This window comes from Malania oleifera, chromosome 3 (assembly GCF_029873635.1).
Source record: "Malania oleifera isolate guangnan ecotype guangnan chromosome 3, ASM2987363v1, whole genome shotgun sequence".
Taxonomy (NCBI): Eukaryota; Viridiplantae; Streptophyta; class Magnoliopsida; order Santalales; family Ximeniaceae; genus Malania; species Malania oleifera.
The window spans coordinates 118,460,348-118,532,436 of NC_080419.1; the positions used below are offsets into that span (position 1 = coordinate 118,460,348).

The 72,089-nt window shown below is 36.5% G+C and overlaps 2 protein-coding genes across 4 annotated transcripts; one reads left to right on the forward strand and one right to left on the reverse strand.

Annotated features, from left to right (window-relative positions):
- The first annotated feature begins 3,474 nt into the window (after positions 1–3,474).
- Positions 3,475–34,327, forward strand: LOC131150840 (probable magnesium transporter NIPA9). Of its 2 annotated transcripts, XM_058101843.1 has the most exons (9): positions 3,475–3,770; positions 4,531–4,629; positions 7,454–7,583; positions 16,136–16,224; positions 31,650–31,706; positions 31,833–31,891; positions 33,091–33,211; positions 33,396–33,544; positions 33,784–34,327. In XM_058101843.1, exons 1-9 carry the CDS (start codon positions 3,660–3,662, stop codon positions 34,001–34,003), a joined length of 1,035 nt encoding a protein of 344 aa, XP_057957826.1. In that variant the 5' UTR covers positions 3,475–3,659; the 3' UTR covers positions 34,004–34,327. The 2 variants fall into 2 exon arrangements, with proteins under 2 accessions (XP_057957826.1, XP_057957827.1); XM_058101844.1 differs by lacking the exon at positions 16,136–16,224 and having other exon boundaries at positions 3,493–3,770; positions 7,454–7,588.
- A 4,223-nt stretch (positions 34,328–38,550) lies between these two features.
- LOC131150841 (cytokinin riboside 5'-monophosphate phosphoribohydrolase LOG8) lies at positions 38,551–42,422 on the reverse strand. 2 transcript variants are annotated; one of them, XM_058101847.1, is made up of 8 exons: positions 41,935–42,401; positions 41,337–41,434; positions 41,170–41,200; positions 40,282–40,381; positions 40,085–40,155; positions 39,866–40,009; positions 39,090–39,196; positions 38,551–38,797 (listed from the first exon to the last, which is right to left on the reverse strand). In XM_058101847.1, exons 1-7 carry the CDS (start codon positions 42,043–42,045, stop codon positions 39,107–39,109), a joined length of 645 nt encoding a protein of 214 aa, XP_057957830.1. In that variant the 5' UTR covers positions 42,046–42,401; the 3' UTR covers positions 38,551–38,797; positions 39,090–39,106. The 2 variants fall into 2 exon arrangements, with proteins under 2 accessions (XP_057957830.1, XP_057957829.1); XM_058101846.1 differs by lacking the exon at positions 38,551–38,797 and having other exon boundaries at positions 38,915–39,196; positions 41,935–42,422.
- Positions 42,423–72,089: the final 29,667 nt, after the last annotated feature.

Below are 72,089 nucleotides of genomic sequence, written 5' to 3' on the forward strand. Positions count from 1 at the left end.
TTCTATGGTAAAATATTATTTTCATTAATAAAATTAATAAATAAGGTATTTAATTAAGTTGGATTTGGTTTTAAAAAAAAATTATAATTGTATTATATTTCTAACAATTAATTTTAAATGATTTCGGTTAAAATCGGTTAATCGAATTACCCGAATGGGCAATTCGGTCAGGGTCGGTTCGGTGTCTTTCGTTAATTCAGTCGGTTCGGTTAATGGTTTATATTAACCGAATTTTTCGGTTAATTCGGTTAATTACCTGAATTTAACCGAACCGACCGTTTGCTCACCCCTAGGGATGACTAAGAGTCCGCTGGGGGGACTGGCTATTACATCTGTTTAACTGAACTAGTCAAGCCTAACAGACAACCCTTGAGCAATCTTGAGAATATTGAATAAACAAACAGTTTTTTCTGATGCACCAGATCAAACAATGTTACAAGTGCAGAGCATACTTAAAAATGATTGAACAAAGTTCTTTAATAAAACAAACTTTTTATTATTAAAAGAAGGACTTACAGAAGTTGAGAGGGATGGGAGAAGAGAATAGTTGAGTGGAGCTCGAAAACTCAGACTTTCTCTATGAGAAATTAAACCCTCAACTTGGTGCATCTAACAAATGAAGTTAAGCTTCTTATTTATAGGCAGACTTGGCTCGGACTTGAAATAATTTGTAGTCCCGGGAAATAAGTGCGGGTGCTCAATGGGCCCCATCGACCATTTAAAAACACGGAAACCTTACAGGACAAACGAGCCGACGCAACAAAACAAAATACTTTAAATAAAGGTGACAGCACATGGACGGCTGCATTTGTGTGGGAACCCACTACTTTTAAATAAAATATTTGACTCTGAATGAAAATAAATACAACCTTGACCCCAAATGGTGGACAGGTGTAAAACCACTCAATCCTCACTCATAATTTACAATATAAAATTGACAGGATGGCCTGTCGCAGATGCCAAAGAGGTCTTTGTCTTGATAAATAATCGAAAATTGACAGGATGGCCTAAAGAGGTCTTTGTCTTGATAAATAGTTTACTTCGAGGAAGTTTCCTCAGGGTCATTCATGAATTTGTACTAGGATTCAATATCAGATCCTAGTAAATTGAAGTTTGGAGTGGGCGGCGAGTCGGGTTCGGATCCGAACTCATCAGAAGCAAGTTGAGCAATCATCTTGAGTAATTTTGACTTTGTAGAAGATTTTGACTTTCTTGAGGAAAGGGAAACTATAGACATGGCATCGTCTTCTTCTTCGATTATAATCTTCTTTTTCTGCATAAAAGGTTCTGGACAAGAGGATTTTGAAAGCCATGCACAAACTTTTACTTCTGGCATAATAAATTTATCCCACCAACTAATTTTGAAGATTCTTCGTAAAGTTTTTGAGTGACCAAAAGAACTATCTTCTGGAGCAACCAGAACATAATCCTAGCAGAAAATCCAGGTGATCATAAAAAATGAACAAAAGAAGAGGAGGTATGCAGTCTCTTCAAGACGACCTTTTGAATAATCCAGAGGGAGCTAAAATTTTTTTCTGAATAATTCAAAATCATTTTAGATTTCTTTTGGAAAAATACCCGCTTCGGTTCCAAAGAAAGAGAACTAGGTGAGAAACCATTTTGGGAAGGTTTTCACAATCTTTTGGTCAAAATGAACGAACCAGGAGTGAGTAAAATTTCTTAAGTTAAAAAACATAATACCAGGCTTTCTGGTAATCTTGATAATCATAAGTTTGAGGAATATAAACTCCTTTAAATTCTTTTGAAGTTCAAGGATGTTGTCCCCAAACACCAGGAGAAATAACTTTGATAATTTTTATTTTTGAAAAGTTAATCTTTTGTGGTTCTTGAAGATCATAAGTATGATCAATAATAACAGAATTTGTTTCAATAAAAATTAATTCATAAAACCTTCTGTCTTTGATAATATCAGGAGTGTCAAAGTGACATCCTCTAAAAAAGTATTTTTTGATAACCTCAAATGGTTGAGAGGCTTCCCATTCGAGCTCAACTGGAAATAAATCTTCATAAGTATTTTTAGTAAAATATCCCTTCGAGGGACCTTTGGATGGAGAAGGTCTGGGAGAAACAGCCTTTCCTTCCATAATGTCTTTGAAGTTAGGGGTTTGAGGTTTTGATGATCTCTCAAGTGGGGAGAATCTGTTTGACAAAGCAATTTATAGGGATTTTGAAGAAGAAGCTTTGGAATAAAAGTCATTGGCGACTTGCCTTCTTGCTATAATTTCCCTGTAGAAATTCTCTTGTTAAAAAATCTGGTATTGAATTTGAGGTTCCTTTAATAAATTCAATTTTAAAGTCAAAAACCGAAAGAATTGTTTGCCATCTTGTAAAAATTTGTTTTGAAACAAGATTTTTAACATCTTTTTCAATAATATTTTTTACACTAGCACAATCGATTCGAAGTAGAAATTCTTTATTGATTAAATCATCTTGAAATTTTTGAATGCATAAAACGATTGAAAGCATTTCCTTTTTAATGGTGGAGCAATTGACCTGAGGTCCTGACCAGGCACCTGAATGGAATCTTACTAAAGCTTCTTTTGATTCAACCTTTTGTTTTAAAATACCTCCGAATCCATCATTAGAGGCATCAGTCTCAACAATCATAAAAGCTTCAGGATCAGGTAAGCTAAGGCATGGTAAAGTTTTGACCAGGGCTTTAACTTTAATAATAATTTGGGTACATTCTTCATTCCAGATTGGAGGATTTTTCTTAAGTCTTTTGAATAGTGGTTTGATTAATATTCTAAGATTTGGAATAAAGTCTGCAACGTAATTAAGGCATCCTAAGAATTCTATTTGATTAATGAAAAAATTTAAAAAATTCAAGAAGGAAAGATTTTCTTTTATACATAAAGAGTTGATTTTGATATATTTGCTTTCTTTTTTTCTTCTTCTTTATTTTAATAAGATTATAATCTTGTAATTTAGAAAACTTGTACTTTTTGACTTTATGTAGTTGTTCCTTTTATATTACGGTAATTTGCTATGAAAATTATTTTTCTTATTTTCATTATTTTAAAATCATAAAATCATACCTATTTTAATTATTTTTTAAAAAATTTAAAAATTACAAAATTATAGGAAGGTTATTTAATATTTCTAGATTATTTTTTTTCAAGGGTTTTAGAGTTTTTAGGGCCATCTATTCTTAAATTAGGGTTTTTAATCTTAACAAAAATCACACAAAAAAGGATAATTTAAAAAAAAAAAAAATCAATTTCCTTGTACATAAAATTTGTCTTTTGTTTTTTCCTAGTTTAGAAAGTTAAATAGAATCCGGGAAAGTTGAAATTTAAAGTTTCTTATTTTATTTTGGAGGTATATACTGTAATATTTGATTTACATTGTAAACCATTGTTGTCTTAAAATTCATTTTACATATAAAATTATATTAAATTTTATATAAATTTACTTAAATTTAAATTTAAAAGTTCTGTAGCCGCAGCCTGTAGGCTTTAGGACATCATTCATTAAGGCTTAAGCGGCCTTTAATGTTGTCGCACCGTGGGTGGGGAATGGTAAGCGAGTCCTGCATCTGTTCATCGCCCCAAAGATCATGATATATAGCTAGACGTGAGAACAATTCAAACCCACCATTAATTTTCTGGAGATCGAGAGAGAGGAAAAAAGAGATCATGTGGGAATCGGTCTGCCTGACGTTGGCAGCCACCGCCGGCAATAACATCGGCAAAGTTCTTCAGAAGAAAGGCACCGTCATTCTCCCTCCACTCTCTTTCAAGTTAAAGGCACGACCCCATCCTTTTCCTTCGCTCACACACGCACACGTACACGCATTCATCTCTGTGTTTATGTGATATATACGGATATGGGAAGGTTCTGATTGAATCATGTATTTATATTGTTTATTTTATTGATCTGGATTATGATTGTTCTCTGTGTTTGGAAGAATCAAGAATATTTCTTGAGCTGTGATACCCTTGTTAAGGTTGACGAGGCGATTCATTCATATGATTTTCGAGAGCGTTTGATAAGCAGCATTTCCCATCTGAGTGATGGTTGCCCTCAAAATTTTCAACACCGAACTAAATGTGTGGTTCTTTGCGGAGATGTGGAGTTTGTAATCATTTTTTTTTTTTTTCAAAATTTAATTTTGGGATGAGCTGATTGGCTATATTCTGGTTCCGGTTTCTTAAACTATCAGCACATTTATGTCTCGTACAATATAATTTGGGAAAGCTGATTTTTAAATTTTCTTTACATATTATAATATTGTTTTGTTGGGTTTGAAGCAGCCAAAAATGTAAGAATTCGATAATCTTTTTTTTGTTTCTTGTCCTCGGTTTTCTTGGCAGTCAAATTAGTGGGTTAATGAGATACTAATTGACCTTGAGGCCTGAAGTCTCCAATCCATGGTGCAGGAGTGGGTCAACAATTTTTGTAATGGTGTAATCTTGGAGGAACCATGTCATTGGGTTCCTTTCAAAAGTAAAATTTTGATTAGCCTCCTCTGTGATCCCTAAAATGTGTGTTGATCTGTCTTTGCAGGTAATACGAGCCTATGCTTTCAATAAAGCTTGGATAATAGGTTTTTTAATGGATATATTTGGTGCCTTGTTGATGTTGAGGGCATTATCACAAGCTCCTGTAAGTGCATCAATATAGTTTCTTTATTTTTGTAATTTATTTTGATTATCAAATGACTCATCTTTCAAAACTCAGAAGTCAATAAATCTTTCTATGAGTTTTCCATGTTTGTTGACTCATCTTTCATAACTCAGAAGTCACTAAATCATTCTATGAATTTTTCCATGTTTGTTGAAAAAGTGTACGAGTATTGTACAGGTAATATTGAGCTTTCACCGTCACAAGTTTGTCATTTTATTTGTAATTGTTTTCAAGGTTGCTGATATTCTTAGTTTCTTTTTTGTTTTTTGTTTTCAAAAATGAGAATGGTTTGGATAAATTTTTGTCCTAGCATTCTCTTGAGTGAAGAAAGGTAGTTCTTAAACTCACAGTAGGCCTTGTCTAAATAAAGAATATAAAAAAATAAGGATCAAAACAATGATCTTGAGGATGATAAGAAGAAATCTAGTCCTTTGGTTTCATTACCAGTATGTTTTCATTTGATTTCATTGGTTTGGGTCAAATTGAGATTGTTATTGCTGCGCAAATTTTCAAGGACAAATGAGTCCAATCGTGTGTCATCTATCCAAAAGAGAGTGGAAATCCTCTTCAAGTACCTTGCTTGATGGCATAGAAGATTGTAATACAAGATTGAAACTCAAGGGACTAGTTCTCTCCCAACATTTCGAGAATGATGTAATATGGAAGTTTAGACTATCTTTTATATTTTTTAAATTTTTTAAAGTTATATTAATGCAATTTTTGTTATGGAAAAATCTTCCATAAATATTTAATGATTTTTTAGAAGTTATTATTGGCAATTTGAGCTAATTTTGCTCCTAGCTATCTGTTGAACCCCATTTCAAAGGCTTGTTTTCTTTTCTTTTACTCGGGTTCCTCAGCTTCCTTTGTCTCTTGTGTTTCTCTATCCCTTTTCCCTATATTATAGATATCTAGATATATATATTTAATAATTGTTACCCAAAAATATTTTTTGATAAAAGAAGAAATATTAAGGAAAACGGGGAAGAGGACAAGTCATCCTTGTAGAAAATAAGAGAGGAAAAGAAAAAAAAAAAAAAGTGGAAAAAAAAGCTTAAACTCAACAAAAAACATGGTCATGGCATTTGGCAAAGCTTTCTATTAATGAGGCAAGCCTTCCTTCGAAGCTCAACATGTATAAACCCACAAGTAAGCAAGAAAACAATTGTCCCAATGCAAATGCAAAGGCAAGCTTTGACCCTTAAAAATCTAGGCAGTCTTCTCCAACCTAATGCTCAAAAGTACAACAAAGTGGTAACTCCACAGCCTCACGGCATGCTTTACTGGTCCCTAGGCCACAAGGCTCCCCACTTTGCGAGGGTAGGAGGAGGGTTGTCATAATATTTTATTTTTATTTTTTTAATAAAAAAGAGGGCAGCACCTCCATTTATTTATTAAAAGAGGGTTGTCACAGTCAAGGTCTTAAATTTCGATTTCGACTCAAATTTCGAAGCTCCAAAAGTACAGAAATTTCGATTTCAATGTCGATTTGAAAAAATAACGAAAATTAGTAGTAAAGCATGGAATTCTTTGTGAAACTTTAGAAATGGTTAACAAACATAAAAATATATAAGACTAATATATTACAAATTAAATACATCTATGTTTTGTATGAGGTGAAAAAGTTGTAAAATAGTATGTGTATCAAACATGTTTGTAAGATAATGTACATCAAACATATTCAGTTAATGCAAATGAAATTCATAAATCATTTAAATATTGATAATTTAGACATGAATGGTTAAATAAAATATTACTATAAGTTTATTTTTTCATATAATTTCAAAAGCACTTGTGATAACCTTTTGTTTCAATAAAATAAATTAAAAGAGAAATTTCACTTCACTCTCAAGGTTTCGATAAATTTCGACAAATTTCGCTAAAATTTCGAGGTTTTGATAAATTTCGGATGATTCGTTGAGATTTCGACGGAAATTATGCAAGACAGAAATTGACTACCATTTCGATTTCGAAGGTGACGGAAATCGGAAATTTCGACAGTTTTGTGGAAATTTAAGACCATGGTCACAGTATATGCAGCTTTACCCTGCTTTTATATAGAGAGGCTGTTTCCTTGGACTCGAACCTATGACTAGCAAGTCGCAAAGGAGCAACCTACCATTGATCCAAGGCCCGTCCTTAGCATGGTTCATTGGTAAGTAAATAGAAAATTTGTCCACATAAAGCAAGCAACAGAGCAATGGAAAAGAAAAAGATGAGAATGAGATCAACACTACTATATAAGCATACCATGCAAACATCCAGATATTAGGTCATTAATTTTGTGATCCAGTCCATTGGTTTTGATTGCTAACATAGGCATTAGGAATTCATTTGAAAAACTTGACAGCAAACTTTTTCATTTCCATGTATGATTGGGACCAACTGTTACATTGGGCACAAGACATAGATGCTGAGTTTGAGGATTGCAGATATAGATGTTGCTCTTTGTTTATTTACGGTGCCAAGCGTGTATATTTATCTGCTTTTGTGTATGCACGCTGTCCGTTCTTTATGTTTGATGAAGCGTGGATGGTTAAACCATGATGAAGATGATGATGGTTCCTTAATTCAATGGTATTATTAGCCTTATAAGTAAGCATATTTATAAGTAAACAAAGGCAGACATTCTTTTTATTGTCCAACAAATGTCAAACACAGGCTTTCATGCATTGTGTTATATGTGTGTTTACATGGCAACTGTCTCTAAGAGAAGTGTCCCGCGTGCCATAGGATTGTACAGTGTTTACCTTTGTTGGTTTTGTGTTAGTATTTTTACCTTTTTAATTTTGACATCTTTCAGGTATCTATCATCCAGCCAGTTTCTGGCTGTGGACTTGCTATTTTGTCTATCTTCTCCCATTTTTATCTAAAGGAAACCATGAATGTCATTGACTGGATAGGGATTGCTATGGCGGGTATTGGCACCATAGGTAATGTAAGTTCTTAATGATTTTATTTTATTTTTTGATGACTATAACTTGGAACTGTCTTGTATGAGAAAGGTTCAAATCACATGATATAGAATTGGCTAGTTTTACTCCACCTCCTTGAACATTCATTCCTAACAAATTTTTTCTACATAACTTAACTACTCCTTGCACATGCTAATCTTCAACCCAAAAATATTTTCAAAGATTTTTTTTATAGATTAATAATCTTTATGAATTTTTGAATATTATCTTCCAGAGGGAAAATTGTGTCATCAGAAAGCTGAAGATAGGACATTTCTGCCTCATCCCTAACTATCCTAAGCCCTTAAATCATGAGTCACATCTATCCCTTGAACAAGTGAAATCATTCTGCTCGACACACTAATCACCAGTGTAAAGGAAAAAAAGTGAGTCCTCCTGCCTCAGCCACAAGAAGCACTAAACCAATCATTAGATTGCCTGTTAACAGTTGCAAACATATTTGTAGAGGCAATGTTTTAAAATGAACAACCAAGGCTTGTCTTAGGACGAGGCATGCCTAAAACACCCCGTGGTGTGGCCACATAGTCTAAAAAAGGCAAACACATAATTATCAGTAAGGCTTGTGCATTTGTGCAGAGGGACTTTTGTGCTTTTTTGAGTAACACACATGCATTTTGAGTTTGTAACATTAAGTTGGATTTAATTAATAAACTAGGACTAGCCAAATTAACCTTGATACATATGCATACATACATATGTATGCACATACATGCATAGGCATGTGCTGTACACACATACATACATGCATACGTGTGTATATATATGTGTGTGTGTGTGTGTGTGTGTGTGTGTATGAGAGAATTAAGGAGTGCTCTAATTTGAGTGAATCTCTAAGTTATGAAAGCAGTCGATAGTTCTATCTTGGGTCGTGAACACAGTTTGGACTTATATAATGTAATGATTATCACTTAGAATGACTACCAAGTAACTGGTTTCTTATTTCTTCAATATATGTGTAATTCATTTATATATGACTATATAAAAAAATTTAAATTTTGAAAGGTCTATGGCTTTATGCCTTAATGCCTTGAGGCTTATGCAAGCCTTATTATGGTTAAAACGCATTGTACGACACCTCTGCCTTTTAAACCATCACATAGAAGATAGGCACTTTTTTACCCATTTCCTCTAGACCAACCCAAAACCCTTCTTCTCCAAGACCTACCCAAAAAGGCTAAGTGTCACGGACCCCCAAAATGGGACTCAAGTAAGGGCCGTGTGGCCCTCGTTGAGAGCTCTCCCTCGACAAGTCAGTCAAGTCTCACACGTTCAAGCCTACAATCACGAGCACCTGGTGAGTCTCAATACTCAAGAAAACCACGGAACAATAGGATATCATACGAGCAATATATTCTTATACACCGAATAAGACGATAACAATCAGAGACATCACAATCTAAGGCAACAAAACACCACAATCAAAGGGACTACTTATATTATTCAACAACAAGAGAATAATCATACAAACGATCACATAGATAATTATATATTCATTCCAAATCCCTGGAGAATACAATTATAGTTGCATCTCTCTCCCCTTTTCCCCCATTACATTGTCACTCCCTAACATCCTCCCCCACTTATTTTATCGATGTCCTCGTCGATGTGTTGTAGAAGGCCATCTCACTCTTTTGATGTTGAAGTTGATGTCATTGTCTTCAAATTTCTGAAATCTTCAATCTTCTGTATGGCATGCTGAAGGTTTGCTGCAGGTTCCCAACTATTCTCTTCTTCCCCCAGCCCCAGCCACTGAACTAGAAATTGCTGTTGTTGATGACCTTCTGCATTGACGACTCTGTCTGCAATGATCTCCTGGACTTCTTTGTTGACAGGCTGCCTTCGGGAAATGGTTGATCTCCTTAGCTTTTGTCTGTGCGGATTTGCTTCATCTGTGTGGAATGGCTTTAAATTGCTTACATGAAACACAGGATGAACTAGACGTCTGTGGCTTTTCATCCACTCGGGCTGCTCAAGCCGATAAGATGCATGTCCCACCTTCTCGATCACTCTAATTGGACCCTCGTAACGGCGTAACAGCCTTTTATCCTTGCTGCGAAGAAAGCGAAATGTCTCTGGCGGCATTTTTACAAGAACCAGATCTCCAGCTTCAAATTGTTGCGGTCGTCTCCCTTTGTCAGCCCATTTCTTCATGCGCTTCGATGCTTTTTCTAATTGAGCTCGAGTGACTTCGATGTTTTGCAACCAATGTTTCGTGAATTGGTATGCTTTTGGGCAATTCCCTTTGTATGGACCATCCAGGGTGTGCGGGAGAGTCGGTTGCTGACCTGTTACGATCTCAAAAGGGCTTTTATTAGTCGCAGAAGATTTCATGGAGTTAAAACAGAATTGTGCCGTGTCCAGTAAAGTAACCCAATTCTTTTGATTGGAGTTGATGAAATGTCGCAAATATTCTTCCAGCATCCCATTAAAACGTTCGGTCTGACCATCTGTCTGTGGGTGATAGCTGGTGGACAGATTAAGGTTTGAACCCATCAAGTGAAAGAGTTCACCCCAAAATCCCCCCGTGAATCTAACATCCCTATCACTGATTAGGCTTTCTGGAACACCTCAATATTTCACTACATGCTTGAAGAATAGCTGAGCTGTCTTCTCTGCTGGACATGGCTTCGAGACTGGTACGAAAGTTGCATACTTTGAGAACCGGTCAATCACCACCAAAATTGTGTCATACTCCTCTACTTTTGGCAACGAGGAAATAAAGTCCAAAGAGACACTCTCCCATGGCCTGGCAGGAACAAGCAATGGCTCCAATAAGCCTGAGGTCTTCTTTCGTTCAACCTTGTCTTGTTGACAGATCAAGCAAGTTTTGGTATAACTCATCACATCATCTTGCATATTCGGCCAATAATACCCCTGTGTAATCAATGCGTGAGTTCTTCGCCATCCTGGATGACCAGCCCACAATGAATCATGGCACTCTTTTAGTAGGGTTTTCCTCAAGTTTCCCGCTTTGGGCACATAGACTCTCTTGCCTTTAGTCATAATTAGTCCATCTTCTACCCAGAATTGTCGAGTTTTTCCTTCTTCTATTAGTGTGCTCAGGGACTGCGCCTGCTGGTCTGTACTTAAATGTTCCCTGATAAGATTCTTCAAAGATAACGCCACCCTACTAGTGGATAGATGACTGATGAGTTTCAATGTTGCCAATTCGGTTTTTCTACTTAAAGCATCGGCCACTTCATTCGTCTTCCCTACTTTATATTCAAAATCAAAATTAAATTCAGCTAGCTTCTCCTGCCAACGGGCTTGTTTTGACGTTAATCCAGGTTGTGACAAAAAGTGAGTAACTGCAACATTATCGGTTTTTACCACAAACTTGGACCCCAAGAGATAGTGCCTCCACACCCGAAGACAGTGTACCACTGCGAGAAGCTCCTTTTCCTGTGCTGTATAGTTCTGTTCGGCACCTGATAATTTTCTACTTTCAAAAGCAACTGGATGCCCTTCCTGTAAGAGAACTCCCCCTAATGCAAAGTCTGAGGCATCTACTTGCACTTCAAACGGTTTTGTCACATCAGGAAGGATTAGCACAGGATCCCCTATAATCTTTTCCTTTAATTCAACAAATGCTGATTGGCACTCTTCTGACCACCCCCATGGTACCCCCTTCCTCAGTAAATTTGTTAACAATACAACTCTTCTGGAGTACCCCTCTATAAACTTTCGATAGTAGTTGGCTAGACCCAAGAAAGATCGCAGTTCTCTAACGGATGTAGGTGCTCACCACTCCTTGATAGTTTTTACTTTAGCTGAATCCATCCGTATCTGGCCCTCCTCAATGATATGCCCCAAGAATTTAATACGCTTTTGAGCGAAAGCACACTTCTCCCCTTTTACATATAACTGATTTTCTTTGAGTTTTTGAAAAACCTTTCGAAGATGATCTTTATGTTCTTCTAAGGATGCGCTGAAAACCAGTATGTCATTAAGGTAAACCACAACAAACCGATCAAGGTAGTCCCGAAAAACCTGATTCATTAGAGAACAAAAAGTAGCGGGTGCATTTGTTAGCCCAAAAGGCATGACAAGGAATTCAAATGCTCCATACCGGGTGACACAAGTGGTCTTCGGTTCATCTCCCTCAACAATGCGCACTTGATGACATCCCGACCTCAGGTCCAGTTTCGTGAAATATCTAGCTGTACTTAACTGGTCAAAAATATCAGTAATCAGTGGAATAGGATACTTGTTGTGCACCGTCACCTTATTAAGAGCCCGATAATCTACACACAAGCGCAAACTACCATCTTGTTTCTTCTGAAATAACACTGGGGCCCCAAAAGGTGCTTTTGAAGGACGGATGAACCCTGCAGCAATAAGATCATTCAGTTGCCTTCTAAGTTCAGCTAACTCTGGTGGCGCCATTCGATAAGGGGCACGTGCTGGCGGCTTTACTCCTGGCAAAAGTTCAATTTCGTGGTCAATCTGCCGTCGAGGTGGTAAAACTCTCGTTAGTTGTTCCGTGATCATCTCCTTGAACTCTTCTAAAACTTCCTTAATCTCAAGTGGATATTTCCCTACCTCTATATCTTCTGAGACTATCGGTAGAACCACGAAAGAAGATTCACCCCTTTTTACTCCCTTTTTGAATTGGAGAGCTGAAAGCAACTTCCTCTCATCGAAATTGTTGTAGGCTGCGGGGACCGCACAAGGTGCACTTCCCATAATCACAAGACAATCCGCAGCTGGGATCGGCATTGAGCGTGTCACTTTAAGAAAATCCATCCCCAATACCACATCAAAGTCGTCAAGGGGTGCCACAGTGAAATCAATTGTTCCAGACCATGATCCCATTTGGCATGCCACTTTAGGTACCACCCCCACCGTGGTTAAACGCTGGAGAATTCACTGCTTTTAACTTGCCCACATCCTTATCTACTTGCAATTCTAACCGTTGAGCTTCAGAATCAGCAATGAAATTATGAGTGGCCCCTGTATCAATCATTGCCTTGATTTTCTTTCCATTCAAAAGTAGATCAACATACATTAGTCCCTTCTCCTGAGACTTGTTGTTAATTACTTGACGCTCTAATGCCCCCAAAAATCTCAATGCTCCCACCATATTTGGTTGTTCTTCTGGGGTTGCTATCGGGGTTTCGGTTTCCCCTCGAAGGACCTTTATAGCATTCAAAGTCTTACGTTCAGGGTACTCCGCCACTCGATGTGGTCCCATGCAAAGAAAACAGGACATCGGTCGACGCTCTCCACTCCCCGTTCGTCCGCCCCTCCACTCCTTAACCATGGGCGCTCTTTTATCTTTCCACGAACTATTTGTCTCCCTATCCCTTCCCCCATTTGTGGGCTTATACACTTTACTGGGCTTGGAATCATTATTGGCAGACGTAGGGAAATTTCGCTTCCCAGAATTATCTGAAAAATCATCCAACCGTTTGGCAGCAGCGAGAGCAGAAGAGAGATCACCAGCCCCCTGCCGACGCAATTCATTCCTTGGCCATGTCTTCAAACCCCGAAGAAAATGAATTAGTTTGTCTGATTCGGTCATGTCTATAATGTCCAACATCAAGGCTTGGTATTCTCGTACATAGCTCCTTATTGAGCCAGTCTGTTGCAATTCCATTACTTTGCATTTTGCTATGTACTCCACATTTTCGGGATAGAATTGAGTCTTCAACGCCTGTTTCAACCCCTCCCATGTGTTGATAACACATCTATTATGTTGAATATCATTCCAATTAAGTTCTCCACCACACTTTTGCATCCCCTACCAGGTATATTGTTGACAGATTTACCCGGTCCACTTCTAGATCCACTCCTGAGTACGTGAAGTAGTGCTCCATATCAAAGAAGAAATTATCCAGCTCCTTGGCATCTCGCGTACTCCCAAAGCTTTTAGGTTCTGGTACCTTCGATCGAAAACTCTCAATGGGATCTGCAACCGGCCTTCGGGCTAACTGTGCCACTACATTCACTTTTACAGTGATATCTTGTAAATCCCTCTGGACTTGGACCACTGCACTTCGGACATTGCCCATCTCCTTCAAATCTTCCTTCAAAGCAGTAATGGACTCCTTAACATCTTCTGCAAGGAAATCAAAATTATTCGTTAACTCCCGTAAGGAGGCCTCAAGTTCTATTGGCTCTCCCCGTTGGGACGAAAGAGATGGCAATATGCCCTCAATATGTTCCAGCCTACTCTCAAAGGCTTTCAATTGCTCGATACTCTTCTGGAAGGCCTCAAGCTCTCTTGGCCGTTTCTCCAGGGATTTCACACGTGGAATGAATTTTTCAAGTTCCTCAAGTCTCTCTACAACTTTTGATACCCCATAGAGAGTTTCTCTAGGGTTTTCTTCAGTGGCCTCAAGCTCTGTTGGCGCGCTTTTCTCTTTTATCAATGTTGCCACCAACCCTTGGAGTTCATCGCACGTTCTCTCCAGGGTTACAAGTTGTGTCTCAAGCGCCTCAATGCGCTCCACTTTTCCTGACTTGTTTCTCGTATTACCACTCATGGTGCTCGCACAACTTGTGCTCTGATACCAACTGTCACGGACCCCCAAAATGGGACTCAAGTAAGGGCCGTGTGGCACTCGTTGAGAGCTCTCCCTCGACAAGTCAGCCAAGTCTCACACGTTCAAGCCTGCAATCACGAGCACCTGGTGAGTCTCAATACTCAAGAAAACCACGGAACAATAGGATATCATACGAGCAATATATTCTTATACACCGAATAAGACGATAACAATCAGAGACATCACAATCCAAGGCAACAAAACACCCCAATCAAAGGGACTACTTATATTATTCAACAACAAGAGAATAATCATACAAACGATCACATAGATAATCATATATTCATTCCAAATCCCTGGAGAATACAATTATAGTTGCATCTCTCTCCCCTTTTCCCCCATTACATTGTCACTCCCTAACACTAAGCTCACCCTATCATAGGATTTCTGAGTCCAATTTAAAGACAAACCCTCTTATTGCCCTGCCACTTTACATCTTCAACCACCTCATTTGCTACCATTATGGCATCTATAACCAATCCATCCTTTATGAAAATTCTCTCTGCATTGTTACTGTATCACCTACAACCTCTTGGAGCCTCTTATTGTCTTACATTACACCATAGTTAAAATTTTACAAAGACTGTTAACTAACAGGTGTGTCTTTCACATTAGTGGAAAGATCTTTCACAAGAGTAAGAGCAATAAAGGTAGAATTCTTGCTCCTCCCAACCACCTTATTGCCATGAAATTCATAAAACCCCCCATGATATCATCCTTTATCACCTTCCATGTAGTTTGAAAAAAAGCTTTTGTGAAGCCATTGGGGCCTTTGGTGCCTTAAATCTCTCAATCTTCAACATGGCAGTGCAAACCTCCCTAACGTCAAAAGACATCTCTAACCAAAGAGCTTTTTCCTCGATGAGATTCCAATCAAGACCGTCAATCATCAACCTTTCTTGAACTCCCCAAGTACTAATTTTTATAGAAATCCATACTCTACTTTCCCATTTGCCTATAATCTCTCACCATGAAACCAAAATCTACTCTGGCAGTATGATAAAATTTTTCTCCACCTCCCATTAGCCACCTAGTGAAACATTCTAGAATTACAATGTCATTTTAATCTTGACTTCTGTCTTCAACCAATATCCTCTTTCACAAAAATCTCTAAATCATTGCTGAGGTGGGCCCTTCTAGTCCTATCCTCTTTCTTGACCCACACTCCACCAATCAAACTAGCTCTTCCATCTCAAAAGAATTCTATACTTACTCCCTTTTATGTCTCCAAAAGTCTCCTAATTCCAGAATTTCAAATTGTTTTTGTTTTTGTTTTTTTGTTTTTTGTTTGGTGAACTTCAACTTTCTCATGACTTTGAATTTTCCCAACCTTGAACCTGACACTCTTTCCACTAATTCTCATCATTAGCTCTAAAAGAATGATGGTCAACCGCATATTCTCACATATAAAGGGAGCAGCCCCACATAAGCAGATTAGAATCCAACAATGCAGTATAATTGTCTGAAATAGGCCTAGCCAATCAATCTGTGATATTTTCTGGGCCTGAAAGCTGGCCATCTGAATGCCCTTGTTTCTTGTATGCCGGATCTCCAAATTATGTTGGATGGCAGCATTGGGTCAGCTAAGACATGTATACAACAATAGCAACCATACGTCAAGTTCCACTAGCTGAGAACATCTGTACAAATCCTTTTCCATTTTTCATGATCTAGGGTAACATAACCTTTGATATGGTTATAAATCATCAATCATATAAGGTAGACACCTCTTTTTTTAATGGCACTGTCCCAACAACTAAAACTGAAGTATGGGAAGTGCAATTTTGGGTAGTCGTTCCCACTTTTATTATCATCTTTAGGTAATTGCTGTATTCCACATATATGTCAAAACAGAATTTTTAGCCATGTGATGTTTTATGCCCATGTTTTGTCTGATTAGTTTCATATTTTGTATATTACACCAAAACTAGATTTATATTTTGCACATTTTTATACTTGCAGGAGTTGGTGCTGGAGGGGAGGAGCAAAAGGCTTCCTCTATATCCATTTTCCAATTACCTTGGCTGGCATTTGTTGTTGTCATCTTGTTTGTAGGTATCTTATCCTATGCACCAAGAGCCATCTGATGTTAGTTATATTAGTATGTTATTGTATTCAGATAATTTGGCAGGTTGTCTTAGTGTGTGCTGAGTTCTATTCCTATGTCTTTAAGTTCTAATATTCAAACAGCAGTATTACCTTTGCAATTGGTAAATGTCATGGCAGCACGCATGGCAGCCATATATTTAGCTCTGACAAGTGGACCTGCAAATGTCCTGCTGCTTGGATGTGGCCATACTGATGTATCGAAAGAAATTTACAATTTGAAAGCATGATACAAGCTCAGTTCAACAAAGCCTAAAATTGTAGTTTGTTGGGCCTTCTACATGGTTCCAATTTTTCCATTTAGCTAGAGAATAAGATGTGAAAGATTGGTGTTGAGATTTTTATAAATGTGCCTTTTATCATGAACTTTGTTGCACAACCTTCCAGAAAGAGTTGCAGTCCCTGTCTGTCAAAATGCAGCTTGTTGTTTTGACTTTTGAGTAAACAGTTTGCCTCATCCGTGTTCTAAGTTTATGGAATCCAGAGTCTGTACATTTGTTGTATTGAATATTAGAATTCAAGTTAGAGAAAGAGTAGAAGGGAGTAGTGCTATATATAATATATGTATGTATGTATGTATGTATCTATGTATGCATGTACACATACACAAAATCACACAGGCTTGCGCACGTGCACTCTCTCTCTCTCTCTCTTCATAAGGTACCCTATTTTTGCATTCTCTATTGATCCTTGATGTTGGAAAATTTTTTCATTGCATCCATCATTATGAAAACTCTATTGAAATTTTAATTTACAAGTTTGACTATAATTTTTTATGGAACTGTATGAACTTGATTGGTGGAGTAAAGACCTTTTTTGTAAGGGATGGAATTTGCAAAATATAGGGGATGTGTTGGCTATTTGGCTGGAAAATCTTTTGAGTAAGGAATGTAATGGGGATAAGGTGCTGGGGCCCTGGGGCTAAATGGCTTTTCTTCAGGGAAATTGGGAGGTAGTGAGGAATGATATTCTTAAAGTGTTTGATTATTTTCAGGAGAAAGAGGATTTTGTGTGTAGTGGTATAATAAATTTTTTGCTTTGATCCTGAAGTGTATTGCTATTAACATCAAGCATTGTTGCCTATCAGCCTGAGGTGAGTGTACAAATTGAGTATGAAGGTATTGGCTAGGAGATTGAAAAAAGTGATGGGTGAAATCAAAGGCCTCTTCCAAACTTTTTTTTTTAGGGGTGGCAAATTCTTGATTCTGCTTTGTCAAAATTAGTTTTGATGCAGTGGTCAGAACCTCTATAAACAACATACTTTTATGGAGCTTGCTTGGCAATAAATTTTGGTTTATTGGTGCCTTAGGTTGGGAGTTACTTGCAGCAAAATTTGCTTTCCAGTTTGCTACTGCCCTTGATGCTTTGAAGATCTTAATTGAAGGTAATGCTCAACTGGACTGGCTTTAAAGGACAAATCATTCCTGTCAAGATGGAAAGCTTCTCCTATTTTTCAAGACATGATCCACCAAAATACTCCTCTTGTTCACTTTTCCTTTACACCCAGACTGGCTAACAGACCTGCTCACTTGCTAGCACTTTGGGTGGCTTCCTGAAGTATAGGGGCTTCTGTTTCCTTACTCTTTTTGTCTCTTCCTGCATCAGTTCTGTTTGTGGTTGAGGTAAATAAGCTTTCTGCTTCCACCTTTTTTTTTTTTTTTTTGAATTGTTTCCTAGCCAAGTGCAAAAAAAAATTGCTAATGGAGTTGTAATAATAAATTGAATGAGGGAGGTAAAGGGGTAATTTTAGAGCTAGCTAGATATGGACGGCTTATGATTACGTGTATTGGGATTTTCTTATTTATATCAAGATCCTTGGAGTGTATAGGTTTTGGATAATGGTGGACGAGATGGATTTGGTGGTGCACCTTTATGCCCTCATTTTCTATCCTCATCAATGTGGTTCCTATGTCCTCCACATGTAAGGCTAGGGGACCCTCTTTAGCCTTTCCTTGCTTTTGGTTATGGAAGTACTTAGTAAAATGTGGTTAGAGATGGGTTTTTAGTGAGAAGGATTTGCAGGATAGGAGGGTTATTTACAGGTACTGTCTCATTTGCTTATTGTGGACAGTACCATCATTTTTATGAAGAAGAAATGAAAATGCTGAATTGAGGATGCATTTTGCTGTGTTTTGATGCAGTTTTGGGTTTGTTGGTGATTTGGGGAAAGATGTTCGTATCCCCTTGGGGAAGCGGTTGAGTGATTTGTTAGCAGGCAATTTGTGATCTAAGGAAGGGGCCAGCCTCTGTGTATCTTTGTTTTAGCTTCCCTCTTGGAGTTAAATTCAAGGACAAAGGGGTATGGGATCCAGTTGTGGTTAGATTTGAAAGGCAAGTTCTCAGGCTGGAGGAATTACCTATATCAGGAAGAGGACAGCTAACTTTGATTAAAAGCATTCTTTCCATCAGTGGCAAGAGTTTGGAGGCTATCAAGAAAAAGTTTCTGTGGGTCAGCTTCAGGAAGAGTTTAAATATCAATAGTGAGGTGGTGGGGTGGGAGTGGGGGGGTGGGGGGGTTGAAGCAAACTCCTTTCAAGGGAGGTTTGTAAGTCAAGGGCCTAACTTGCCCTCCTAGGGCTTTGTTGGGTAAATGACCTTGGCGGCTTATAGTGGAAAAGAAATCTCTGGGGGTTGGAGTTATTGGCTAAGTATGGTATCAAATTATCAACCATATTGGATGGATAACTAAGGAGGTGAGGGTCTTTTTATAGGAAAGAGGGGGAGGTTTTTTTTTAGCTGGTTACCTTTGAAGTGTATAGGGATACCCTTTTGGCATGACAGCTGGTGTGGAGAATTGCTTTTTAAAAATCATTTCCAAGACTTGTTTTTGGTGGCCAGATTGTGCTTTTCTTTGCATAAAGGAGTTGGTTTGGGCCTTTTGCTTTGTGAGAAGGGCCTAGGATTGGCAGCTGGAAAGTTTTATTAGTTTTTTGACAGCTTGTGTGGGGTATATGAACTGGGCAAAGGAAGGATGATGTGAGACGGAAAAGCTTAAAGAGTGGATGCATTTTTTTCCCCCAAGGATAAAAGAAGAATATATATTAAATTTAAGGCAAAGAAAAGATTATGAGGCTTTAGATCGGGTCAGTATAAAAAGGGAGAGGGTTAATAAGTTAGCTCAAGAAACTAAGATAAGATTAGCAACTCGGAATATAGGGACTCTTACGGGAAAAAAGTATGGAAATAGTGGAAATAATGCTTAGAAGAAAAATTAACTTAGTCTTCCTGCAAGAGACGAAATGAGTAGGAGAGAAAGCTATAGAAATTGAAAAATTAGGATTTAAACTTTGGTATACCGGTAAAGAGAAACATAAAAATGGTGTGGGTATTATTGTAGATAAAGACATAAAAGATAATGTAGTAGATGTTAAAAAAATAGGGGATAAGATCATTAAAATCAGGATAGCTTTAGGTCGGGAGATAGTAAATGTCATTGGTGTGTATGCTCCCCAAATAGGCTTAGTAGAGAATTTGAAATGAAAATTTTGGGAAGATATGGATAATATTTTACAAGGGATACCAATGTTTGAAAAGACATTCTTAGGAGCTGATTTGAATGGTCACATTTGCAAGGATAATATAGGATATGAGAGGATACATGGAGGCCATGGATATGGAGATAAAAATGAGGCCGGTGATACAATCTTAGATTTGTCCATGTCTTATGATTTGGTTATATTGAATACTTGCTTTATAAAAAGAGAAAAACACTTAATAACTTTCAAAAGTGGGTATTATAAAAGCCAAATATATTTCTTCTTAACTAAGAACGGGGATCGTCTATCTTGTAAGGATTGTAAAGTTATTCCAGGTGAAAGTTTGGTTACACAATATCAAGTCTTAGTATTAGATATACATATTAAAAAATGGCAGAGAAGAAGTATTATAAATCAACACAGAAGGACTAGATGGTAGAACTTGAAGGGAGATAATATAGTAAAATTTAAAGATAAAATGAACAAATAGTGTGATTGGATAGTAGGTGATAAGGTTGATAAATGACAAATTCTATCCTAAGGATAACAAAAGAGGTTTTAGGTGAGTCTAAAGGAAGATATACTTGGGTAGTAAAGAAAGTTGATGGTAGGATCAAAAAGTCCAAAAAGCTGTTAAGGCAAAAATAAATTGGTATAAAATATGGAAAAATTGTATAAATATAGAAAATCTTGAAGAATATAAAAAGGCAAGAAAAAAATGCAAAAAAAGACTATCAATGAAGCTAAACATAGAGCTTATGATACTTTATATGCCAAACTAGATACAAAAGAAGGAGAAAAAGACACTTATAAACTTGCGAGAGCTAGAGAAAGAAAATCTAAAGATTTAGGTGATGTAAAATGTATCATGGACGAGAATGATACTGCTTTAATTAGAGAAAAAAGGATATAAAAGAAAGGTGTTTGAGATACTTTGATAAGTTGTTTAATGAAAATCAAAATGAAAGATTGAACTTGGAAGTTACAAATGAGGAGAAGACTAAAAATAGGAGATTTATTTGCAAAATCAGAGTCCTTGAAGTTAAGATGGCATTAAAAAAAATGAAGAGGGGAAAATCTATAGGATCAGATAAAATACCAATTGAATTTTGGAAAATTTTATGGGATAAAAGAATTATTTGGTTAACTAATCTATTCAACACTATTATAAAGATCAAGAAAATGCCAGAAGAATGGAGGAAAAGTATGTTAGTACCTTTGTATAAAAACAAATGCGATACTCAAAACTGTAATAGCTATCATGGAATTAATATTATAAGTCATAAGATGAAATTCTGGGAAAGGGTGATTGAACATTGAATAAGATTAGAAACGAAGATTTCAAGAAATCAATTTGGTTTGATGCTTGGGAGATCAACAACAGAAGTTATTTCTCTTTTAATAAGTTTAATGGAAAAGTTTAGGGATAAGAAGGATTTGCGTATGGTTTTTATTGACCTAGAGAAAGCTTATCATAGAGTACCTAGGGAAGTTCTTTGGTGGGTATTAGAAAAGAAGGGAGTTTGCAGTAGATATACGGAGGTCATTAAGGATATGTATGATAGAGTAGTGACTAGCGTTAGGATTGTAGGAGGTGATTCTAGAGAGTTTCCAATCACAATAGGTGTATATCAAGGTTTTACTTTGAACCCTTGTCGTTTTACTCTAATAACTGATGAACTAACCAAGAATAACCAAAATTAGATCCCTTGATGTATATTGTTTGCAGATGATATTGTGCTGATTAATGATTGTAGAAGCGGAGCAGAATCTAAGCTAGAACTTTGGAGAGCCACATTAGAGTCTAAAGGGTTTAGGATAAATAGGAATAAGACATAATATATAAACTTTAATTTTTGTAATGTAAGGAGTAGCAGTAGTGAGAAGATTAAACTAGATAATCAAGAGATTAATAGCATTGATAGATTTAGATATCTTGGATCTATTATTCAAGCTGAAGGGGAAATTGAAGAAGATGTAGTACATAGAATTAAGATAGGTTGGTTAAAATGAAGGAGTGTGTCAGGTGTGTTGTGTGATCGTAGAATACCTTTAATATTAAAGGGAAAGTTTTATAAAATGGCTATAAGGCCAGCTATACTTTGTGGTTCAGAATGTTGGACAACTAAGAAACAACATATATAAAAAATGAAAGTTGCTGAGATGCGAATGTTAAGGTGGATGAGTGGTTTAACATTAAAAGATAAAGTAAGAAATGAGCATATATACAATAATTTAGGTGTAGCACTGGTTTAAAACAAGATAAGAGAGGGGTGACTTAGATGGTTTGAACATTTGAAACGCAAGCGTAGTAGAGTATCTGTGAGGAGGAGTGATAGTTATTATTTCTGGCATGAAAAAGGGTAGGTGTAGACCTAAAATAACTTAGAATGAGGTAGTGAGGAAGGATTTAATAGCCCATAATCTAATAGAGAAAAACGATTTGGATCGGGTGAATTGGCGGGAAAGGATTCATATAGCCGACCTCACCTAGTGGGACTTAAGGCTTGTTGTTGTTGTTGTTGATGAAAAGATTATGAGGATTGGAGGACAATAAATCATCCTAAAACAGAAAACAAAAGCATGAAAATAACAAGGGAAAAAAAAAGAAGAAAAAGCAAAGCCCTACAATCACGTTTTACATTAACCATATTTATTCCAGTGAACAAATCAAATGCAGAACACCATAATGATGCCTCTAAAGAACCCCTGAATCCCTGATGCAGCATGCAAACAAGAGCTATTTTACTTTCTTAATTTTGAGTGTATTTTCATTTGTTTAATTAAGGTATTCTTATTAGGTTCAGATGTTCAAGATTCTAGGATATTATAATTTAGATTTGAGAAAGCGTATGACATGGTTAACTGGGGTTTCCTTGATAAGGTGATGGTTACAAAGGCTTTTGAGCCTCAGTGGGTTGGATTAGTGATTGCCTCAGGTCAACTAACATGTTGGTAATTGTTAATGGTTAGCCTAGGGATTGGTTTAGGGTTTCTCGAGGTTAAGAAAAGGGGATTTGTTATCTTTTTACTTTATTATATTGTTGGTGGATGGTTTGGGTAGGCTTGTTCTTTGTGCTTAGGATCTAGGGGTGATTAGGGGTCTTTTGGTTGGTAGGGAGGAGGTGGAGGTGTCTCATTTGCAATTTGCAGATGGCACTATTTTTTTCTTGGAGAATAGTGTCGAGAAATTTCTCATAGCTTTTACTTGTTAAGCATTTTTTAAAAGATTTTTGGGCTGATGTTGAATCTGACCAAGAGTGGTTTAATGGGTATTAATTTGAGTGGTAGGGAGTTAGAGGTTTTTAGATCTCTATAGGGTTGCGGTACTTCAGATTGGCCTATTTCATGTCTTGGTCCTCTAGGGGTAATCCTTTGGAAGATGCTTTTTGGGATCTGGTGATGGAGAGGATTGGGAAAAGAGGGGTGGAAGGAGGCTTATAATTCGCTGGGGGATAGGATCACTCTCATTAGTGTATTCCTGTTTACTTTATATCTCTTTTTCAAGTCCCTACAGAAGTGGCTGGGAATTTGGAGAATTGAGATTTTCACCTTATACGGCTCATCGGTCAATTCTTTGTTATTACATTTTAATATACCATATCTAATTGAATGAAATTTCTCAGGGATCTATCCCATTTTTTTTTCCTCAAGTTAATCAAAAGAGATTGATTACATGAGTTTCAAATGTGAGAATTGTATAAGAAATGAATTCCATCTGCATATGTGTTCCCAAAAACATATAGTACTCTATTCCATTACATGGATCAGGAGCACCCGAAAAAGCAAGACCCAGTATGGTATCTCTTGAAATCCTGAATATGATGCTACTAATAATGTACGAAACCACATATGTTTCCCTCTCATCAATCAGTAATGCGAGGTTTCTTGTGGTTTGAGTTGGGGAGGATAAGAGAGATCACCTTGTTAATTGGGAGGTGGTTAGTACACCTAAATCTGAGGGTGGACTGGGGCTTGGAAATGTGGTTTTTAATGATATCTTTTAATAGGGTAAATGCTTATGGAGGTTCCCTTTAGAGTCTTAACACCTCATGCCATCAGGTTATTAAGAGCAACTATGGCATTCATAGGAATGGGTGGGATACCAAGGGAGTGGCAATGTTACCCATGCAAGCCCATAGAAGGTTTTTTCCTAGGTTACTTGTCTTTTCTTTCCTCTCATTCATCTTGGTGGGTGAGATTTTGTTGGAAAGTTGGTACATGGTACTGCATTTGTTTAGACTTTCTTCCTTTCATAACATGCACCAATCTTTCACCCGCTTGGGTGGGGGGGAGGTTGCTGTTTCTCTTGGAATTTTTACTTCTTTAGGAGTCTCAATGAAAGAGAGGTTGATGAGCTCACTTGCTTGCTTGGGTGTTTTAGATTCTTATATTCCTAATGTTGGGGTGGGGGGTGGTGGTGCTGGGCTTTGGATTGGGAACTCTTTTGGGTCCTTCTCTTCAAATCCCTTTTCACTCATCTCACAGAATCCCCCAATCCTAGCCCTCCCTATTTGGACAAAGCTGTGTGGAAAGCAAGAGTACCTTTTAAGATTCAGGCTTTTACTTGGACTCTGGATCTCAACAGGATTAATACGAATGACTTGCCTTGGACTAGAAAACCTCATAAGGCTATCAGATGGGATTTGTGTGATGTGTTGTAAGGAAAATGAGACTTATGGTCATCTGTTCCTTCATTGTTGGATATCGAGGTATTTGAGGAACAATTCGCTTTCTTATTTTCATGAGGTTTGGGTGGCTCCGCAAAAAGTTCATGATTTTTTATTGGTGAACTTTGGGGTTTTGGAAAGGATAGGAGGAAGACTTTTAGGATTGTGCTGTATTTGCTACATTGTAGATACTTTGGCATGAGAAGAATGCTAGAATTTTTAAAGACCTTTAGATTTCTCCGAAGTTTTCCTTGGGAGAACGTTACATTTTTACCTTTTTCTGGGATCATTCTTTTGGGGTTTTGGGGAAACTTCTGCTGTCCAATATTCATAGGGATTTGAAGGCAGCTTTGATGTAATTTTTTTTTTTTCACTTTTTTGGATGCCTTATCCTCCTTACGCACTAATTATTTTTTATTCTTTTCTTATTGAATAAACTTATGTTATCTAAAAAAAAAATATTTTCGGAATTTCTATGGTATTATTATTTAGGAAACTAGTGTTTTAGTTTATTTAGTTTCCATGTATTCCGAACATTGTAAGCCTGTAAAATGGCCTCCGTGTTTTTTTTTTTCTTTGGATAAAAATGAAGATATTTTGTTAAAGAAGAAAATGCACAAAAAGGAGAATGAAAGGCATCCTCCTATGAGAAAAGTAAAACATAAAAGAAGAACTACAATCAAAATAACATTGCCTTCCAATCTTGCTATAAATCCAAAAGGATGCCCCTTCAGAAGACCAAATCAAAGCCAAATAATGAATCCTGTTCCAACCAAGTCGCCCCTCAAAACTACAAAAAAACCCACAACTCCACGAAACCGAACCATTTCCACGCTTTCCAAAAACCTCTAAAGGAAATAGTTAAGAAATCCTCCACTGACCCCTGCAGAAACCCAATTCTCTCCAAATAAACAGGACAAGCTATACCAATCTCCAATAGAGAACAAACCAGAAGACCAACATTCCATGGTAAACACCACAATCACAGCAGAGGTAGCATACCTTCAAAGACAAAGCTTTGAAGGTTTTTTGCCCGAAGCCAATCAATAGTACAAATCCTATTAAGACCAGCTGAACAACAAAGGCACTGGTTTGGAAGTAGTCTTGGCTTTCCAGATTTTTTAAGGAAACTGATAACAAATAGAACCATGGCTAAGATGAGCAAAAAAAAAATTTTACATGAAAAATCTCTGAGCCATCCAAATTCTCAAAATGATCATGTCTAGAAGAAACCTGAAAAGAATCAAACTTCTATGAATGCTAAGAAACATCAGCTTTTGCTCGCTTATTCATATTTCTTTGAAAAATAAAAATTCCTATGAACAAGATCCCTCAAAAAAAGTAAAGAAAGTAGACATAGGAGCATTATGGGAACTCCAAGGGCGATGAAGACAAGGATAAGCAATGCTATAGAGAACATTCACAATCCCAAGCTCCTCTTAGAAACAAACTCTCTCTTGATTACCAATGTGAAACCTCACCTAAGGAAGAAAGGGGTGGGAAATTTGAGAAAAAAACAACTCGCACGAGTGGCATTAATACCAACTTTGGCATCTTAACCATTCTGTTGGATCCTATATTTTTCGGGGATGACCTTACACCAAAAGGGTAGAGGCTCTAAAGAAAAGCACCATAATCATTTCTCTACCAAAGCAATGTTTCTTGGGCACTAGATTTCCTAGACTCAAACAACCCTTGCACTTCAATCTACAAACTTTATCCCAAGTAACCAAATGATCCCTCAACTCTCATGGTCTCACCCGTCCCCTGACCACAAGAAATATCTCATCAATGTGAGCAATATTCATCTAGACCCTGAAAAGAAACAAAAAATAAAGAGGAACAGAAGATCAAGAAGCTTGAGTTATCAAAGTAATATGCCCTTTGAGGGTGAAGAAGGACTTGCTCCTAGGGTAAAGAATCTCCTAATACCTTTTTTGCAACACACTTTAGAAGGACACGCCTCTAGGTTCCTAATGAAACACGTACATAAGAAATGGGCCAACTATGGGACACACCTTGCCATGTCCACAAAATGGGTTAAAACCACCTCTTCTAAATTAATACAACCAATCCACTCTTAAAAGGATTATTCTTTAATCCTGACAATTTCGTAAAACTTGCTATGTGTGCTCTAGCAAAGCATCTTATATCATCAGATTGAAAAAGAATAGTATTAGTCACATCCTCATCACCCACCTTAAGACCATCCACCCCGTCTTTTTCCACTCCATGACTAACCATCTTACTCAAAACATCCACCACACTTGTGAAAGAAAAGGAGATAAAGGGTCACTTTGACTATAATTGTAAACCGAGCTTTCTGTTGACCAAAACCTACTTCCTCCATTTAGGACCAAAACCTTTCATGCTAAACACCTTATAAAGGAACCTCTACAAACCCAGTTATAGACCTTTCCAAAAACTAGCTTAAAAACACCCCCCCCCCCTTTTTCCTATGATTGCACTCTCGTCCTCCACAACTTCATTAGCCACCAAAGTAGCATCCAAACTTTAGCATTCCTGTAAAAGCACTCTGAAATGAGCAATAGGGCCCCCTAAGACCTTAATCCACTTGCCAAGACCTTCGTTATGATCTTATACACTTGTCACCGAACTAATTGGCAAAAATCAATTAGCTTGATATATTTATATTTCTTGGGTGTCAAGGTAACAAGTTCTGAACCAACACTCCTACTCACCACACCTTTAGCAAAGAACTCTCTAAAAACCCTCACTGCTTTCCTCACCTCCTTTTCATCAAAAAGTCTCTCTGGCCACACCACCATAGAGATTAATCTAGGCCCTTTTATCATCACTCTATTGGCATTTTCCTAAGTCTTGATTTCTAATTACCTCATCTACATCATTATCCATCTTAAATGAATTTCCTTTTCTGCCACTACTCACTAGCAAGTCTATGGAACATTCTAGTGTTACAATCTCCTTCCTTCACTTCAACTTGGATTTTGCCTCCATCTAATTTCTTATTTTGGAAGAATCTCATTGAACTCATTCAACAACTAAACCCTTCAAACCTCCTAATCCTTGAGCAAAGTCCCTTCCAACGTGTCAAGATCTCCAACTCCTGAAGAATACCATTCTTCCTAAAGCCTAAATCCCTGATCGCCACCTTTTCTCCACACCCTTATCGTGTTCTTGCTTCAAATTGTTTATGTAACAATGCCCCTCATCCTCTATGACACACACTTCACACAAATACTTAACTAATTAACAAATGTAGAATGACTTGGCCACATAGTTTCAAACCTAATTGAAATGAGCTCTAACTTCTTTGAGCTTAATTCAAGAACTTCAAGCACTTAGCACTTTGCACACTTGCATCGTTGCGAGATTGTGACCGTTGATCATGATCGGATGGCTTAAAATTAATCTTAAATTTTTTAAGATCAAGTGGTGCGACCAAGTGGGGCGACCAGGAGACCACGTGCGACCTGGTCGATGGTATCATCGATTGAACATGAATTCCTAAGAGTCTCGACCAGGGGCGCAACCAGGCTCAACCAGGTCGACGCCGGGTGCGACTAGGTCGAATCTGCTTTGCGATTTTAACAGATGCAATCTTTCGAAAAAGGCATAATTTTTTCTATATAAAGACAGAAGTAACTTCACGAAATATACAGAAAATTCATCATTCTCTCATTCTCTTTCTTGCAAAAAGCTTCCACAAATTATATCTTTTTCAAATCTGGATTCTATTTTCTACAGAAATAGAATTCCAAAAATTTGTTCAGATTACTCTAAGGGTGTTTGTGATCAGTTTTCGTTTGTGTATAACGCAAACTGATATCAGATTATATTTTGGGTTTCATTGTATCATAGAAACGTATTTGCTGACTTAATACACACCAATCTGGTTTTTGTTGGGGGGGGGGGGGGACAAATAACGTTTTAAGGAAAACAACATTGTAACGTGCCTTGAAGTAATTTTCTGTTCTGCAACATTTTTTCCTACCTTAATTTCTACAGAACTATGGTATATTTATCAGATACCACCCTAGGTAAAACCTCTTGAGAAAAATTAGGCAAAGCATTCACTCATTTGTAACCAAAAAATTATCAATGCGAGTTGCAACATATTGCCCATGCGACTAGGTAAACTGAGCATTGTTCAACTGTATTTATCTCAAATCACGGTCCCTATTAAACTCATCAGTGCCTCTCATATTGGACCTCTTCACTTCTCATGTGAGAGCCTAATGGAATAAGAGTTGCCCCACATCCCAAAAGAAGAAAAGCGCCCAAAAATAGAGAACAATCCCTCCCAAAGAAAACTCCTAGGAAAAGGACGGCTAGGACCATAAACAAAATTGGACCTCCACTACCATACCCATAACCTCTAGTTTAATAAAATATGAAGGATGACCCCACAAGCATCTTGATTCTACTACCAATCCTAGTGTCTAATATAATAAGGATACCCTAAACTTTGAACCAAAATCCTACTCTCCACATCTATGTAAGACCCTTGAATTATTACCACATCAAGATGCTTTGAGAATCAGTTGCCTAATCTTATGACATTTTCATTGGGTCCCCCCATACACTTAACATTTCAGCTCAAATCTTCAATTTAAAGACCTGTTAGCCCCACACTAATGCCGTTTTCTAGCTCATAGTTGAAAAATTAGCCAACTTCTGCAGTAACCTCTCCACCTTCTTTGCCTCCTTCAACCTATGCGGGAAATAGCCGCTGTTACCTCTTGAGCAGTCAAACACACCAACCTCATGCTTAAATCATCTAACAATGCCTGCAGATTCCTAGTATCCTTCCTACCACTGTAGTTTTCAAATTGGAGTAGAATTGTGAGTTGGCATCTTTATTTTGTGAATCGAAAATTCGATCAGATCATAAGATTTGGCACAAATTTGAAAAATCTGTTGTTTGATAAATGTATGTGTCTAAAACAAATATATATATATATATATATATATATATACATTAAATGGATCAAAGTTGAATGATCATGTGCCCTAATATACATAGATACACATCTATGTATAAATGAAAAGTACACTATTTATTTAGAAAATTGAAAAAGTAAAAGTAGCACACCATTGATTCAAAATAAACTATTCTTGAGGAAAATCAAGCAAATGGGAACTTTGTGAGATTGTAAAACTCTTCAGAAAAAGTTTTAAGAAACCAAAATTTTGAAAACAATTGAAAAGATAATTAAAAGCAGAAGGATTTTGTTTGTTTGATTCTAGAGGCCCTTGGAAAAGGTTTTGAGGCTTTTTGTATTAAAAAATGTTGAATTTTAGAGTTCTAAGTAGTTGGGCTTGGTTGGGAACAAATTGAATTTTTGGATATGGATCAGATATGAATGCTTACTGAGTTGCAAATCGAAAGATTTGAATTGTGAATTGTTAGATTTGAATGAAGAATTGCTAGATTCATGATCTGCTCTTACTTATTTCGATTTGCCTACTAGATTTGAATCAACATGCTAGTAAACTGAATCAAGTTGTACGCTTTTGACAAACAACCCAGTAGGTCAACATGAATTACATTATCCTTTGAACTTATCTCCATAGCAATTAAGGACATCCACAACTTTTTAGATTCTTTCAGGAATAGGAAGAACACCAGTGCTGGAGATAACACCCTTCGCAGCTCCTTCAAGTTCGTTTTCAGATATAAAATTAGCGACATGATGTTAACAAGAGCAATAATGTCCAAAATCAAGACTATTGAAAGGAAGACAAATAACAACCCTCCTTCCCTCACAGGAATCAGAACTTGATTTGCTACATTCTTTGCAGAATTATACCTTTTTTTTTTTTTTTGCTAGGCAGAATTATACCTCTGCTGCTCAGGAAAAACAGGAACCCCAGCAATGACGTCAATCCTTGGTTGAGGCAAATGGCAAAGAGTATTACAACTGCCACAAATCAGAGCTTACATTGGTGCCATGGACAATATTTAAAACACCACTGAGCAAACCAGCCTCTATAGCTACCTCTGCAACTGCAAGTCATGAAAGAGTGGATGTTTCAACGTTAAAACTTTCTTCTGGATCATTGGAAGGGATAACTAAGAGAAAGAGAGGAATGCTTTTAAATGATGACCATTTGGAAGACTAGTTCTGCTGCTAAATTTTTTGCTTTTGTTTTTTCCTTGTTTTTTATTTTTTCTGTTTTGCTTTTCCCCTTGGAAGTCTTGTGCGAAATGATTTTGACTAGGTATAACTTGCAGTAATGGGGTATTATAATGGTGAACTGATGCTATATATTTAAAAGGGGCTGAAACAGTGCATCATCTTCTCGTTATTTGCAAGTAATCCAGAAATATTTGGAGTAACGTTCTGTCTATAATCGGTATTTTTGGTTGTTGGCAGATTCTGTTGTAAGAGCGCTGTGGGTTTGGAGAAGCATTGAGTGATGCAAAGCTAGAAATAAGATTATAGAGCTGATAGCTTCAACCATTTTCTGGATGGTTTGGAGGAAAGAAGAGCTTTTGAAGGGATTGAATCTTCTCTCACTAGTCTAGAGAATACATGGCTTCAAACTTCTATTTTTGGTTTAACCGGCAACCATTTATTTTTTAAGTACTCTGTGCAGTTTCCATTTTTGTACTTAGGTGTTGCTCCATCGGTACCTTGGTATGAGAGTCTTTCATATGAACACACGCATGTGTGCGCGCACACACGCATGTACATGTAACAGCAAGTTATATACTATTATGATAGTTTTGATATGTTGCTTTAGTGTTCCACTGTCACGTATTCTTTCTCTTGCTTCCACATTTGTACTCACCCTGCCAGCCTGTCTGTTAGTCCAGACAGGGTGGGTTTGGGCCAGGCCTGGGCATGGACCTGGGCCAAGCCAAGCCTGACGATCAAGTCTGTCTCCTTGCTGTGGCCTGCCCAGGCACATCAATGGGAAGATAAGGGATAAGAGGGGGTGTATATATAAGTAAAAAATATTACAGATACACACACGTGTGTGTATGAATATATTTATGCACCTGTCTGTCTGTATGTATGTGTACAACTGTTTTGGGCTGAGTGAATAATTTCTATCCATTAAGTTCCATCCATTAACATTTATCTGGCATTGAAATTGGAGAATGCTATAGATTCTTCATTAAGTTTGTCGTATATGTGTTTTTGTGCATATGTGTACTGTTGCTTCTTTGGTATTTGGTAAGTGCCTAATGAATATAGTGGCTCACACTTTGTCATTTCCCTCGGAATGTAGGTACTCCTTAATGGATGGCTGCGTATCTACAAACGCCAAAGAAGGGAACAGGAGATGGTAAGTTGCAGTTTGTTTATATCAAAGTTGAGAGTTGCGTCTTCCTAACATTATATTTAGTGTTAGTATGTAGCATTTGTCTTTTGGTTTTTCTGTCTATTATAAAACGTTCCCATTGTGATGCAGATGCAATCTGAAGTTGTTGAGGAAATCATATATGGGTTGGAATCTGGCATCTTGTTTGGGTACTGCTTCTTGGACACTGTGCTTGACCATTTTTAATTTATCTTTTGGCTTCAGATATGTTTATAAGTTTATTATGTAGAATGGAGAAAGCCTATGGTTTGTCAGTTATGGATAATTCACTATGGCGAATGGGGTAAAATTCTGACATGGCTACATTGAGTTGGGATTAGCAAGTCAATCCATCAGGGTCTGTGATGTGTTGTAGAGTAGCTAATGTGGTTGAAATGAGCAAATTTGTAGAATTGCTTCCAACCACAATTTTGATTCATATAAGATATCTTTTGTAAGGTGTCATGAACTTCAATGGTACCCTCTTGCTCTTTTGTGAACATACATAACTAGAGAAGTATAGTTTTTACTCCTTTGTAAATCTCACTTAATGATGTCCTTATGCAAAAGCTTTACTAGCCACAAAATCATCTGAGACCTAGTCATTCTTTTAGTCCAATCTGATGCATTCATTATTTCATGTGGGCTGTAACAAACACCATTATCATGATTCGTGATCGTCATCAACTGTTTTTGTTTTACTATGGTCTGTTCTGTCTTTCAACATGTCTCAAAAAAGGTGATGAAAAAAGGTGATTCCCTCATAATTTCCCCTGGTATGATTATGATACTGAATTGATTTTTTATCATACGAGGACAAAGAAAAGGTTATCAGCAGGAAGAGTAAGTGTATCATCATGAAATATAAAATGTAAACTGGTGGCTGGTCCTGCCTCAGGGTTGCGCATTTCTTGAGAACTGCAATTTTGCTGCTTTCCATTCTGGAGGGAAACAAAGTAAATAACTGGGGTGAATTTGGATATCAGAACTGCTGATTTCTGTTTGGGTTGATGCCTGCAAAGATAAACACAGCTTCCCAATAAAAACCCTTTTCTTTTGATTGGGCAGTACTTTAAAAAAAGGAATTTATACAGTGGAATGATAGTAAGCTTGGAATGCAAGTACACGTTCTCTTTGTAATAAAAAATCTGTTGCTTATTTATGTTGTTCTCATCGCTGAAATGGAATTGAGCATTTCTAGAAAGTAAATATTGATTCTTGAAGCAAAAGCATATCCTCTATTGCTGCATCTGCTATGTTATCATTTAAGCTCTTGGACGTACTATGACTTCTTATTTGCTTCTTGTTTCTTCTTTTTCAGTTCATTATTTTCTCTAGGTGTAAAATGCTAATATAAATGCCACTGCAGGATGGCATCGGTAATATCGAAGATGGGATTTGTATTCTTGGAGCAAGGTTTCTCCAAGATGCTGGTTCCTATATGCATTTCAATTAGTATATGCTGTAGTGGTACAGGATTTGTGTACCAGGTACATTGAAACCCTCAACATGGTTTACAATTATGTCCAAACTAAGTTGATGCCCGTGTCTTAAGTAACAACACTTTGTGCATAAAATTGTCTGATCCTGTCATTGTTTGTGGGGGCTTTATTCACTGCAGTCCCATGCATCAGACCATCATATATCAACATAATGGTATTTTCTTTTAATCAGACACGAGGTTTAAAGCATGGGAGGGCTATTGTAGTATCCACATGTGCTGCTGTGGCATCAATCGTGACTGGTGTACTTGCAGGCATGCTTGCTCTAGGCGAACGTTTGCCTACTGCCCCAGCTGCTCGTCTTTCCCTTTTGCTTGGATGGTAAGTTTATGAACTCAACTATATTATAGGCCAGGCAGCATGATTCTCAAGACTATTTCACTGTGTTCTCATTTAGATATAATTGTTGTTGCACATTTGTTTTTCAATTCAGTCCCTATTTTCTGCTCTGCATGCCATGTGTATGAGGATTGAGGTGCTTACAGGGGTTCGGAGTATCCCATTCAAGACTTTTGCCTAGGGAAAAAATTGTTAATCTTTTGTAGGTATCCTATTTGCAGGCTACTTATCATGATTGGGGTGATCCTCCTAGTAAGTTCAACGCGTGTAGTGCGCAGCCTTCCATGGCCGTTAAGGCGTTTTGTACGAAATCGGGCCGATAGGAGTTTAAGCCTGAGGCGCTCTGGGTCTCTTCGTGTTAGGGATTCAAATCCAAGTGCTGTTATCCAGGCATCGACATTGCATCACTTGATAACTTCTCCTGCTAAAGAGAAGGCTTGAATTGAAATTTTTTAAAAATAATGGTGCTGCAGTTCACATATATTGAAATTTTGTTGACATGGAGGAGCAATTAAGTGGGCGTTCTGAGCTGGAGTGTACAGTAGGTTTATTCCATTCCTTCCATTATGACATCTTTTTTACTCCTTTACATATTTGAAATCATTTGAACTCAACATTGAAGAGGATAATCTTGGTTAGTTTTGAATTTGAATCATATCGATTTTTTCATGATGTATTTTGTTATGATTCCCAAGTTCTTGCTCATAATGATGCAGCAAAACAGGCTTGCTTTTGTTTGGGGAAACACGTATTAGTGTTCAAGTTACTTTGGTGCCTGCTTTTCTAATCCTGCATTGTGCAGTTTGTTGCATATCAATAGGCGCTGCGTGCCTAGAATGCAACAGGCACGCATGGCATAGGCCGCATAGCCTACCCACTTTGTTTACTCAAATCCTCTGCCATGTTGAATTCTTCAATTGAAGTTGCACGTCATGGTGTCTGCTGAATCCCAACTCATGGACCCAATGCTGCTAATTACGCGCAGTTAATTTTTAAAATTTAATTATAAATAATTGTGCACGCTATTGCCATGATCAAATGGTATACTTACATTTTTTTAAGTTGTATTTTTTTAATGTTCTAAACCTTGACCTAGCAGGATTGGTCGGACCAATTTATGGATCAATTGTTTTATATTAAATCTATTTTTATATTATCTTTAACATAAAAATAAATGTATAGTGTACACTATATGGATGAAAATAATAATTTTATCATAAGACAATTTTAATTAAAAATTATATACAAGCTGGTCCAATTGATTTCTATCAAGCTCCACTTTGGTTGTTGCTCCATAGCAAAGGCTAGTCTATCTTTGGTTCTACCGATTATATTTTCTATGATTTTTTTGTTTAAAAAAATTTTTGATTGTTAAAATTGTTTAATTTAAGCCTCTTTTGTTTTCACGTAATTGATTTTGAACGGAAGTCTTAAGCAAAATTTACAATATTTTATGTGACAGTTTTCCTTTATCAATATTTTTTCGGTTCATTGGAGGCCTACGTTGGACCTAAGTTGCAAAATGAAAATCCACATTCCTTCCTGCCTCTTCTAGGATTTGATATTTATCAATTATATCACACATGTTTAATGGTTAATTATCAAATAGTTAAAGTGATTTAAGATTTACTTCGTATGTAGTGGTTATAATTGAAGGTAAAATGAAATAAAAAATCATGCTAAATTTATTTTCATCCTGTTTTGAACAAATTTAAGAAGCGCATTCATTCCTTGTTTGACATCTAACATAGTGATACTAATTTTTATTATTTTGTTCTGAAACAAAAGAAGTCCGTTGGAGCACTATGCCCTTGGCAGATATTTATGGCAAAAAGAGTGCTCCATATTTACGGCATTGCTTGTGTCCTTGTGCGTGTGTGTGTGTGTGTGTGTATTTTTGTGTCTAAATAATGCATTTGGGTTGTGTTTGGTTGGAAAAGGAAAATAGTTTTCATGAAATATATTTTTCTCAGAAATTATTTTCCATGAAGAACATTTTTCACTGTTTGGCTACATCCAAAAAGATTATTAGAACAGGCCATAAAACTAAAATATGTGAAAAAAAATTAAGTTAAACATCTTTTCCCCCATTGCATTGATGGAAAATTTTCAAATCAAGTCAAGTAAATGATGATGAGAGCGAAGACAACAATGACTAGGACGATGCCATTGTTTGGCTTGTTTGGCGAAACACCAGATGCTTCAAGAGATGATAAGGTGTAGGAGGCCTCCACCCAACCCCACCCCAAAACACCCTAACCCACCCTCACAGCACAAATGTTGCAGTCAAATCAATTTCAAGGTGTGTTCAGTGAGCAGTTGTTGGCTTTTTGATTGTTGCAGGGACAAAATAAGAATCAAGAGATGAGAAAAGCGGACCCTATGAACAGCATCACCAACCACATGAACAGAATCAACCAACCCCTCCAGACCCTATGAACAGCATCACCAACCACATGAACAGAATCAACCAACCTCTCCAGCAATCTCTTTTTCATGATCTCATTGCACCAAGAGGGGTTCTATTTGTACTCAAGCTTAAATGTCCAAATAATTTCATACACAACAAATGTGGGATAAGGGCTACACAAGAGCAGGCACAGGCACAGCCCTATAAGTATAGTATCAGAGCGTCACAAGTTTGATTCCTAGCACCACAGAAATTCCAAGAGGAAATTACAGGGCAAGTTTTGACAATAATTGGCTCACATGGTGGAATCACGAGGCATGGGTTAAGTAATAGTCGGAAACACGCCACGTGGACTGCTGTGGCTTAAAGAATTTGGGTTACACCTCTCACTATAAGCTATAATTTTTGGTTCAGTGGCAAACACTCAGTCCTACATCACCTTTTATGAGCAATGTCGAGAATCTGCTTTGATCTGGACAAATAAGACAGAAGATGCCATCACCATCAGGGCTCTCAGCAGGTAATCTCCTTTGAAAATTCCATGTGAACTGCAGTTGGCACTTGGAACCATCAAATAAAGCCAAGCTTACACAGAAAGTTTTGTACATGAACCAGGATTTCCAAAAGCAAAATGTCAGCTGGGCTGCCTAGAGTTTGGACAAATGGCTTTGCAGTGGTACTAGTCTACCACCCTGTACCTGCAAGTTTAAAAATCCGAGTCCCAAATTTATTTTTTTTCACTCCATATACGCTTCCTATTACTATTTTGGGGAGACTGAAACAGGGGAAAGGCTGCTTCAAGGAAGAATGACTTATGCTGGCTTCTAGATTGAGTTCTCCTTTGATAGGTGAAAGTAAACGTACACCCTCTAATAGGATATTTCTTTCCAAACCACCAATTTACCATTTTGGGCAGGCTACAGAGGCAGACATTTAGGTACGGACAGACTTGTAACTCTTCAATTATTGAATTTCCAGGTTCATCTCATCCAAGCAATATGTCAAAACTCCTAGACAAATTATGTGTCAATGTTTTATGATGGGAGGTTAGAGGTTATTATTCTCTCTTAATAACTTCCCACCCTTCCAGGCTGTCGGGGGGGGGGGGGGGGATGAAGAGAGTTGAAGTAAAAAGGTGGTTGGACAAGTAACCCTTGAATAGTTTCTACTTTAGATCCAGCATTTCTCCTTTTAACTTCATCAAAAGGGTACACTTCTAATGATGACTCATTCACTAGTATTGCTAAAAGCTGTCAAACTGAAGCTGACAATAATATTCATCACAGAGAAAAACTAAAAACCACATCATCAGACAGATCATAATGTGCAGTTCATTGCACAGCCCACACTTGTTCTTCACTCTACTCAATTACCCGAAAACTATAAGCCAATACTTTGGTTTGTGGTACTTTTAGCAGCGACTATAACATAAATGCCCCAAAGACCTCTATGTACCATCAAATTTCAGAGTTCAATAAAATTATTATTTTTTGAACTCAAAAGAAAATTGAACTGTAGCAGGCCAAAGTGTCTTTCTAAGGGAAAGAGAGAAATGGAACTGCTCCTCCACGAGCCCCCAGAGAACAGTCCTTCTGAACTAGTCACAAAAAAAGTTTCAAAGTCCTTCCCACCTCCCGCCCCACCCCCAGGAAGAGGGGGGGGGGGGGGGGGGGGGGTGGTGGGTTTCAGTATCTAAATGTCTCCATAAGGGTAGGATTACCATGCCCAGGAAGTTGCAATTATGGTTTTGCAAATTCTAGTTCTTGATTCACCCATCTGACCTATCAAAATGCTTCCTTTCAAGATTTCTCTTAACAAGAAGAAATCACCAATTTTACAAGCTGGATTTCTGGACATTTATGCCTAAACTTGTTATAAAAGCTAATTAAAAAGTCCATTATTGAATTATGACCTGTGTAGCTTGGCTTTAGCCCAATGGTTCCCGCCCCTCCACCGGTTATGAGCCTGTGGAAGTTGGTGGCGGTTCCAATTCTGCAAGTGGTTCAAATTCTGCAAGTGGAAATTCAGTGCTTGGTGATAGCATGATACAAATGGTTGGGTAGTACTATGAGCCTCGCCTTTTAGGGCATGGAGATAGGCACACTTCAAAAGGGAGCAAAAAAAGGAAGAAGGCTGCTTCCCATTGGATACAAGTTATCTCAATAAAGATCTACCTTCCCAAATGAAATGAAGGGAAAGGAAAAGAAGAAAAAAGTCTTTAAAAGTAAATTCCAAGGATCTCTTACAATCTCTTACTGGCCAGTCTGGCCTTAGGGGTCCCATGGTACACTTGCTGCACCCATTGTGGGAAGCGGTTGCATCAAAGTCCCCACTAGGCTACCTCTGTCTCTGTCACCCTCTACCACTCCCACTATGGAATAAGGAAAATAAAAATTAAATGAAAACAAAAAAAAATTGTTCCATTCTAACTTCTTCTATCAATAACTTAAAAAATGAACATCCTTGGAGTTGCTGGAAAGAAACATCATTCAGATCCACCATGGTTCTGGTTCGTTAGTAGGTTAAGTGGGGTTCAGGATTCAGTCTGAGACTTCAGGTGCAGTCAAAAATAAAAAAATAAAAAAAAAATAAAGAAATGTCATTTAGAGGCTTATTAAATTTGTACTACAACAGTTCAGCCTAGAATTTAAGACTAATGAGTTATGCTTCATTGACTGGAACCATGCACAAGTTTGAGATTGGTCTTGGCTTCAGTTCCTGAGATTCAATAGCTCACCACAAAGCCTTAGTTGCCCTCAACTCATCCATCCAGTCATAGATGTCGCATCAAGAAGGAAATAATTAGGCTTCCATTCTGCGGGTCCCTGTCACTTTGCACGCAAGATTCTGTTCAACAAGTGTTTACCATCTCTCCATGTTTCCAAGCGTTTTCCCATTTTTAAGTGGGAACAAATGGATATGACCACAAAATAGTACATCGATGACCACAATTCAAAGTATGTTATAAAACAGCGAGGATGATTCTATTGGAGTTCAAATCACAGAGTGATGAAAATACATAGGTGCACAACATGTGTCCCCATTTAAACACATTCTTGTACACAACCCAAACAATGATGAATAAATATTAGGAATTAATTTGGGAGAGAAACCTACCACCAACTAGAATTTCACTATAGACTCTGTTTGCTTGGATAAGCACCTAGTTGCTTCATCTGCCAGCTTTCATGAGGAGCAACATGTTCATGGGAAGGAGAGTATTGCTGCAAAGTTACAAAATAAGAAACAAAATTATTTAGGGCTTGTTTAGTTGAGGAAAACATTCTCATTGTCCATTTTCAGATTTCTAAATAATTAGAAAAAAACCACCGTGTTTTCCAACTTTCCTATACAAATTTGGAGAACTGGGAAACAAGATTGTATTTTTGTAATTATTTGGAAAACTGGAAATGAAAAATAAAGCAGTATTTTCACAAGTGAACAGGGCCTTAGATTTTGGATATGGAGAGGATCCGGTTATTTAGTTTAATATTTCATTTTCTGTACTCTTGACAGCAAGTGATAGGCAGCCATGTCATTGGGCATAAGGAAATTCCCACTTCCAATCTCATACAAGGTTTCTTTTTTCACCACATGCATTTCCATTTGCTACCTCATTAAACAACCTAATTTGATTCTAAAGAGGCCACACCATTCTCCTTTAATTCCGAAAGTCCAGCACTTATATGGGAACTGATTCAGGCAAGATGTTCCCACTATTTTCATCCAGAGGCAAGTGAAATGCATCCACAATGAATAAGCATTATAGCCTCTCAAAGCCAATCTTGCGTTCATGCCATTTTTCCAAGAAAATATTTTCCTTCAACTAAACCAACTAAGCCAAAGCAGGGGGTAAATTAAGAAGAAGAATTAAGGCCAGTATAGGTCTATACCTCCATCTTCAGCAAGAGTTCTTTGGCTGTTGGAGCAGATACAACTATGTGTCGTGCACCTGGCTTGATGAAACCTTCCTCAACACCATTGTCAAATAATGCAAGCAAAGAATTATAATATCCATCAACATTTAGCAGACCAACCTGTACACAACTAAACTAAATTACAAATTTGAATCCATCTGAATTGAAACTTCAGGATTAAGATTGATAAGATACTGGTTTTTTATGGATTCCAAGTTGTGACCACGTTATCATTTCCAACAGCTCTTCCATGGTTCCATACCCTCCTGAGACAATTAAAAACTCAATCAATATAAGTGGAAAGAATAAATAATTAAAAAATCTTTCATTTTGCATGTCTATAAAAGATGTCCGCTTCTGTTATCGAGGACCAAAACTTTCCACGAAATTACCAGGAAGAGCAATAAATGCATCGGCTTCTCGAGCCATTTCTGCTTTGCGCTCGTGCATGTCTGAAACAATTCTCACTTGTCCGACCATTTGACCAGATATCTGTCAATTTTGCCTATGTTAACAACTTAACTATAGCCAATTGATCACATTTAGTCCATAGATTGCAATAATTAAGCCCTACACTGTAGAGAGTCAAAATAATATAATAGATAGTAGTTTTCGTTCCTTAAGTCATCCCCATTAAAAATTATAACATTTGCACAAAACAGAAATAACCAAGGGAGCATACATTTTGTGCCTTTATGTCCAGAAAATATTACAGACACGTAATATAACCAAGACCAACTTGGAACCCAAAATGTTTTGGTTTGTTGGATGGGAACAGGATCATGGCACAGTACATGTTCTAAAATGTTGTACACTAGCGTATGCTTCTATACACACACACACAGATTTTCTATTTAAGAGAGGGGTCAAGGCATTTCTAAAATTAAAAGAGATTTTCTTTGGTAAAGTGGACTAATAATGGCTATGAAAGAAAAATGTGGTAATTCTCTATTTTTATAACAAACATGTTAATATATTGGTCAAAGAAAAATATGAAGTTAAAATTTGGATTGCTAGATTTAGTGTCCATAACAAAAATGTACCATGTTTTAGAATGTTCGTACCAACTCACAATTCAATAGGATATTAGCATTTTCTGGTAATTAAGCTCTAACATTCATCAGCTTGAATTAGAGATAAGAATAAAATTAATCTTAAATAAAAGAGCTTCATGTATCAGACTATCAATTCTAAGGATTCTGACAGTGTTTCAACAGATAATGGTTTGAGACAATCTGAACAAGAAAGAAACAGCAATACATATTAGGAGCATGGATTACCTCCAGAGGCATGAGTGCTTTCGGAATCACACTGCATGTGTAGAGCAATCAAGAACTTGATCATATAAAGTAGCCAAGAAACAGCCAGCTTGTATTCATGAACATATTTACATTATTTATAGAACAACACAAGCAATACGCAGATCAAAGTATGTTCGAATGATTACCCAAGAACATTGCAACCTGCATCATACATTCTCTGGGAAATCAAACCCATCAAACCAACACTTCCCCCACCATACACCAAGTCTATCTCCCTCTTCACCTGCAATCCCAATCTATAAAACTATAAACAGAAGCTGCAAAAGTCTTCTCAGGGACAAATGTATTGAGCATTCAATCAAACAACCAAGAACAGCCTCATTATCAAACAGAATAAACAAAGTTCAAATTCCAAAGCCTATTCAGTGACTCATCACAGACAAAATCATTCAAACGTCAATCCCTTGATATGTACCAGAAACCAAAACATAAGAATAACCCCATTTTGAAAAACAGAAGAAAATCCAGGTAAGTACATCAAAAACCCATTTCGCAGCTCGTTAAATTAAGTACAAAATATGAACAATCGTTCATGTTTGAAAGCCAAAATAGCCTTGTAATCACAAACGAGGGACCCATATGACGACTCCTCAGGATGAATACAAAATCATAAAATAGAAGTTCATGTTTTGAGACCCAAATCCGAAACTTTATTAGAAAACACGCAACGCATTCTTATTAATCAAGGGAAGCGGCTAAAGAAGAGGGTGTAACCAAACAAACCAGTTCATTCCCCAATTCAAGTGCAGCCTCACTGAAAACTTCTCTGTTGCCAGAGTTGCTCCCACAGAAGACACAAACCCTCTTGAATTTGCATCTCTTGTCAACTTCCATTGCTTTAAATTCAATCTCAAACCATTACAAAAGAAACAAACTTTATTGGTAATCTACACTTTACTCGATCCTCAGTACCCAGATTTAGAAAAATCAAAAGCAGAAAATCAGAAAAAAACAAGACCCAGTTCCGCAAAAGATAATCTGGGTGCGTGTAGAATTGATGAACATTAAGCAATGGGGATTGGATGTCAAAGAAACTCGGAGGGGCTTATATATTTGGTGGAGAGAACACAACTACTCAAGCAGCCCCGCATGCTACATCGCCTTTCCAATCCAACGTGCCCCTGTCGGCTTTAAGATTCTCTAATTAAAAAATTAGGATAGTTGAACACACAATCCCTGTGCAAGCACAATACTCTAAACAGTCCTAAAATGAGTTAAAGATAAATATTAAAAAAATACTTAAGAAGTGGTTAAGTGGGTTTAAACGATTAATTAATGACGTTTTTCTTTCTATTATTTTGTCCTACTACTTTCTTTCCTTAAAATATAAGAGAATGTATTTAGTAAGAGAGACCAAAATATCTTTTTATTTTTGAGTCTTTTTCTGAAGATAAATAAATACTTACAAACAATATATAAAGATATTTTTTTAGTCAAAAAGAATATTCCTTTAATGCTTTCATTTATTTTTTTGGACGAATCTTTTCTATGTGTTACTTGTAGATCTAACATATCTTTATGATTTTTGTGTATCATTCACGAACATAAAACGAAACTCATGATTTTTCCTAATTTTTTAGTCCGGGGTTTTGTAGTAATTATAGTTTAATTGTTATAGACCATGGTTTTAAATGAATAATCATAGTTAAATCGTATATTTATGATTAGTCTTTACCTATACCAGTGAGAGATGATATCAATAATTTTGAGTTTTTTTTTACATTAATGCCCCTACTTTTCGACATATTTATATGTTATCTCCTAATTTTGCTACTTTTATGCTCATTAATTTGCTCCATAGTTATTCTGGACACAACTTACAACTGCAAATAATATTTAAAAAAAGCGTTACAAATTTTTCTTCTTGTCATAGATAATACTACATTCCCTCACAGCCTCACAATTTTTAAACCCCAGATATTTAACACCACAAAAATAACAAGTTCTAATCATTGAAATATATATATTAGTTTGGAGTTAAACGCACAATAAAATAATTTCTCCACTTTAAAAGTATGTATCTCACAATTAACAATTACACCTATAACTTTTTTTCTTAGTACCCAAAACGAATTGGATGAGTAGTGATAAATTTGATGAAAAAATGAAAAAAAAAAAAAACAATAATAATTATATAGTGCAATTTACAACAACATCCCTAAATTTCAACTTAATTTTGATTTGGTCCTCTAATTTGAATCACTTTAAGCACTCCTAATTTGATGATTAAACTTTCAATTTGTACAGCAAGTTACTCCCCATCGTCACTTTGACATCATGTCCTACAATGAAGAATGAAAGGAAAAGGCCCACATGCTTCATGTGGCTAAGCATAGGCCCCAATTGGGTACTATGTTAGGTTGTCTTTCCACTTCAACAATGCAACTTGAGGCTATTTCCCAAGCCTACGTTACACCCATTGGCAACTTTCTCCATGATGGATTTTGATTTACAGAATTAATTAATTTTTTTTTATAAATTATACTTTTAAAAATGAGACAATATTTTTTATTTGATTTGCATTGTAAAGTTTTAATAAATATACACATGATGCTTATATAAGTGTTTAATTAATAAGCACTTTAATTGGTATTTAAAAAAATTATCATTATGTCATTGTTTTGTGTATGAATAATTATAATATATAAAGAATAACTAAACTTTCAAGAATGTGTGTCAAACTAAATCAGTGTCTATTTGGTTAATCCAGATGAAACACCCCTTAAAATGTGTAGCGAGATGGTATTGATAGATAGAAATGGTAGTGGTATTGGATTTTATGCTTGTTCTATGTTATAGGTGTGGGGATTGGAGTCTTGTTGCACAAGGGAGTGCCCTACGAAATAAACAGTTTGTAAGAGTTGTAGAAGAAAGGAGAAATAAGGAGTGAACAGTTTCAGATTAGAAAAAAGAAGGAAAAGATAAAGAGAATAAGAGTAAGGACAGAGAATAGTAGGAGATAGCGGGAGAGAGAGAGATAAAATGATAATATGGTTGATTGTATTAGTACTGGTTGATTCAAAAGATTTGTTGAAGGTATTTATAAGATTAATATTGAAATTATTATATCCATTCCTAAATCAATCCTGGAGTTACAAACATATTAGAATATGTGGCTCATATTGAGTAGAATACATGCACAGGGAAAGCATGGTGAAGCAAGAACAAGGAAGTTGATTTGCAGGAGGAAACTGTCGATAATTCGATCTAGGAAGATAACCGTCGATGGTTTTCCTGAACTGTCGACTGTTTTAGTAATAGTGTTTCAGGTTCGACATTAAATTATCGACGGTTTGCTGAAACCATCGACGGTCTTGTTTGGCGCTGATTATGAATTTTGAATCGGGAAGATCAGTAGATTGGGGATTTCGGAGGATTTTCCTCTAGGCATTGTTATAGCTATACTATAAGAACTTTTCTAATAATTTTGTGCACATAGGGTTAGCATATAAACAATATTTTAACCCTTGTTTGATATGATAGTGAAAAATCAACCGTTTGCTCCCATGGACGTAAGCACATTGCCGAACCACGCAATCTCTTATATCATTGATTATTTGCTTTCCTTAATTATTTGTGTGATTGACTGTTTCTGTATTATTCATTGTTGATTGCTGCATTGCACAATTTGATTCAATTTGTGTTTCCGCTGCGCATTGGTAATCTTTGCACAACAAATTAGTATAAGAGCTATTGGTTGCAATGGCTAAGATTTCTTCAGCAAAGTTTGACATTGTCAAGTTTGATAGATCCAGAAATTTTGGACTTTGGCAGAGGATGGTTAAGGACTTGTTGGTACAGCAAGGTATGGTGAATGCATTATACGAGAGGCAGCTGGAAGGCATAGACGACATGAGTTGGAAGGAATTAAAAGCAAAGGTTGTGGCAATTATCAGGCTTTCTCTGGCTGATGACGTGATGTATCACTTCATGGATGAGGAATCGCTAGTAGCAGTTTGGTTGAAACTGGAGAGCCGCTATATGTTCAAGTCATTGAAAAAAAATTTGTATCTTAAGCAAAAATTGTATGGGTTTAAGATGGCAGAGGGTTCACATTTGAATCAACACATCAACATATTCAATTAGATCATTAGTGATCTGAAGGGGGTTGATGTGAAGTTCAAGGATGAAGAGAAGGCGTTGATTGTAACGCCCCGACCCTCTACGTGGGCCCAGAGTGCTACTAATCCATTTATTTACTTGATAATCCACATACTAATATCATGTACGCAGCGGAAAAAAAAACATAAATATAATCTCTACAATTATAATACCAAAGTTTACTATTCCTATCCATAATCCAAGTTAACTATTCACTACCTGTAATCACATATATACATGTCTCCAAAATGTAATCCCCTAATATCGGTATTCACAACTATTCACCTATCTGAAGACTTCAATACATAAAACATAAAACATAAAATATACATCTCAAAATTAACCTAAAAATATACCCTTTTCTCTTTCTATTTCCCAAAAATGCTATAAAATCTCGAGCTCTCTAAGCTCAATCTCCAGGAAATCCTGAAAAAGATAAATTTATATTCGGGTGAGACACATCTTAGTAAGGGAAGAAACAATATATTAAAACAGTGTGTGGCTAACACGAGTTTATATAACAACATAATATTTAACATTTGAAAATCGTTAATATAATTTCTGAAATCATTCTCTGAACCTAATCAATCACATGCAAAAAATTTAATCCACGAGATTACCCAATGATAGGTTTGATTACCCACCCATACAAGTAGCACCCCTCTACTCTGATACTTAGGCAACCCGAAGATCACAATTGAAGCATATCAGGGCACTCACCTTACTCAGTAAGTCCTCAAGTATTAAATTGATTTCGTACTCACACAGTTCAAACAAAGATTTACCAACGAAGACCCCAAAAATAGAGAAATCTACCTACTCATACAAGTAGGTTCCCTCTACCCTAACACGTTATGCAGCTACTACCACATCTGAAGTTACTAACGCATTTGCCTTTCTCAGCAAGCCCTTAGGCGAAAAGTACGCCTCACCCCAATCGTAACATGTTTTACGAGCATAGATACTTCTAATATCATAATACATTATTCTTTCTGTCATTATTCAACCATTCACCTATGTTCAAGTTCATAGCTTTAACATTTTATTTCTTTTCACTTTAAGTGACTCTTTCCCATTTTATATTGTTCACATTTCACACTTCATTTTCGTTTCATTTATTTCCATTTTCATTTCATTTCATTACATACCCAACACCTTTCAGTTGTTTTACCCAGCATCTTTCAACTGTTTTACCCAGCATCTTTCAACTGTTTTACCCAGCATTTTTCAACTGCTTTACCTAGCATCTTTTAGCTGTTTTATCCAACATCTTTCTGCTATTTTACATGGTTGCATTAACATACACAAGCAGCATAATTCATGTCATATTTCATTCTTAATACTTCACTTACTTAGTTTGCATCTCATACATTTAACATATATTTGCACAGAACTTAGATTTACTTATGCCACACAATTTAGTAATAAAATTCATACATTACCTATAAAATAAGCCAACCAATATTTAACGTTTATATACTGAGAATACCTTTCATTTCTTACATAATTATCCTGAAAATATTTCTCACTTTCATCAGTACATTTTCGCATATACGTATCTAATAAACAACCCTAAACTCGGAAAAACATAATTTAAATGGTTGACATTTTAAACTCATACCGAGACATGTATACATATATGTAACACAATTCATTTTTCATTAAATTAATAAAAATTCTGGTTTAATATACATTTTTCTCCTTACCTGGTTTCTTGAACTATACCAACAGGGACCCTGAAAAATACCTGCGGCGCTCACCCGAGTCCTGAATCAAAAATTATAGTTTCATTAAATTAACTCTAAATAAAATATTATTTTAATATTTCTTAAGCCCATAAATTCCAAATAAATAGTTATACCCTCAAATATAACCAATTTACCTAATTTTTCAAATCCTACTCTCGCTTTGAAGTGGGGCTTAGAAAACCCCAATTAAAAATTTACTCACGTCAAAATGACGATGATCACGACTAGGACCCCGTGGTGGTCCATGATCGTCGATTTAACGACATATTTAAGGAAAAATTAAGGATTTAAAAGAAATATACCTTTCCCCAAGAGTGGCGCTTACACCGCTCTCACGACAAATTCGTTCTAATAGAAATGTTGGTGGCGGAGTTAGGAACCCAACGGCACCTTCCGTTTCTCAATCAGTCGAATGTCCGCCAAAAAATTGAGAAGAGAGAGAGACGGAGACAGAGGAGTGGACAAACAGAGAGAAGCTGAGAGAGATGCAAAGAGGCGGCTCTGAAGTAGATGGATTGGAAATCCAATCCATCCTATTACATTTAATATATATAATTTTAATATATATATATATATATATATATCTACTTTAACTTATATTATATAGTAACCTTATGTTTGTATTTATATACCTTTATTTCAATTTTTTTCTTTTCCACACTATTCCTTTTATTTGTTTATTTAATTTAATAATAATAATTAATTAGTTAATAATTATTATTTTATTTTATTTTATTTCATACTATTTTTTTATTTTTTATTTAATACATTAATTTAATAATATTTAACTAATTAATTGATTAATAATTTTAATTATTTATTTTTAAAATTTTTTTTTCGGGTTATTACATTCTTCCCTCCTTAAAATAATTTCGTCTTCGAAATTCGCTACTCGATCATTTTTCACATTTCTAAAATTTATTAACTAACTATCTCACACAATCTAATACATATCATTATATAGATTTCTACATTATCCATAATTAAATAAAACTATCATTTATCTTAAACATAAACTTATACCCACTCGTGCTGGTCCGCCTTTTTCTAGTAGTACTTGCTGTTTTCCCCCGATACTATAACCTCTGAAATCAACTAACCAACCTCATTCCACACTTTTCCATATACTCCAATTTAAATATCAAACACCCACTTTGACTACAAACCATTTAATCACATAACCTAAATTATTCTCCTTCAAAAAAAAAATTTTCCCTAAATCAACTAACCTAACCATCAAGTTCAAATTCCAAGTTCTAATTTTGCTACTCAGAAACATCACCATCGATGGATTTACCATGATTTTTTGAAGCTAACTACTTCTTTAGAAAAACACATAAGACCATCAAGGGATTTCTGTCCCAAAGCTTACGAAACACAACTCATAATTCCTAATGGTATCTTAATCTACCCATCTCTATCCTTATCGCAACTCAATCTTATACTCTGGTATAATCATCCCTAACCTAATACTCTAATATTTCCATAACTAGGCAAAGTGAATCCAATCACATTTCCGGCTGGACATTGCTCTGATACCATCTGTAACACCCCGACCCTTTACGTGGGCCCGGAGTGCTACTAATCCATTCTTTCACTTGTTGATCCACATACTAATATCATGTACACAGCGAATAACATAAATATAATCTTTACAATTATAATAACAAAGTTTACTATTTCTAACCATAATCCAAGTTAACTAGTCACTACCTGTAATCACATATATACATGTCTCCAAAACATAATCCCCAAATATCGGTATTCACAACTATTCACCTATCTGAAGACTTTAATACATAAAACATAAAACATAAAATACACATCTCAAAATTAACATAAAAATATACCATTTTCTCTTTCTATTTCCCAAAAATGCTATAAAACCTCAAGCTTTCTAAGCTTGATCTCCAAGAAATCCTGAAAAAGATAAATTCATATTCGGGTGAGACACATCTCTGTCACGCCCCGAACCTGCAGGTGGGTCTTAGGTGTGATTATAGTAACCTAACCTGTGTCTGTATCTATTAAAACATACATGGTACAATACCAAAAGAGGGTTCAACCCCGTGGGGTACACGGATGCCCTTATAATCATAACATACACATCCGTACATATCAGATACATAGCTGAATACAGTCTTTCTATACATGTACAGTACCATACCAAAGTCTATACAAAGTTAGGATATACATTTCCATAATTACAAAACATACCTCGGGTGTCTACAAAAAAAACACCACGACAACCCAGTTACAAAACTCGTACCTACATAGGCACTAACAACAACTAGCAAAACCCTCGCTTCCAACCGCTAGGATGCTAATTACGGCTACCTAAAGGACCTGTAAAACATTGTACGTACATTTGGGGTGAGACACCTCTCAGTAAGGAAAAATACAGGTTATATCAGTGTGTGACGTACCAGTGTTATTTTACATAATTCATAACACTATAAAATACGATACAGATCGAATGATATCCATATAGTTTCATACAGTTACATACAGTTCTAGTATTTTCACAAAAACCATTCCAGTATATACAATACCCAAAACATACGGTCAGTGTCGTCACACTAGTATGCAACTACACAAGGTCACCTAAGTCTCACAGCGATTACATTGCTACATACGTAACTACGCCGCGACAACCAAGGCCCAATAGTGATTACATTGCTTCATATGCAACTACACAAGGTCACCTAAGTCTCACAGCAATTACATTGCTACATATGCAACTACGCTGCGACGACCGAGGCCCACAATGATTACATTGCTCCATATACACCCATCGATGACCAGCTAGAACATACTGGTGATATTTCACACCCCGGATATAGAGCCGACTACTCTCGCCCACGGTAGTTAACCGGTACATGGCGCGGCGTACGATAATTAGCCGCCACATAGCTGTTTCAGCGTATGGTAATTGGCCGTCCCTTAGCCGATTTCACAAAACCTGGAATCATTTTGGAACTCACGTTCCTATACATTTCAACGTACAGTAATTAGCCGCCACTAGCTGTTTTACAAATACTTGGAACAAATACATACAACCATACATTCCACACTTATTTGGTTTACAACAAATCATATCGTTTATAATTTCAAGTGTACAGTTTATGCAAATATGGATTACGGTCACCTCAATAATACAGTTTCAACATAACCAATAGTTTTCCAAACAAAGTAGAGATGATACCCGAAATCTCCCAATTTTCCTAAAAACTGTAACCCGAAAATCCCGCATTTTTACCAGACAGATTTCCCCAAATAAGTAGCCAAAACATACATACGATCGTAGCCTACAAGCTTACCAATCCTGATTTCGAAAATAAACTAAAGTAAATAGAATCCCCTTACCTTAACCCGAATTCCAACTACGAACTCTACGGTCCCCAAAACTATGAACTGGGACTCCAAAACCTACAAACCACAGTACAATACCTACTTACAATTTGTACTACTATACACATACTAAATCAGAAACAAAAACCGAGCCTTACCTCGATTTTACTTCAAAACCCAAAAACGCTCAAAACGAGATTCCGATCCGTTAGAAATGTAGAGAATCCTTCCTTGATCCTCGCAGTAACGTCTAATTCACGAATTAGGCGACGAATGGCAAAGAAATTGAAGAGAGAGAGAGAGAGAGAGAGAGAGAGAGAGAGAGAGAGAGAGAGTTCCTTCGAGTTCTAGAGAGAGAGAGAGAATTTAGGGAAACTTAGTCCCAAAGCAACCAAAAATATCATTTATAGAACCTTTGACCCTGGTGGATTCGTTGACAAATTGGCGTCCTCATCAACGAGTCCGCCATTAGCTTCGTCTACGAGTCGGTGGCCTCGTCAACGAGCTGGATATTTCAATTCCTTCGGACCTCTCAGCATTCCCTCGTCGACGAGTCTCTAAATTTCGTTGACGAGGAGCCTTCAACCTTCGTCTACGAACCTTGGCCTCGTCGACGAACCCTAGCCTCGTCGACGAACCCTGCTCAATTTACCATTTTATCCTTCTTTTACATAATTAAACCATATATCACGATTTAGGTTCTTGCATCTCAATAAGGGAAGAAACAATATATTAAAACAGTGTGTAGTTAACATGAGTTCATATAACAACATAATACGTAACATTTGAAAATCGTTAACATAATTTCTGAAATCATTCTCTGAACCTAATCAATTACATGTAAAAGATTTAACCCATGAGATTACCCAAGGATAGGGGTGATTACCCACCCATACAAGTAGCACCCATCTGCTCTGATACTTAGGCAGCCCGAAGGTCACAATTGAAGCATACCAGGGCACTCACCTTACTCAGTAAGCCCTCAAGTATTAAATTGATCTCGTACTCACACAGTTCAAAAAAATGTTTACCAACGAAGACCCCAAGGATAGGAAAATCTACCTACCCATACAAATAGGTTCTCTCTACCCTAACACGTTATGCAGCTACTGCCACATATGAAATTACTAGCGCACTCGCCTTTCTCAGCAAGCTCTCAGGCGAAGAGTATGCCCCGCTCCAATCGTAACATGTTCTACGAGTATAGATACTTCTAATATCATAATGCATTATTCTTTCTTTCATTATTCAATCATTCACTTATGTTCAAGTTCATAACTTTAACATTTCATTTCTTTTCACTTTAAGTGACTCTTTCCCATTTTACATTGTTCACATTTTACACTTCATTTTCGTTTTCATTCATTTCCATTTTTATTTCATTTTGTTACATACCCAGCATCTTTCAGCTGTTTTACCCAATATCTTTTAGCTGTTTTACCAAACATCTTTCAGCTATTTTATCCAACATTTTTCAATTGCTTTACCCAGCATCTTTCAACTATTTTACCCAGCATTTTTTAGCTGTTTTACCCAACATCTTTCAGCTGTTTTATCCAACATTTTTCAGTTGCTTTACCCAGCATCTTCCAACTATTTTACCCAGTATTTTTCAGCTATTTTACCCAACATCTTTCAGTTGTTTTACCCAACATCTTTCAGTTGTTTTACCCAACATCTTTCAACTGTTTTACATGGTTGCATTAACATACATAAGCAACATGGTTTATATCATATTTCATTCTTAATGCTTCACTTACTTAGCATGCATCTCATACATTTAACATATATTTGCACAGAACTTACATTTACTCATGCCACATAATTTAGTAATAAAATTCATACATTGCCTGTAAAATAAGTCAACCAACATTTAACATTTATATACTGAGAATACCTTTCATTTCTTACATAATTATCCAGAAAATATTTCTGACTTTCATCAGTTCATTTTCACATATACGTATCTAATAAACAACCCTAAACTCGAAAAAACATAATTTAAATGGTTGAAATTTTAAACTCATACCGAGACATATACATGTTACACAATTCATTTTTCATTAAATTCATAAAAATTCTAGTTTAATATATATTTTTTCCCTTGCCCGATTTCTTGAACTACGCCAACAAGGACCTCGAAAAATACCTGCGGCGCTCACCCGAGTTCTGAATCAAAAATCATAATTCCATTAAATTAACCCTAAATAAAATATTATTTTAATATTTTCTAAGCTCATAAATTTCAAATAAATAGTTATATCCTCAAATATAACCAATTTACCTAATTTCCCAAATCCCACTCTCGCTTTGGAGTGGGGCCTAGAAAACCCAAATTTGAAATTTACTCACGTCAAAATGACAATCACGACTAGGTGTGACGACCTGCTTAATTTACCTATATATATATATATATATATATATATATATATATATTTAATATAATGAAATCAATGTCACAAATCTTGGCAGATCATAATCCACCTGGACCTATGGGTACCAGAGATACATCAGAACACATAACAGAAGCCTAAGCAGCAGGAAACATGCAATCATATACATCTCATTATACCATACATCACAATACCAGAGTTACTACAATCACTGTATATATATGTACACAATATACAACCCAAAAAGATGTCTTAGGGTCATTTCCAAAAAATACAACTGACCCTATCAAAGTACTTACCCTTCAAAGAGGGCAGACAAACAGCACTAGATCAGTGGGGCTTTTCCCGCTCTCCTATCTAGGGCTCCTGAAAAGTTTATAAAATTTTGGGGTGAGACACCTCTCAGTAAGGGAAATAAACTAATACCAGTGTGTGGCAACATGAGTTCCGTGTTATACATATACCATACAGAACATATTCAGTAACTGTTTTGTCAAATCTGGGAAAACATATATATATCATCAAAACATGGCAGAACACACTGCATTATCATAAACATATTTCATCTTATATAATAATAATACAAAAACATTCTTGGTAGGTTAGTTGGCTGTTGTCATGTATTACTCCCACATGACTGAATTGTGTGGCCTGAAGGCGGGACTTGACAATGGTTGGCCGACCACTGCCAAGTCAAAAGTACAGTCTATAAGTCTGATGGGTCTGCCATACCTGGTCCGTACACCAGGGACGCTCACACACTTCTTAAAAATCACATCGACCATCCAATCTCACACTACTCCGTACAGCGGTGTTAACACAAATATCATGATCATGATGACCATGGACACATAGCAACGGTATTGTGCAAGTGTTAGCCTAAACCAAGCCAACCAGGTTCTGATATCATATAACATATACTGAAACTGTGATACATGAATATTTCATATCATTAATTATCAAATCAATCATATCATTTTGCATATATATGTATATCATGAAAAATCATCGACCCGTACACCGGTATTTCACATTTTATCATAGTTCGGTTCATACGCCGGCAAATCATAGCACAGCCCGTACGCTGGCAAATCACATCCATAGCTCGGCCTGTACGCCGAAAAATCATATCATAGCACAGCCCGTACGTTGGAAAATCACATCCATAGCATGGCCTATACGCCGAAAAAATATATCCATAGTTCAGCCCGTACGCTGGAAAATCATATACATAAATTGGCCCGTATACCGGCCAAACATATAAAAATCTTGGCCCGTATGCCAGTTTTCCATTACAAAAATCCGTATCATTCATACGTTCTCAAAAAACAGTATTTGATAACTATTTTTACTCATGCCACACTAAACAGGTTTTTCATATATTCAACATACCATCATTTTCAAAAATATTTTCTCAAATATAAATCATATATATGAACATATTTATTTTCCTAAAATCAAATGCTATATATACATACATTTTCTTAAAAAGAACTAACTTAATTTATCCATTTACCAGATTCTTGAAAAGCCCCTAAATCAAATACTCCTGCACTCGCAAGGTTTCCCGTTCAACACCCTGAAAACAACATTCCCCAGAACTAAAGTTCAGTATTTCTACGCGTATAACAATTCCTTTAACTGTCAAAAATCCAAATACTGAGTAGAAATCCTTACCCTGGATTTGGGAAGGTTTCCACCTCAGTCCCATAAACAATCCACTTCGGTAGATTTGCAGAGAACTTTTCCAGGAGCGTCATGGTGGCTTCAGATCATCGAACCGGTAGAAATCTGACCCGAAATAGAAGAGAGAAGGAGGAAGGGCCGAAGGGTAAGAAAGAGGGAAGCTCTGCACAGAAAAAATGACTAAAAATCACGTTTAATCCCTATTTATACTGCAGGATTCGTCGATGAGCCACGTCACCTTATCGATGAGTCCTTAAGTAATTTCGTCGACAAACCTTACCCTTCATCGATGAAATTCAGAAACCCCAAAATCATCCCCTCGGTACTTCCTCGTCGACGAGCCCAATTATATTTGTAGTAACCGGAAAAAAAAAATAATAATAAAATAATAAAATAAAATTAATTAATTAAATTAATAAGTAAAATGAACAGTATGATAAGGAACAAATATATATATATATATATATATATATAAATATTAAAGCATGTATATATATATATATATATATATATATATATATGTGTGTGTGTGTGTGTGTGTGTGTGTGTGTAGGGGTGTACACGGTTCGGTGCGGTTCGGTTTTGGCCAAAACCGAACCGAACCGTTCGGTTATGTCATTTCCGAACCAAAACCGAACCGAAATTATGCTTTAATTGAAAACCGAAAATGTGGCGGTTCGGTTGCGGTTTTTCGGTTTTAAACCGATTTTTTTTTCAAAAAAAAATAACATTTATTTTTCATGAAGTAGTTGAAAATTTATTGAGCATTTTAATTTTTTATACGGACCCATAATTTTAACAAAATAAAATATATTGGGCACTTTTAATGATAAAATATGTTGGTCACTTCTAAAATTAGAATTACATATCAATTCCACAATGTCCCAATCCTTAGGCACTTTTAATAATTAATTCTCTCTATCCCTAATTTCACAAAACGAGCAATGAAGCAAGCAAACATTCACAATAAACAAGAATATATATATATATATATATATATATATATATATATATATATATATAAATATCCGAAATTACAAATACAAAATAGACATTCTAATTGTTCATCAATGGTTCAAAATTTTTAATGAATTGAAGTAATCCACATCCTTCCATCCACATTGTTCCATCTTCAAGATTGTAGCTTCAATTCTCCAATATATCGGTCAGCATCATTCCTAATAAAATGAAACAATATAAAAGTTACAACAAGATGAAATTAAATTGACGATCAATGTTCAATTGTTCATAATACATAATCTTACCAATAAATCATCCATGCTTATTTGATCACACATTCTTCCATCTTCAAAATTATTACTTCAATTCTCCAATCTCGATGTAAACATCATTCCTAATAAAATGAAATAATATGAAAGTTATAACAAGATAAAATTAAATTGACTATCATTGTTCAATTGTTCATAATACATAATCTTACCAATAAATCATCCATGCCAATTTGATCAAATTCTGAAATGAATGAAAAAAAAAAAAGTTAATGAATTAGAGAAAATAAATACAAAACAATAATTAAAATAAAACAACTAGAAAATGTGAAAAAGATGTCTTAAGAAATTATGTTTTACCTTTCTCAAGTTTATCAAGTTCTTCAAGGCTTTCTTCATAGTTCACTGGTAATGGTGAATTTCGCAACCAATCTTGAGAACATATAAGAGCCTCCACAATCTTAGGAGTCAATGATGTCCTAAAAGAATCAAGAACACGACCTCCTGTACTAAATGCAGACTCAGAAGCAACAGTAGCTATGGGGATAGCCAAAACATCACGTGCCAACTGTGAAAGGATAGGAAACCTTGGATTATTTATCTTCCACCATCCTAAAATATCAAATTCTTGACTACCCTCTTCAGGTGCCTCAGAAAGATACCTCTCAAGATCACTCTTGCCTTCCCCACCTTCTTTTTCTGACCTATGCCTCTTGAATTTATCTAGCATAACCATCATCATCTTCATTGTTGGTTCATCATCATCCACCACATAGTCCATACCAGAGATACGACTAGAAGAACTAGAGCTAGCTTCGGTAGTTTTACCACTAGGTCCACTACATTGGAATTGTCTACCCCCATTTTTGTACTCATCATACATTGAAAAAATAACATCCTTCACCTTTTTACTCAAAATGTAGGAGGAGGAAACAGTTCAGAAAGGCCCCAATCCACATACTCTAACTTGTATCGAGGATCAAGAATGGTAGCAACAAACATCATCATATTCAATTTTTCTGGATTCCCCCAATAATCATCATATTTATGTTTCATTTTGAATGCCATTTCACTTAATTCAAAATCATCACTTTTGCACCAATTTTCCAAAAAAGCATTAACCATGCAAATTTCATGGAAAAAAGTATTAGAAGTCACATAATTAGAACCAGAAACACGCAAAGTGAAATGATAGAAACATCCTAAGAACTGCACCATCTTCCTCACATTATCCCAATCATCTTCCATTGGCTTTCCTTTTCCACCATCTTTTGAAAGATCAAGTGTAAAATCTCGGTCTTTTTCATCATATCTATCAAAAACTTTTTGAAATTTTTGAGCAGTGTCCAACATCATATATGTGGAATTCCATCTAGTAGGCACATCCAAACACAAATGTTTTTTACAATTAACCTTTTCCTCATCTGCACACTCTTTGAATTTAGCAGTTCTACCAGGTGATTGCCTAATACATTTTACTGCTTGCCTAATTCGAAGTACAGAATCTCCCACAAGTTTTAATCCATCTTGCACAATTAAATTAATGATATGTGCAACACACCTCATATGCATGAACTCACCATTGAGCACACTACCCTTCCAATTGTTCACCCTCCTCTTTAAGTAATTGATGGCCGTACCATTAGAACTTGCATTATCTACAGTAATAGTAAAAACTTTATCAATTCCCCAATCCAACAAAGCTTTCTCAATAGCAAAACCTAACACTTCCCCTCGATGACTAGGAACTGGACCAAAACTTAAAATCTTTTGTGTAACCTCCATTCATTGTCAACAAAATGCACAGTTGACACATGTAACTAACATTCTGTAAAGATGTCCAAGTGTCTGTTGTAAGGCAAACTCGTTGACAATTATGTTTCAAAATTTTTTTCAATTTCTTCTTCTCTTCTCTATATAAAAGAAGACAATCCCTTGCCACTGTCACTCGTGATGGAACCTTAAATCTAGGTTCCATGAGGCTACAAAAATATTTAAAACCTTGTCCCTCCATAAATCTGAATGGTAGTTCATCCACTATCACCATATATGCTAAAGCTTTTCTAAGAATATTAGCATCATACTTTTGACATGTTAACTGTTTTTCTTCCATTTTTGTCTCTGGTTTGAAGTTGATTTGGGATTGATTACGATCATGAGGTCTCTTATAGGGATACTTAGCACATAAATTCAAATGATTCCACAAAGCTCTTGTTCCATTCCTTCTTGAATCAGCACAAAATACTTTAGGACAATATTTACACTGAGCTTTAACCTCTGCAGTGTTATCAACACATAATCTAGTAAAATGATCCCATACCTCTGATCTTGATTTAAATTTCCTCTTCTCACCCAATTCTGTTCCTGCAGCAACATTATTTACGGATTCTGTATTCATGCTTAGACTTGGACTTGGACTTGGACTTGGACTCGGACAAGGAGTTGTATTAAGACTTGTGTTGTCCCCAAATTCAGACATCTATAAAAATCATAGATAAGTGCAAATTTATTAGATGAGACATGTTTAAAATGACAAAACAAAAAATTGATTAATTATATGCTTATTTTTGTCTATAAATCAAATAACAATTAATACATATGAATAAAATAATAACATTTAAAATATTATTATAAAAAATAAAAATTATTATAATTAATTTACATAATTACTATAGTTTAAAAATAGGAGCAATTTTATCATACATGACAACAAAAAAATATTCAAAACATTTTCTATATATTATTTATTCTCTCTTGAAAAATTTAGAAAATTTATGAATATTTTTTGTTTATTATATTTTAAATTCACATAGCTATTTTTCTTTAATTTTGATTTTAATTTACATATAACAATAAATTTGATCCACAAAATTACTTTCAGAAACCAAAAAACTAGGCATCAACTCCGATTTTCAATTTTTTTTAAAACAGTTATTGTTTGAAAAAATAAAGTAAATAATAAATTAGTAATATAAACAGAAAATATAAAACTAAAACTAAACTATAAAACAGAGAAAACAGAAAATATAAAACAGAGAAAATAAATGAAACTAAACTTACAGAGTTACAGGAGCTTATACCTTACAGTTACAGGCTACAACAGCTGAACAGCAGTAGCAGCCAGCAGATGCAGGTGGTGCGGACTGAAGACACGAGAGCTAGGAGAGAGGCAGAGCTGCAGGCGCACGGCGGAGGCACAGCAGACGCACGGCGGCACAGCGCAACAGAGACGAGACTCGAGAGAGTGAGTCTGTGAGAGTTTGAGAGACGACTCAGACGAGGCCGGACGAGTGACAGACTTACAGCGAGAGGCGAGAGCCAAGAAGAGAAGAAGAAAAATGAGGAAGGAGGAGGAGGAGGCGGAGGCGGGAGGCACGCACGGCGGACGGCACACAACCGGTTGACAGAGTCACAGACTCACGGGCTTACAGCGAGAGGCGAGAGCCGAGAAGATCAGCAGAGATGAAGAAAACTGAGGAAGGAAGAGGAGGGGGGAGGCAGTGAGGCACACTGGCCGGCGGTCGCTACGCACGCACGGCGCTCACAGATTCACAGTGAAGAATCTGAAGATGAAGAACTAAGGAATGAGGCTTGAGGAAGACGAAGAGGAGGAGGCGGGAGGGAAGTGGCGGCGTGAAATTGAAAACTGAAAAAGGTGAGTAGAGTAGGTGACCGTGAAAACTGAAATGAAAAGGTGAAAAGTGAAAATAATGATTAAAAATTAAAACCCTAAGCACGTGTGTGTGTGTGTGTTCCCGTGTCCTGGTGTCCATGTATAATATAACTATAAATAATTTTATTTATGAAAATCGGTTTTTTCGGTTCGGTTTAAACCCAAAACCGAAACCGAAACCGAAACCGAATTTTTTAGTATTTGCAAACCGCAACCGGAACCGAAAACCGAAAAACCGAATCGTTTATTGTTTCGGTGCGGTTTTCGGTTTTTCGGTAATTTTTGTACACCCCTATGTGTGTGTGTGTGTGTGTGTGTGTGTATATATATATAAAAGGTATGAAAGCTTCTTAAAGAAGCTTTACTTTACTTTACTTTACTTAAGGTTTATTATATATATATATATATATATATATATATTATTAAATTAGCACAAGCTTCTTTAAGAAGCTTTGGAAATCAAATTTTGGATTTTGGTGGGTGTGCTCTCTCTTCTCTCTCACTCTCTCTCTTCTCTCTCTCTCTCTCCTACAACTCTCTCTCTCTTCGATTCCGGGCTAGTTTTACGCCGGATCGACAAACCGAAACCACCACGACACTCCTGGCGAAATTCTCTACAAGTCTGCCGGAACGGATCGTCAGGAAAACGAAATTGGATTTCATCCCAAATCCAAGGTAAGGCTTTATATTCAATATTTGGATTTTTGACAGTTGAAGAAAGTGATATACGCGTAAAAATACTGAACTTTAATACTGGAAATTTTCAGTTCCAGGGTGTTGATTGGGAACGTAGGGAATCATCCCTAAGTTGAGGTAAGACTTTTTTAAGTCGAATTTGACTTAGTGGTAGTTATAGAAAATGTTGTACGTACGAAAATACTAAACTTTAATTCTGCGAGTTTTCATTTTCAGGGTGTTGAGTTGAGAACCTTGTGGGTACGGGGAAGATTTTTTTTTAGGGGCTTTTCAGAAATCAGGTAAGGGGATAAACTAAGTTAGTTTTGTTTTGAGAAAATGCATGTATATATATGTAGCATCTGGTTTCAGGAAAAATAAATATATTTATATATATATGAAAAATACTGTTTAAATGATGATATGTTGAATACGTAGAAAATTTGTTTAGTGTGGCATGAGTATAAAAATGTTGTGAAATACTGTTTTTTTTGGAATGGGGACGATATGGATTTCTATGATGGAAAACCGGTGTACGGGCCGAGATATTTTTATATGTATATGTGATTTGCCGGCGTATGGGCCGTGCTATGTGGATGAGATTTGCCGGCGTACGGGCCGTGCTATGTGATTTGCCAGCGTACGGGCTGTGCTATATGATTTGCCGGCGTACGGGCCGTGCTATGTTAAAATGTGTAATACTGGCGTACGGGCCGATGATTTTCATGATACACGTATATATGTGAAATGATATGATTGATGTGAAAATAAATGATATGAGATATTTATGTATCACGGTTTTAGTATATGTATATGATATCAGAACCTGGTTGGCTTGGTTTAGGCTAGCACTTGTACGGTACCGTTGCTATGTGTCCATGATCCTCGTGATCATGATATCTGTGTTAACGCCTCTGTACGGAGTGGTGTGAGATTGGATGGTCGATATGGTTATTTTCAAGAAGTGTGTTGTTATCGCCCCTGGTGTACGGACCAGTCTGGGTAGACCCATCGGACCTACAGACTACTGTTTGACTTGGCAGTGGTCGGCCAACCATTGTCAGGTCCCGCCTTCGGGTCACACAACCCAGTCATGTGGGGGTAATACCTGACAACAGCCAGCTAACCTACCAGGATTGTTTTTATGTTATTATTATTATGATATGAGATGAGAAATGTTTATGAAAATGCAGTATGTTCTACCATGTTTTGATATGCATATGTTTTCACAGATTTGATAAACATTATTGAATATGTTATGTATGGTATATGTAGAACACAGAATACTCATGTTGCCACACACTAGTATTAGTTTATTTTCCTTACTGAGAGGTGTCTCACCCCTAAATCTTATACATTTTTCAGGAGCCCCTGATAGGAGAGCGGGAAAAGCCCCGCTGATCTAGATCAGTTGTTTGCCCTCTTTGGAAGGGTAAGTTTTTGGTAGGGACAGTTAGGTTTTGTGGGGATTGTCCCTAGATTTCATTTTTGAGATGTATATATTGTGAGATAGTAATTGTAGTGACTCTGATATGTGTTATGCACATTATGATGAGATGTATATGATTTTATACTTTCTGCTGCGTAGGCTTCTGCTGTATGTTTTGTTATATCCCTAGTGCCCACGGGCCCAGGTGGATTGTGACCTGCTAAGTTGGAATGTATGATGTGATGATAATTTATTTATATATAAAAAAAATATATATGTGAAAAAGGAGCAGGTCGTTACAATATTTTCGTCGACAAAGTCGACTGCCTCCTTCTATTTTCGATTTCCATTTCCCTTTCTTTTATTATTTAAACACCATTATTTTTCGGGTCATTACACTAGGACTCCGTGGTGGTGCCTAATCGTCGATTTAACGATAAATTTAAGGAGAAATTAAGGATTTTGAGGAAATATACGTTTCCCCAGGAGTAGTGCCTATGCCGCTCCTACGACAAATATGCTCCAATAGAAATGTCGGTGGCGGAGTTAGGAACCCAACAGTACCTTCCGTTTTCCGATCAGCTAAATATCTGCCGATAAATTGAGAAGAGAGAGAGATGTAGACGGAAGAGTTGACGAATGGAGAGAAGCTGAGAGAGATGCAGAGAGGCGGCTTTGAAGAAGATGGATTGGATTTCAAATTTGAAATCCAATGCATCCTATTACATTTAATATATATGATTTTAATATTTTATATATATATATATATATATATATATATATATACAAATTTGAAATTCAATGCATCCTATTACATTTAATATATATGATTATATAATATCCTTATATTTGTATTTATATATCTTTATTTCAATTTTTTTCTTTTCCACACTATTCCTTTTATTTGTTTATTTAATTAATAAATTTAATTTAATAATAATAATAATAAATTAGTTAATAATAATCATTTTATTTTATATTTTTTCATACTATTTTTTTATTTGTTTATTTAATACATTAATTTAATGATGTTTAAATAATTAATTGATTAATAATTTTAATTAATTTTTTTTTTAATTTTTTTTTCAGGTTATGACATTGATGATGCTGAATTGCCTATATACGTCTCCTATGTATGAGAATATGGTTACAACTTTGACATGGGAAAAAGAAACTCTGGATTTGGACGATATCACGAGTGTCCTGTTGGGTTTTCATCAAAGGAAGAAACCCATCAATGATACTTATCAAGGTGAAGGGCTTATGATGAAAGGTAATCTGGATCATGGGAGAAGCAAGTTTCGGGGTGGATCGAGTAACAATAAGGCTCTGTTCAATTGTAAGAAGAGGAAGGATGTACGTCTTTTAAGTGTAGGAAAAAGGGGCACATAAAATCAGATTGTCTAAAGAGGATGACGGGGAATGCAAAAAATAAAGAAGATTCATCAAACTCGGCGAATGTAGTGGAAGAAGTAGATTCAGGGAGCGGTGATGATGATGATATGCTGTCCTAAGGGAAACCCTAAGGTCTTTCTAAGGTCATTTTTCATTTACAATTTGTTTGAGCTTACGTATTATCATACATGTGATGTGTGTGAACTTATTACAAACCAAAGCCCTAGTTACTATTACAAACCAATTAAATGAGATATATTACAACATTGAATAGAAATTGGTCTTCAGGCTTTACTTGCTTTGTGCACATCTTGATCTTAACAATCTTAGTTCCTGCACAAAACATCAAACACCTATTAGATACAGTGAGTATTTGTCATAATCAAAACCGAACGTGACCTATAAGGTCAACAATGGTACTAAAATTTGTATAATCATGATACTAAAAACTATAAAACATATTTCCGTATTATTTTCATATTCTCAAGCCACATTGAGATTTTTAAACATATTACGTATAAATGATAAATTGTATAACTTCTATCGTGAATAAACATCTGTTAAATACATATAGTTTATACTGAACATAATGAAATTGTCTAGCATAGCATATTTCTTTTACCTGACTACTGGAAAGCCCCAATGGTACACTGGCCTAAGACCCGCAGGGCCTCCTACATAACACCCTGAAAACAACGTTTGTCAGAACAAAATATCAGTATTTCTGCGCCTACATCATTTCCTTTAACTGTCAGAAGGCCAAAAATGGACTAAAAGGCCTTACCCTGAATTTGGGATGAAATCCAACTTCGTTTTACCAACGATTTGCTCCTAGCGCGCTCCGGCAGACTTGAAGAGAATTTCGCCAAGAGCATCGTGGTGACTTCAGATCGTCGATCCGGTGACTAACAGGGCCAGAATCGAAGAGAGAAGGGAGAGAGACCGTAGGAGAAAGAGAGAGGAGAGAGAGAAAGGCGTTGAAATGGGATAAAAATTCGAGTTTTCACTATTTATACTACGACCTTCGTTAACGAGCCACGTCATCTCGTCAATGAGTCTTTCAATAATTTCATCGACGAACCTTACCTCCTCGTCAATGAATTTCAGATGGCCTAAAACCCCTCTCGGTATTTTCTCATAGACGAAGCTCGCCCTCGTTGACGAGGTCCTGTTGTACCTTCGTCGATGAATCCCTATATTCGTTGGCGAGGCCTGAAAATTCCAAAAATTATTATTATTATCTTCAAAGTGCGATGTCATCGATGAAGTCTACTGCCTTCTTCTATTACTGATTCCATTTCTCTCCCTCATTATTATTTAAAAGTCACTACAATTCCTTCGGGGGATGGTGGGTTTGTGATCTATAGCGACGCGTCTCTGAAGGGTTTGGGATGTGTGCTTATCCAGCAGGGTAAGATAGTAGCATATGCTTCTCGGCAATTGAAAGAGTACGAGAAGAATTATCCTACGCATGATCTAGAATTGGTTGTTGTTGTATATGCACTGAAGATCTGGCGACACTATTTGTATGGTGTGTAGTGTGAGATCTTCACTGATCATAAGAGCTTCAGGTATTTCTTCACACAGAAGGAGCTCAATATGAGGCAAAGACGGTGGCTAGATTTGATTAAGGACTATAATTACACGATCAGTTATCACCCGGGGAAGGCTAATGTGGTGGCTGATGCGTTGAGTCGGAAGTCGGGACCTGCGGTTGTAACTCAATGTCACATTAGACGGGATTTGGAGAGCTCAGGTATAGAGTTGGTATCTGGTGATCATCAGGCTTTCATTGTGAGCTTGGTAGTCCAGCCGATTTTGTTTGAGTGTATAAAGGCTACACAAGCTAATGATACAGAGTTGGTAGAGGTTATGGAAAAGGTACAGGAAAGACTGGTTATAGATTTTAACATCTTTGAGGGAGGTGTGCTGAGGTTTGGGACAAGATAATGTGTTCCGAATGATGATGAGATCAGAAGAACGATTTTGGAGGAAGCGCGTCATTCTTTGTATACGGTACATCCTTGTAGTACAAAGATGTATTAGGACTTGCGCGAGACCTTCTGGTGGTCTAGTATGAAGAGGTAGATTGCTTAGTTCGTGGAGCAGTGTCTGACGTATCAACAAGTGAAAGCTGAACATCAAAGGCCGACAAGGCCGTTGCAGCCTTTGCCTATTCCGGTATGGAAATGAGAGCATATTTCCATGGATTTTGTGACCGGATTGCCTCCAGCACTTCACGAGAAAAATGCTATCTGGGTGATCGTGGATAGATTGATGACATTTGCTCAGTTTATACCGATGAAGATTTGCTATCCTTTAAGTAAGCTGGCAGAGTTGTATGTGCATGAGATTGTGCGAATGCACGGAGTACCGGTGTCCATTTTGTTAGATCGAGATTCGAGGTTTACTTCTTGATTCTGGACAAGCTTGTAGGATGCATTGGGGATGAAGCTGATGGACAATCAGAGAGGACGATACAGATCTTGGAAGATATGTTGCGAGCTTGTGTGTTAGATTTCGATGGTAGCTAGATACAGTTTATGCCACTCGTAGAGTTCGCTTATAACAACAGCTTCCGGGCTAGTATCGGGATGGCACTGTTCGAGGCTTTGTATGGTCGAAGGTGTCGATCTCCTTTATGTTAAGATGAAGTTGGTGAACGTTAGGTATTAGGACTTGAACTTGTGCAGCTGGCGTCTGAGAAGGTGGGTTTGATTCAGGAGAGGATTAAATCGGCTCAGAGTCGGCATAAGAGTTACACAGATGTTTGCCGCCGTGATTTAGTGTTCAAGGTGGGGGGTAAGGTATTTCCGCGTATCACTCCGATGTAAGGGGTGATGAGATTTGGGAGGAAGGGCAAGCTGAGCCTGAGGTATATCGGACCATTCGAGGTACTTGAGCAAGTGGGTCCGATAGCCTAAAGGATTGCACTACCCCCAGCACTTTCGAAGGTCCATGATGTGTTTCACGTATCCATGTTGAGGAGGTACGTGCTGGATCCATCACATGTTATCAGTTATGATGAGTTAGAAATTGGGGATACTTTAGCGTATGAGGAGATACCTGTTCAAGTTCTGGACCATAAAGTTCAAAAGCTTCGTACCACAGAGATACTATTAGTGAAGGTATTGTGGCGAAACCACGAGATTGACGAAGCTTCTTGGGAACTAGAAACGGAAATATGCCGGAAGTATCCACAGTTATTTTGAGCACTTGTACGTTATCCTACTTTGGGTTGGGATAGGTGGTTAGTCATCAGGAGTGTGTATGTGTATTGTGAACTCCTAAGACGGTTGTATATGAACAACGGTATTCCTTCGCCATAAGTGAGGGTATGTATGTGTATGATGGGGCTGCACTGTAGTAATTGCCAGTTTTCTTCCTAGATTTACGTTTGTGTATTCAGTTGTATGTGTGAGCTTGTGAATGAGAGATGGCAAATTTTGAGGACGAAATTTTTGTAAGGAGGGGAGATTGTAAGAACCCGAATCGTGATATATGGATTTAAATTAATAAGAGAGGGAATAAAATTAGAATTTGAACAGGCTTCGTCGACGAAGTCAGAGTTCGTTGATGAAAGCCATGCATTTGTCATTGACAAAGTTCAGAGGCTTGTCGACAAGGAGAAGCCGAGGAGTTTCGAGAAACCGGTGATATCAGGATTCATTGACGAATCCATCGTCTCGTCGACGAGAAGACTCTAGAGCCTCGTCGATGAGGACATCATCTCGTTGACGAGTTTGCCCAAGTCAAACGGCTATAAATATCATTTTTCATTGCTTAACTGTTCGCCTAAGACTTACAATTCTTATTTTGATAATAACAAATAAATGATATGCTTAATATGTTTTAAATAAAAGTTTTTCAAGAAAGTAACAAAGCTCAAGTGCATAAGGAAGTTTATGGATTACGAAGAATCCTTGAAGAACACAAAGAAAAGCTTATGGATTATAAAAGAGATTGAAGGACAAAGCTATACTGAGAAAATCAACAAAGGAAAGATTGAAATCACAAAGTTGATGGAAGAACAAGATTGAAGACTAAAAGAATTTTTTTTTGGATATTCTAAATGTAAGTACTTCAAAGTTAATCTCAAATAAAAAGTGGTTTGAAGCTCATAAAAATTCAAGAATATGTTTTTATATATATACTCTAAAGAATATTTCTTAAGTCAGTAAAAAGAAAGGGTTTAAGAGAAGAAAACTTTTTAAAATAATGAAGGGTCAGGCGACTGCCATGATAAGGCAGGCGACCACATTAAGAAAATGATTTTTCAAAAAGTCAGTAGCTAGATAGGCGACTGCCTAAACTGCTAGGTGCCTGCGTGAACAAGCCAGGCGACTACCTTGGTTCTGGCAGGCGATTGCCAGTATTCTGTGTTGAGAGAGTGCTCTGTGACAGGTGACTGCCACTTAAACGTTGGCATTAATTCTCTCAACGGTAAAGATTTTTTAAACCAAGTTTTTGAACATATTTATTTCAAAATATTTGGAAATGATTTTTAGAAATCTTTGGGAGTAATGGATAGCTTCTAAAACATCTATAAATAGTCAAAAGCTTCAAAGGTTTTATATGATTATCATTGAGGCAATTTTGAAAGGTTTTTGAAATTAAGCAATTCTCAAGAGTTTTCAGATCCAGCAATCTTCAAAGTTTTCAGATCCAACAATCTTCAAAGTTTTTAGATCAAGCAACTTTTCAAAGGTTTTTAGATCAAGCGATCTTCAAGTATTCAAATTTCTCAAGTGATCTAAAACTCTTTTGTGCTTAAAATTCTGATCTACTATTGATTTATACTTTGAAGCAAAGTTTTTAAAAATCAGAATCTTTCATTTTCTTTGAAAAATTATTTGGTAATTCATACTACGTATTGAGCTTCAAATTTCCTATATTTGAATATAGGTAATTCATACTACGTATTGAGCTTCAAATTTACTAAAACTCTCTTTGCTTCACTTACTATTGTTGTATGATTTAAAAGTGCAGGTTGCAGGTTCTTAAGTGAGAAAGAAACAAAAGTACTCGATATTTAGAAAGTATGTTTTGATTAATCGTTTTGCGGAAACCTAAAAGGGGAGTACATTGATTAATCTGTGGAAATCTTGATCAAGTAAAGTGCATACTAAGAGTTTATAAGGAAATCAAAAAAAGCTATAATATTCTTGGTTGAGTGATTGAATTATCTTGATTTCATTATTTGACTTGTGAATTTAAATTTCATTATTTTTAAGTGTGGCTATTGTTTATGTGACGCCCCGACCCGTCAAGTGGGGCCCGAGTGCCACGTGTTCCAATCACCTATATCTGATACCATAATTAACATACACGCAGTGGCATATAAATAAATAACCTCAAATAAATACCAGAGTTCTATATAACAACCAAAAACCAACACTGCAACATCCAAATATCTATCTCCACAACCAGTATTTAAAACATAATCTCATACAAATATATCTATACATATATCAGTATCTCACAATACCCCAAAAAGAAACTACCACAAACAGTCCCCGCCTAGGCCTTCAAACCCGGTCTCCAGAAGAACCTGAAAAATTGTTAATCCACTAGGGTGAGACACTTCTCAGTAAGGGTGGAATAAATTATAACAGTGTGTGACAATTGAGTTTTAATATTTATATCTCAAAATAAACTGCTCATATAACATCAATAACAACTGAGAAAATGCACCATTAATAACATTCCCGACATCCAATATCACACACACATTCAATATGCACAAGTACATAATTTTTATGCAGGCGAAAGTCCCCAAGGATAGGGAAGATTACCTGCCCATACAAGTAGCTTCCCTCTACTCTAGTACTAAAAACTACCTACCAGAGCACTCACCTTACTCAGTAAGCCCTTAGGTGAAGTATTACCTCACCGCCAGTACACACATCTTTATTATTTTAAAGGCGAAGGTTTCCGAGGATCGGGATGTCTACCCGCCCATACAAGTAGCATCCCTTTGCACTAATACCAAGAAACTACCTAGCAAAGCACTTGCCTTTCTCAGCAAGCCCCCGGTGGTATGTTTACCTCTTCGCATGCACACACATGCATTCACAATTTGCTATGCCATTATTTTTATGCTATAATTAAATTCACATGTGCACAACACATTCACACAGGAATCATGCATCTCATACTTCATCTTCCAATGTCCTCAGTACGTGGCCCACACAAAGCAACTGCATACATGTCAGTACATGGCCCACACAGGCACCTACGTACTTCTTATCTACACGTGACCCACACAGGTACCACTAACCACACAGGATACATAACATGGCCCACAAAGGCGCCATTATCCACACAGGATATAACGTGGCCCACACAGGCACCACTACCCACACAGGGTATATAACATGGTTCACACAGACGCCATTATCCACACAGGATATAACGTGACCCACACAAGCACCACTACCCACACAGGGTATATAACATGGCCCACACAGGCGCCATTATTCACCAGTATCCAATCCCCATGACCTACCAGTCATACATCAGTAGAACAAGCTCCTCGACCTGCCAATGTCCTACCCCATATAAATGACAATATGACAAGCTCCTCAACCTGCCAACGTCATATCATGATTTACCTCTAGGCAATATAACAACCTCCTTATGCCAACGTTATATTGAGATGCATACGAATAACCACACCAGTTAGTTCACACAGACACATTAATGCATTTCCACACAGGAATTCAACAGATCAATTCATTTCCTACACAGTATCCCCACAAATTAATACATTTCCACATAGGAGTCAAACATAACAACTCATTCATCATGCCATAATCATTTCAAACACCCCCACATCCAAACCCAAATACCACAGTAATTCATATTCAATTTATTAGGAAAAATTACTCCCATGTCACACGAATTTCATATCATAAACAATTATCCCAAATATAACCTTAAACTAAATAATCATTTTTTTTTCCAATAATCAGACTATTCTGAAAATCATATAGATAAATAATAAATTTCGTATGCTCGTAAATAATTGGTTCACTTTAATAAAATACTGATATAATTTTATTCCCGCTTACCTGATTCCCTGAATCACGCCTGCAGGGCTCCCAAACTTATACCCGCGACGCTCACCCGAACCCTAATTCAATTATATCAACCCAAATAAAATATTATTTTAACCTTTCCTAATTTACAATAATTAAATAATAATTAATTTCTAAATAAACCATTTATCCTAATTTTAAGTTATTTCTATAACGACCCCACGAGAAATTCACTCCTCTAGACTTGTAGAGAATCATCCCTAGATTCTCGTGGTGGTGTCCGATCGCCCATTTGACTTAAAATTTAGGAAAAATTGAGATAAGAATGAGAATTTGGCTTACCCTACGAGATATGCCCATGTTACTCCTACAACAAATCCACTTTGGTAGATATGTCGATGGCAAAGAATGGAGTTCAGTGGTATCTTCGGATTTTCAATTGGACGAGAATCGACCGTGAAGTCGTAGAAAGAAGACGAGTGGAGAGTGAGAGAATATATTTAATTTTTCTTTCTCTTTCTCTCTCTTTCTTTCCTTCTTGTTTTGTTCTGTGCGCGTGAATTTTTTTTTCTCTTCTTTCCTTCTATTTTGTTCCAGCAGAAAACTTAAACACTAAATTTTCTTTTTCTTTCCTTTATCCTTTCTTTAACCTTATCATATACTTTTATATATATATATATACTTATATATACTTATACATATTACTTACATATATACTTATATATATATATATATATATAATTAAATATACATATATATATCTATATATCCACAATCCTCAATTTTCTTAATTTAATTAATTTTCTTAATAATAATTAATTAATTAATAATAATATATTTTTAATTAATATATATATATTTTTTTGTCGTTATAGTTTATGTATCTTGTTTCTGGGTAATTAAAAACAAGAGCTTAAAAATCATTAGAATATAAAAAGAATCCAATTCACCCCCTTCTTGGGAAGCTATTCCACATTTCATTAACCATTAAGAAACTCAAATATCTTCTCTCTCTCTCTCTCTCTTTCTAGAACCCTCCCTACTCTCTATCTCTCTAAATTTCTTCGCCGTTCGTCGCGAGAATCGTAGATCTGAAGTTACCACGAGGATCGTGGAAGGATTCTCTACAAGTTTTACGAATCGAAATCTCGTTTCGGAGATTTTTGGATTTTGACATAAAATCGAGGTAAGGCTCGGTTTTCAATTCTGATCTAGTAGTTTTGTAGGAAACAGTCTTGTGAGTATATTCTATACTATTGATTGTAGATTTTGGAACTCAGTTCGTTGTTTTGGGACCTTAGAGTTCAGGATTTGCTATTCGGGGAAAAGGTAAGGGGAATTATGTTTATATCAGTTATTTTTGAAATCGGACTCGGTGAAATTGAGGTTCACGGTCCTATGTGGGTTTTGAATACTCATTTGGGGGGATCTAATGGGGAAAACTATAGGTTTTTCATGATTACAGTTTTGAGAAAAAGGGGGCAACGGGCTGCATCCCTGGTTTTGTTGAAAACCGAACATATATGTTGATTTATACTGTGTTATAGGGATGGTCATGCCTTGACTTGTTTTAAACGGTAATGTTTGGAAAACCATGATTTTAGATTACCAAATGGGTGTGGTTTTTTTGGTTATATGAGCATGCATGTGTGTGTGATATGTTGAAATGCTAGTAGGAATGTGGTTCCAAATTGTTCCAGGTACTGAGAGTGTCTGACTCTATATCCGAGGGCGTATGAAATCGTTGGCCATAGATTGGCAGAGGTCCGGCTCTATATCTGAGGGCGTGAGCCTACTTCGGTAAATCAGGCTAAAGGGTGTGGATCCACCAGTTAGCACCGGTACGATGCCATGGAAGCCGGGGACTTACCATGTGCCGGTGGCGCCATGTTACGCAGGTTGGCTAGGGGCCAATGCCATATGTTACAGGCTGGCTTCAGGCTGAAGGGTGTGACGACACCATGATTGCTGATCATGTGTGTGTTCTTGTATGCATTGTGTGAAATTAGTACTGGAACTGCATTTAACTGCGTGTATGTTGTATCATGACAATACTCAAATGCCACACACCGATATAACCTGTGTTCTTCCTTACTGAGAGGTGTCTCACCCCTACTGTACATACATTTTTTATAGGTTCTTTGAGTAACCGGAACTA

Excerpts from the sequence above, each read along its gene's own strand:
- LOC131150840 (XM_058101843.1), top strand. The coding sequence starts at position 3,660 with ATGTGGGAATCGGTCTGCCTGACGTTGGCAGCCACCGCCGGCAATAAC. Across the intron at positions 3,771-4,530 it reads CACTCTCTTTCAAGTTAAAG|GTAATACGAGCCTATGCTTT; the intron begins GCACGACCCCAT and ends CTGTCTTTGCAG. Across the intron at positions 4,630-7,453 it reads GGGCATTATCACAAGCTCCT|GTATCTATCATCCAGCCAGT; the intron begins GTAAGTGCATCA and ends GACATCTTTCAG.
- LOC131150841 (XM_058101847.1), bottom strand. The coding sequence starts at position 42,045 with ATGGAAGTTGACAAGAGATGCAAATTCAAGAGGGTTTGTGTCTTCTGT. Across the intron at positions 40,382-41,169 it reads AAGCACTCATGCCTCTGGAG|ATATCTGGTCAAATGGTCGG; the intron begins GTAATCCATGCT and ends CAAAATTGACAG. Across the intron at positions 40,010-40,084 it reads TTGGAATCCATAAAAAACCA|GTTGGTCTGCTAAATGTTGA; the intron begins GTATCTTATCAA and ends AGTTGTGTACAG.